Here is a 72,089-nt window from a genome sequence, read left to right on the forward strand (position 1 = left end):
AGATTATGCTGTATCCTTGTTTCCGCACTTCCTGTGTCAAATCAGTAGATGGACTAAAATCCAGTGGAGATGGAGCATTGGGCACACTAATTGTATTTTAGGGATCCGACTGACTCTTGATATTGATTCAAGTGTACTTGGGTGGAAAGGGCGTTAACTTCTGTCTAGGACAACAAGAAGTTGCACAACTAACCTATATAGGGTACCCGACCCTTGTTTAAAAGTATTCTTATTCTAAATTCGGTGTATATGGGAAACCATGGGCTTAGCTGAACCAAAATTATTATAGAATACAGTAGTCGGTTACATTTATAATAATGGCTCTAACCTCTGATTGGAAATGATATTGTCTTTTCTCAAGGGTGTACATCTAGGGAGAACTAATCAAAAATACTTTAGAATGAGCAAGCATGGGAGCGGCCATCTTGTAATCATCTACCTCTGTTTAACATTCAAGAGTGACAACAATGTGACCATGAGAAACGCCACCGGCTGGGGCGATTTCTCTGAGTGACATGAGCACTCGAATGAACAAATGTAATAGTCACAAGTCAAGATAAAAGGTTCAGACATTTATCTAAATTATATAATGATATAATCTTCTTAATGTTTTATGATTGGAATCAGATAAAACAAAAAAATAAATATAATAATATTCTCATATTTAAATTGGAGTCAGATAAGAGTTAAATTTGAAGTAAATCAACATTGTGCACTGGAAAGACCGAACAAGCAATGAACCTTCATCCACCAGTGGAAACCTTGATTGGACCAACTGGGTGGACCTTACAAACCCATAGTTGGGAAGGTGCTATAATAGCCTAATATTAGGTTATAAGTTGGGGTATTTTTAACCCAAATATTTTAACTGAGTACATTCCTGACAAGAGTCCCATCTTACTCTCAGTACACTACAATTACTATGGGATAAATACAGCGCTACAACATACGAAAGAGAGAGAAATCGAATTAGAAAGTCACTGATTAGTTTAATAATGATTTGATCAGCTGTAGTTTAAAATTTACAATGTTTTTCTCACCTAAGAACCTATTATGTAGTCTTTGTAAGCCATCTTGTGAAGAAGTGTCAATCGTCTTTGCTCTCAATGACATGGCCGTGAATGCTGGTGAATCTTCAAAATTATAAATATTTGAAATAGGCACAATCCTTATAAATAAACTGCCTAGTTGCAATCTAAACAACTAATTTCACACCTGAAAGAGCCTTAAAAGTACATTAGGTTGTCCAACAGCTGCAATATTTGTCAAACTGTAGTGAGTTTATTGATCTGCTGTCATCTGCTGGGTGGAGTGATACAGAAGGGTGAGGAGGCTGTACGAGTGCTGTAATTACGGGAGATTTGAGAATCAGACAGAAGTGTTGTAAAGGTTTTGATTGTTTTCCCCATTTAGATGTTTTGAATTGCATTATGGGACCTTGATCTTTCTCCCAATAACTTTTAAGCTCAAAAAGTGACTTATAAATATTTTAATAATTTAAGTGATATATTCTCTGGGTTAATGTTAATTATATGGTACAAAAACATTTTAATCAACTACATTATCATCACATTTTCTTTTATTTTACAGACTTATTTCTATGTATATTATTTCATATAAACTATATTATTTCAAACTTCTAAAATGTCAATAAAAGTCACTTTGTTAAACTGTAGAGTTAAATTTTCAACATCAAAAGTCAACAAAGAGATCAAGGTCCCATAAAGCAATTCGTAACTTTTTTTTTTTTTTTTTTTTTTTTTTACAGTGTAGCTAACAGCTCACCAGAAGGCCTGTTGAATATTTTGTATTTGTTCATTAAAAATGAGCACATGTGGGCAGTTTGTGCAAGGTGACTCTGCTCTTATAGCTTAGTACAGGTGGGATCATTTTCTATGAGTTTTAAATCATTTTGGATCATTTGCTGAATCCCTTCAATGTCGTTCCTCTTAGCACAGCTTGCTGTCATGGTAACCCTTGTTACCTCTTAATTTGAGCAATAATCTGAGGCATGAGCTGCAGCTTCAGAGTTTTGTTCTCCCTTGAGCTGAAATTCTCTCTTTTTTAAACTCTTTTGTATAAATATATAATCTCCAGATGAAGGGTATTGATGCAGGTCTACTTGATTCATAGGAAATGATGTGAGGAGAGGAAAGCATTGATTGGAAAAAAGGCACAGAATGTGAAGCAGAGATTGATCAGCACTGTTTGTTTGTGTGTGTGTGTGTGTGAGAGAGAGAGAGAGAGAGAGAGAGAGAGAGAGAGAGAGAGAGAGAGAGAGAGAGAGAGAGAGAGAGATGCTATTCATTTTAAATTATCCTGTTAAATCAATTTTTAATAAAACTAAGTAGTCTAGTCGCATGGTTACGGATGGTATTGATGAACTGCAGAAGCGTAGATAATGTCACTTGTGTGATTAATGAGAATGTTGTGTTTATACACTAAATTTAGGCATGCTTACATGTCTAACGTTTTTACAGAATGCATTGGTGTTGCTTTGTGTGAAAAGCATTGTCTTTGTCATCAGTGTTCTTAAAAGTTAACATTAACTTTATATCTTAATTTTTTTTTTTTTAAAGAGCACCTATTATGGTTTTTAAAAATAACCTTTCATGCAGTGTGTAACACAGCTGTTAAAGTTAATGGAAACATCCAGCTGAGATTTCAATCTGAAAGTGCACTGTGTTTGAAACTATTGATTCTATTTAGTTGACTCAGAGTCAAATGATATTTGCCTGCATGCATCAATGTCAATACAGGCCATTGCCAAATATGAAGTGTTGGATCCGGTAAAACATGAACACAACAGTTACTAAAGTAGCCCTCGTTTCCTGAGAGGGGTTACAGAAATGCTATGTGGAAAACTTCCACTATGGGGATTTTGTCAGAACCCAATCATCTGAATGGGCCATTGAAATGCCAATAAATTGGCGGCGCCAGCGTGCACTGCTGGCATTAATGACAGTTAGACTGGTTATAAAGACGCAGCTCGTGCCACTCTAAACAAACTTTTCTAGCTGAAAGAGCCTATTACGGCTGCCAGCTAAGGAACAATCGTTGTGGCTAAGGAACATAGCATTTCTGTTCCCCTCCTCGGGGAACGAGGGCTACTTTAGTAACCATTGCGTTCCTCTTCGGGATGAGGAACTTCAATGCTATATAGAAAACTTTCACTATGGAAAAATCTATGGAAAACGGCACAACGAAAGAACCATACCACCTCTCTGGTGAGGGGTGCGCCACACAGCAGTACAAGTGCACCTGCATCACCAGAGTGGCAGTCTTCCAACATGTACCCTGGATCTTACTTACCTGTTCCGGTTTAGATATATTTTTCAGGGAATCATAAAAATACACCTAGTTAAATTCTAGGAGTTCTGACACGACTCACCTTGATTAGATGCGGCACTTCCCTTCAGCCTATCACCATAACAGATAAGGAGCTGCTCAGAGGATCTAAAGCTCTGAGAACAGTCTATATAAAATGCAAAGCGCGAACAGGACTTAGCAATAAAAGGGCTGGGTCTCCCTCCTCTATGGGCATCGCTTGCAGGTTCACTATGTAGTTGAAACGAGTGCTGTAGGAACCTAGGGCACCTAGGCGGGCCGGGGTCTCAGGAAAACATGAGAGTGGGCAGGTCCAAAATGCTTTCGCCGACCAAAAATGCCTCCAGATACCCGCCCATTTGACCGTTGCCAACGTGACCATCAAAGCTGTCTACCTGGACAGAAATTATAAAGATACTGATTGAGCAGACCTCCCCTAAGAGAGATCTTCAAATGGGTATGAGAGGGGAGCAGAATAGAATAATAAACACGTCACGCGCCTCACGCGACATGCTTCTTCTTTCACCAATTTAAATGAATTTTTGGTTGCTATCTCCTGCTATTTGTTGCTATGTATTATACATGATACTTTTTGTATCTTATTGTATATGCAAGGCCGATACCACTCAACAGTAATTCACTACATGGATGTGATTTGTTGTCCTACCTGACTTCAATGTCTTAATGTATTAATTAGCCTAATGTATTATATATTAATAGCTTATTCCTTAAAAACAATCCGTTAATAAAATACATTAACTAATGTATAGGGTACTGAAGAATAAACTGAATATGAAATATGATCTTTGCATAATCATCACAGCTAAACAAGCTAGCACTCATTTTATTTATACTACGTATAAATAAAAAGCTACGTATGGCCACATTTCACCTTTAAAATGTATGTTACGAAGTGATATGATGCCACCGATGACTTATGTTACTTTTTGTGCTACCAGCTCAACTCTAACTTTTGTGTGGACAGCTTTTCAGCTGTCACCAGTTTGCCCAGTGGCTGGCCATATACGTTGGTGGACTTAAGATGCAGAAAGTAGTCTGGTAAAGAACGGTTCCAGATAGAAGTTAAAACAAAAATAAAAGACAAAAAATAAATAAACTAGTGAATAGGGCATCCACTGTGTAAAACATATGCTGGATAAGTTGGCAGTTCATTCCGCTGTGGCGACCCCAGATTAATAAAGGGATTAATCAATGAATTATATTAAATGAATAGCAAAATAAAAAAAAAAAATGAATAAATGACCTCGTTATTTATCGTGTCCCTTACATGGTTTTAAACCTTTATGAGTTTCTTTAGTGAAGCACAACACAGATCTTTAGAAAAAAGCTGTTTAATTATTTTGCTGTTTGCAATTTTTTAGAGCAAAAAATAACACTTTGGAAGGCAATGGGTGCCAGCTTCCAGCATTTTTCAAATGATCTCCTTGTGTGTTCAGAAGAAACCTAAATAGGTTTTGAAAAAGTGAAGGGTGAGTAAATGATTAAAGAGATTTCATTTTGGTTGTACTATCCCTTTCATGTAGTCACATCACAAGCTTTATTTTCTGCTCAAGTCCATCTGGTCAGAACATCTGGGTCCTTATGTATTAACGCTGCGTACGCACAAAAACTTTGTTTACACCAGGTTTTATGCTCACGTTTTGATTTACTAATGATGAAATGAACGTGAGATTGTGCATTGGTCCATGCCAACTACACGTCTGGCGTACCTGCATTTCTTGTGTGTGTTTTTTATTTCCAATGGCGACTCCTAGAGGTAATTGTGTTAAATTGCACACTACAAAGTATCTTTGAGCCGTGCAATGGCAGCTATATGGGATGGGATCATCTGCATGTCTAGCAGGCATACAAGGTTCCATACCATGCAGTTGACCAGCCAAACATTAAAATAAAATCTGCAGCGATCACCGGTTTTCCCAATTAATCGAAGTGATTCACATTCTGTGTAGTTTCTCTACTAGCTTGGTTTTGCCATTGCTTTTTCATTTGGTTTTGCCAAAGTAGAGTCATTACCATATTCATTAGGGGGAGGGTTTTAGCGCTTGTGCATGTGCGCTCAGTTTCACATTAATTTGGATGTACAAAGAGAATATGCGTGGGATTCAGTGTACGCAGTGTTTCATACACCTGATTTTTTTTTACGCAATACATCGCGTACACAATGTTTGATTATGAATTCAACACAAGTCTTTACAAATGAGGCACCTGGAGTTTTGGATCCATTGCCATTGTTTTCTTTTGCCTGCTAAGGTGCAGTTGGTTGAGCAACATTACAGTGAGACATTTTCTTTAACACTAACGTCCAAGCTGATTTGAATTTAATCTTTTTATTACCACACACACACACCCTATTTTCAATAAGTGTCAGTGCACCATGTGCAAAATACATAGGTTTGCCTGCTGATATAAAGATAAACACAAATGTATAGTGTGTACCGAGAGTATTCAGACCCCCTTACATTTTTCATTTTCTTATATTGCAGCCATTTGCTAAAATCATTTAAGCTCATTTTTTCCCCATTAATGTACACACAGCACCCCATATTGACAGAAAACACAGAATTGTTCAAATGTTTGCAGATTTATTCAAAAACAGAAACTGAATAATCACATGGTCTTATGCAAGTATTCAGATCCTTTGATGTGACTCTTACATGTTTAGTTCAGGTGCTGTTCATTTCTCTGATGAACCTTGAGATGGTTCTATACCTTTATTTGAGTCCAGCTGTGTTTGATTATACGGACTGGACTTGAATAGAAATGCCACACACCTGTCTATATATAAGACCTTACAGCTCACAATGCATGTCAGAGCAAATGAGAGTCATGAGGTCAAAGGAAGAGCTCAGAGACAGAACTGTGGAAAGGCACAGATTTTGCCAAGGTTACAAAAAAACTGCTACACTTAAGGTTCCTAAGAGTACAGTGGCCTTTATAATCTTTAAATGTAAGATGTTTGGAATGACCAGAACCCTTTCTAGAGCTGGCCACAAAGAAGGTAAAGAAGAACCCAAAGATCACCGTGGCTGAGCTCCAGAGATGCAGTCGGGAGATGGGAGAAAGTTGAAGAACGTCAGCCATCACTGCAGTCCTCCACCAGTCAGGGCTTTATGGCAGGGTGGACCAGTGGAAGTCTCTCCACAGTGCAAGTCACATGAAAGCCCAGCTGAAATACTCCAAGATGGTGAGAAATAAGATTTGTATGTGTGGAAAAAAATCAGGCACTGCTCATCACCTGTCCAAAACAGTCCCAACAGTTTAGTATCGCGGTGGCAGCATCATGCTGTTGGGGTGTTTATCAGCTGCAGGGAAAGGACAACTGGTTGCAATCAAGGGAAAGATAAATGTGACCAAGAACAGGGATGTCCTAGATGAAAACTTTCTCCAGTATGCTCAGGACCTTAGACTGGGCTGAAGGTTTACCTTCCAACAAGACCCTAAGCACACAGCTAAAATAACAAAGGAGTAGCTTCATAATAAATCTATGACTGTTCTAGAATGGCCCAGCCAGAGCCCTGACTTGAGCATCTCTGGAGAAACCTAAAAATGTCTGTCCACCAATGCTTACCATTCAACCTGACAGAACTGGAGAGGATCTCCGAGAAGGAATGGCTGAGGATCCCCAAATTCAGGTATGAAAAACTTGGTGCTTCTTTTACCGTTATTATTATTTTTTTCCACACACTAAAAATCTCTTATGTGATGATGAATTAACCATTGAAGATGGACATTGAATATATATATATATATATATATATATATATATATATATATATATATATATATATATATATATATATATATATATACACAGTTGAAGTCAGAATTATTAGCCCCCACTAATTATTAGGCCGCTTGTTTATTTTTTCCCCAATTTCTGTTTAACTAGGAGAAGATTTTTTTCAACACATTTCTAAACACAATAGTTTTAATAACTAATTTCTAATAATTTCTAATAATCTGATTTATTTTATCTTTTCCAAGATGACAGTAAATAATATTTTACTAGATATTTTTTCAAAACACTTATATACAGCCTAAAGTGACATTTAAAGGTTTAACTGGGTTAATTAAGTTAACTAGGCAGGTTAGGGTAATTAGGCAAGTTATTGTATAACAGTTGATTGTTCTGTAGATTATCAAGAAAACAAATAGCTTAAAGGAGCTAACAATTTTGTCCCTAAAATGGCTTTTAAAAAAATTAAAACTGATTTTATTCTTGCTGAAACAAAACAAATAAGACTAGAAGAAAAAAATATTATCAGACATACTGTGAAAATTTCCTTGCTCTGTTAAACATTATTTGGAAAATACTTAAAAAAGAAGAAAAACATTTGAGGGGGCTTATAATTCTGACTTCAACTTTATATATATATATATAGTGTGAACAAAGAAAAGAAGAAAAATGTGTTGACAGGAGTGTTAGTTGTGTTTTTAGACAAATCACAAAGGCATTAAATGCCATATTTTGTTTCTAAATTTACTGGGCATTTATCTACAAAAAGACATGCTATGTGACATGCGACAATGAATGAATGAATTAATAAATAAATGAAGGAATCAATCAATCAATGATGTGTTTTGATTTTAGAAAGTGTATTTTCACCTTCACATGCATATTTAGCTTTATGCTACATATCTGCAGCCCCTTTTAAATATATTTTATATATTTATTTTGTCACATTTCATCACAGGTTCTTTGTTGTTTAGGCTAATTAGCCAAGACTTTGTATCAATATATCAGTTTAGCTCTGCTTTGCACTGTATCTGAAGTTCCACATCTCTGCGTTAGTAACAGTCTGAACAGAGCAAACTTCTGGAAACAAAGCAGGGGTTGATTGTGGGCTGAAATGTTTTTTGTCTAGTTGACAGTAGAATGACACAGACCCTACCAGTCTTGGAGAGAGAGAATGAGTTTTCATTCGCAGTGCTGAACAGGTAGTGAACCAGAAGACCGGAAACATTTCAGTAATCAAACAGAGACAATGAAAGCAAGCGTCACTGTGAGCACATTGTGAATGCCGTTAATTAGCAGAGAGCGACAGCACAAAGAACCAACAACAGCAACAGCATCTTCTTGTTCTTCCTGTCTTTACTCGCGCACATTGCTGCCCATCACAAATCGGACACACAGAAAAGCCCAGCTAATGTCAGAGAGCCGAGAGAGAGAGAGAGTGACACTAAATGATTTTCAAGTTGACAGGCGCAGTGCCACAGCTTTGACAGTTTTTGGTCTCACTTGTGAGGTCTCTGTTGTTGAGGATAATTGAAAGTATAACTGAGTTTTCAGAGCAGTCAGAACTGACAGAGAGAGAAGCAGAAGGACAGCGAGAGAAGAAAAGTGAGTGAGAGATGTGTTATTGTCAAGATCTTGTTTTCTTCTGCTTTCATTGTAGGAAAATAATGATGCGGTCCTGCCATAGCTTGCACAAAAATGAAAATCAACCCTGTTGGAATAAAAGATGACTTCAAAGCTTTGACACTGTCAGAGGAACAAAGTAAAACAAATAGATCAACTTTGCACCTGAGGCTTTTTGTGCTGCGTTGCGTGTGTGATTTTGTTGCCTCTGCAGGATGGTAATCTTGGCTTGGATCTTTGAGAGTTAGGAGGTTTGATCCCAGGGTTGCTTAGAGGGGAGAGTGAATCACAACCTGGAGGAAGTGCCGATTTCCAGTCAGCTTCTGTTGCGGTGAAAGAGTCTTCTAAATTCTAAATACATTTCAGAGACTCCTAGAATTTACTAAAGAGTAATTTCACCATTCATGCATTTATATGGTGACTGTAAAGTGGTCAGAGATGACATATTTTCCCCAGCTTTTCTTTTTTTTTTTTTTGGAGCTGTCACTCTTGAGATTAAAATGCTTTTAAAAACATAAACCAACAACACCAGAAAGCAAAATACATTAATGCAATGATGTAACAGTTCTTATCAGTTGTGACACAATATCACAATACACTCACTGGTCACTTTATTAGGTACACCTAATTCCGGCTTGAACCCCCTTTTGCCTTCAGAACTACCTTAATCCTTCATGTCATAGATTAATCAAGGTACTGGAAATATTCCTCAAAGATTTTTGTCCATATTGACATGATAGCATCACATCCATGTGCCAATCTCGCGTTCCACCACATCCCAAAGGTGCTCTATTAGATTGAGATCTGGTCACTGTGGAGGCCATTTGAGCACAGTGAACTCAATGCCATGTTCAAGAAATTAGTCTGAGATGACTCACTCTTTGTGACATGGTGCGTTATCCTGCTGGAAGTAGCCATCAGAAGATGTGTACACTGTGGTCTAAAAGGGATGGACATGGTCAGCAACAATACTCAGGTAGGCTGTGGTAGGGCTGCTTGATTATGGGAAAAATCATAATCACGATAATTTTGATCATAATTGTAATCACGATTATTCAAAACGATTATCAGTTGAAGTCAAAATTATTCGTCTTTCTGTGAATTTATTTTTATAGATAAATATTTTCCAATTGATGTTTAACAGAGTTTTTTTTTTTTTTTTTTTTACAGTATTTCCTATAATATTTTTTTTCTTCTGGAGAAAGGCTTATTTGTTTCATTTCAGCTAGAATAAAAGCAGGTTTGAATATTTTGTAACCTATTTTAATAGCTCGATATTATTAGCACCTTTAAGCAATATAAATGTTTGATTGTCTGCAGAAGAAACTACTGTTATACAATGACTTGTCTATCTACCCTAATTAAGCCTTTGAATGTCACTTTAAGCTGAATACTAGTATCTTAAAAAACATCTAATAAAATATAATGTACTGTGAGTTATTGATTATTTAATAATGAGTTATTAAATCTGTTATGTTTAAACTGTGCTTTAAGCATCTTCACTGTATTTTTGATTTTATTATTGATTAATAATAAAAACAGTCGGCAGCAGCAGGAATATTGCACGCTGTCACTTTAAGAATAGTGCGACTCTGATATGGTTTCTCTTTCTCGTGTCTTTTGATTCTCAACTTGTTTATTACACAAATGAGGGTTAATATGAATAATCACTTAACACCGCACTCTCACACAAATGTGCATGTATTTGACCATTAAAGCGCTCACATTGAGATCGCGTTAGATGTGTGAGTGCGCTTTGCTGTCCGAGGCTAAGCGCGGCGTGCGCGCAATCACACACACAAGCTACCTGTCCGAGGCTAAGCGCGGCGCACACACACACAACAGCATGTGCTCTTTTGCGCTTTTAAAAATACGAATGATGCGCATCCCGTGCTGCAAAAGTTACATTACAACACATGCTTTTAGTCATTTTCACGTGGAACTGAGCTTTGCAGAGGCAAAGAGTTTTCACACATGTACAACTGGAAAGTGGGCGGTTCGTGATGGAATAATCGTTTATCTCGATTAATGTTTTTTCATAATCGTTAAAAGCCAAAATCGAAATGGGATTTTCAATTAATTGCACAGCCCTAGGTTGTGGTGTTGACATGATGCTTAACTGGTACTAATGGACTCAAAGTGTGGCAAGAAAACATGCCCCATACCATTAAAACAACATTACCAGCCTGAAACTTTGACGCATAGCAGGATAAACCCATGCTTTCATGTTGTTGACGGCAAACTCTGACCCTACCAACTGGATGTCACAGCAGACATCAAGACTCATCAGACCAGGCAATGTTTCTCCAATTTTTTTATTTTGCAATTTTGGTGAGCCTGTGTGAATTGTAGCCACAGTTTCCTGTTCTTAACTGAAAGGATTGGCAACTGGTGTGGTCGTCCGCTGCTGTAGCCAATCTGCCTCAAGGTTGGATGTCTTGTGCATTCAGAGATGCTCTTCTGAATTCCTCGGTTGTAATGAGTGGTTATTTGAGTTGCCTTTCTATCAGCTCAAACTAGTCTGGCCATTCTTCTCTGACCTGTGGCATCAACAAGGCATTTGCGCCCACAGAACTGCCCCTCACTAGAGCTTTTTTTCTTTTTTGGACCATTCTCTGTAAACCCTAAAGATTGTTGTGCATGAAAATTCCAGTAGATCAGCAGTTTCTGAAATGCTCAGACCAACCTGTTTGTGAAATGCTCACTTTGAACTGCAGCAGATAGTCTTCACCATGTCTACATGCCTAAAGGCATTAAGTTACTGCCATGTGGTTTTCTGATTATAAATTGACATTATCGATCAGTTGGACAGTTGTCCCTATTAAGTGGCAGTATATATAGAACAAGCTAAATAATCTTGCCAATGGGTAATGCATTCTTTAAAACCAAAGTTTACTTGAGGTTTACTATGGGGCAGATAATTAAGCTAAGAAAAACTTAACTTAATTTGAACCTATTATTTCAGAAACAAAACAATATCATCTATAGCCTGCTTGTCAAGATAAGTCTTCTTGATTAAAACATTTAGATGTTTGTACTAGAAACAAGACAAAGTGTTGAGTACAAATTACATAATAAATAATGTGTTATTTTATTATCAATTTTTTAATAAATAGTTTTTCTGGGGTACAGATGTAATGGATGGCTATGTTTTGTTTATTGTACTGGTAGGAACATCTAGAGGCAAATGAATAATAACTTAAATGTTAAGTCTTTTACTAATTCTGGAGGACATATTGTCTATGAGCAAGAACTTATTTTTGTTCAGATGGTTGTCTGAGCCTTAACAGCCCATCCTCTTATTTCTGGCATATTAACAAATGACGTACAATTGACTGTACTAAACAGAACAGATGACAGCGATTTCACAACCAAATATCTCATTAAATCAAAAATACCTGACTTAAAATTTCACTAATTAGACCGTTTTGTCTGAACATCTGATCACAGAATGCTACTTGTGATTTATTCTCCAAAATTAGCAATTTGTTTGTGAGTTTTTTTTTTTTAGAGCTTTATCTTTGGAAACAAATTAGAGAGACAATTCTTCTTCCCTAATACATTCAGCAAAGGTACAGTAAACATGAACATAAATCGAAGCATTAAAAGAAACAAACAAACAAAATAAATAGTCTTAAAGTCAAGTGAAATCTCTCATCATTCAATCCTGTTTAATACGATTAGCTTCTGAATTTTTCATGTGAATTGGTTTAATAATAAATGTCAAGATTAAAAATTAACAGACTTCTTCCTGTTGAATAAGTGAAAGAAAAGCTGGTCCAAAAAAGTCACCTGTGACCTGGAGTGATCACTATGACTACAGTGTGCATATTAACTTATCATTTTCATTTTTTCATGGTGTTTTTCTGTCGGATTAAAAACGGAAAAAAAAAAATAAGACAAATCACATTTTCCAACTTAAAACTTTCTCTAGGTTTTAAAGTGATTGAGGAATCAGCATGAGGTCAATAATTTAAGGAATGGAAAGCTAATATATATATTCGTTTTAGTGAGACACACACACACACAATGTCAAAGGTGGGTCATACAAAGAGGTAGGTCATGTGATTCATGCTCCCTGGTGAGAATTAGTTTTATGGCACATCATAATTTAATAGATTTTAAAGACGTCTTTGACACCAGCAGCAGCTTAACAGGCAGTGGAGGACAAGTGAGACTGTGAGGTTGACAGCAGTGGAATGGGATATTAAATTATAGAGAATCTCACAAGAACAATTTGTCTTTTGTGAATGTGATGCTGAAGTTGTATGGGGTAATAATGGCCTGTTTATCTGAAACTGTTCTATTCTGTCTAGTTGTAGAATCTTTAGAAAAGGTCCCAGACCAACAGGAGGACCAACAAAACACACCGTTTAATACAAATTAAACATGATTTTGTTACTCAACCTGCAATATATATATAATCAGTGTATATATATATATATATATATATATATATATATATATATATATATATATATATATATATATATATATATATATATATACATACTCAAAGCAACCATGCCTAGAAGAAGAGCAACTGGTGCGATCAGTTCCATTTGAAATAGACTGGACAAAGAGCGATGATCTGACAATCTTACTGCTTTTCAAGAGCTCAAAAAAATAAAAATAAAATAAAATAAAAACCACATTCTTTTGTAAGCAGCAGCGGTCACTGCTTTCACTTTAATTAGGCTATTCTTTGAACAGATTATTAAAAGGCCTATGTTAACCGTGTGCACGTAAACATCCTTTTATTAATAAACACGGTATGTTTCACCTGCTTTCTTTCGCTTACAGTTATTTATGTTAAAAAGGTTTAATTATATATTTTTTACAATAACATTGCTTTAATGGGAGGTTACTGCCCGTTTATATGTAGTTTACTGGTGATCTGGGATTTTAACCAGGACAGATTACTGTGCATATTTCAGATTAATGACAATAATTCTTTTTTTAAATTAAATGTTTTTAAAAGAAAAGTTTTGTTGAATTAAAAAGTGCACCTATAACGCTATATTTTCCTTGTTTTGACACATTAAAAATTTGTGGCTATATACACACACATACACACAGACACACACACACATATACACACATATATATATATATATATATATATATATATATATACCGTATTTTCCGCACTATAAGGCGCACCTAAAAGCCTTAAATTTTGTTATAAAACGGCCATGCGCCTAATAATCCGGTGCGCTTTATGTGTGCACGGAGTTAAAAAATCTGTCTAATCTGGACAGTTAGAAGACCAACTTGAATAAATTCGGAGCTTGCTGTCATTCCGGGAGGACTAACAAAAGAACTTCAACCGCTGGATATTGGTGTAGACGGCGTTTAAAGTGAAGTTGCGAGCTGCGTGGGAGCAATGGATGACAGACGGCGAACACAATTTTACTAAGACTGGTAGGCATGCCGGGCGAGTTACGCCACCATATGTGAATGGATTGTGGATGCCTGGGCTAGGGTGTCTGCTTTAACTGTTGTCCGAGCTTTCGCAAAAGTCGGAACAGCCACCCGGCAATGAGACTGACTCCGACAATGATGAGAGAGAACCCGGCGTGTTTGATGACGAAACTGCCCAGCTGTTCAATTCAGACACAGAAGATGAGAACTTTGATGGATTTTTGGGAGAAGACTGATTGAAAAAAATAATAATGTGAGTGTATTGTTAAATAGTACAATAAAGTTCAACTAAACAATGTTAACTGTTTTGCTTCCATTACCTTTTTTGCAGACAGTGTATTTTAGCGTGCGCCTTATAATACAGTGCGCCTTATGTATGGGTCAAGTACAGAAATAGACCCCGTAATTGAGACTGCGTCTTATAATCTGGTGCGCTTTATAGTGCGGAAAATACGGTATATATATATATATACTGTGCATCGGTAAAGTATTCAATACTTTGTTAATGCAGCTTTGGTAGGTGATGAGTGGTGCCTGGTTTTCTCCGGGTGCTCCATTTTCCCCCACAGTCAAAAGACATGTGCTATGGGTGAATTGGGTAAGCTAAATTGTTCATAGTGTATGTATATAAATAATTGAATGGGTGTTTCCCAGCAATGGGTTGCAGCTGTAAGGGCATCTGCTGCTAAAACATTTGATGGATAAGTTAGCGGTTCATTCCACTGTGGTGACCTCTGATTAATAAAGGGACTAGGCCGAAAACAAAATGTAGAGCTACAAATGCCAATGTGTCAGCCTAGTGGCAGATTCTGTTAAAAACTGAAATGAATAAAAGAAGAGGCTCAGAAGAAAAAAAGGCTATGGAGTCTAGATATTCTTCTGTGCATCCTAACAGTCTTATGCAATGAAAACTTTCTTCATTCAATCAAAGTGTAATTAAAAAACATTTATTAGCATTAGACGCTGACCATATTCACACACTGTTGCCACACAGCTGTATTTAAAACACTTGTAAAAGTTTTGCATAATAATACCCCTTAAATCAAACACACCTGATTCAGGTTATCACCTCATTAGTGGAGACTACAAGCCCATGTGCATGTAAATGCTCTCACTGTCATGTGACTTATGGCTTTAGTTGCATCGCTTCCCCCAGACTGTCCCAAATGACGTGTGCAGCTGCAGGCTTGCAGACTTATGGTGACCACCACATGCCTGTGTCCACTAAGTCTACAAGACCTTAGCTTGGGGTGTCTCATTTATCACTTTGGTTTGTGCACCTTCCTGTGAAATCCTAAAGATAAAATGGCATTATGTCATGAACATATGTACTTACACTAGAGCTGCATGATTAATTATGAAAAATAAATGCAGTGGTTTTAATAATAAATGACAGTGAAATCTGCACCTCGCTTAGTGGAAAACTATGATGAGTTATTATATACTGTACACTGCATGAAAAGTAGCAGCATTTTTTCTAATACCTCCCATAATGAATTTACTTTACAATAAAAGTCTCTGAAATGTAAATCTGTCCAGTAGTTCTTGTTCAAAATTATATATGAGCAATTATCACCGTGCGGTATGGCTGTATGGTGGGAGGTGTGCACTGGCCCGAGGCAATAGGCTGAGTACCTTAGTACCACCAGTAACATGGAGAATCTAAAAATCATTTTGTTTGAGAAACTACTTCCTACCACAATTCATTCACTTCTACAGCTGACGGTCAGGACAACAGAAACCGTTGCTAATTCAGAAACATCACTTTAGAGCTAGTATTTAAATGATTCTTTCTAATGTCTAAAGTGATAAGAAAACAGGTGATTTTGCTGACATTTAACGTTTATAAGGCTGAACGACTTGAAATGACATTAGTCTAGAGACATTTCCTGGTAATTCTATGTTGCAATTGGGATATCACAGTGGATAAACCCGAAAAGCCAAAGCAAAGTAAAAACTACCAGATTACTATGGTATAAATACAGTACTACAACATACACGAGAGGGAGAGATTGACTCAGAATATCAATTACCAGATTTATAATGTTTTTATCAGCTGTCTTTTCTCAGTTTTTCTCCCCTAAGAGCTTATTTTGCTGTCGCTGTCACCATCTTAGGGTGAAGAGGCAACCATCTTTGCTATGCTCAGTATGACAGGCTGATGAATGTCCACGCACTGAATCTCTGAAATTCTTAATATTTAAAACAGGCATTATCCTTATAAATAAACTGCATAATTGCTATCTAAACAACAACATTATCTCCGTAAAAAGCCTCAAAAGGTACAATATGTTGTCCAACAGCAGCAATATTTATCTTCACAATGCTTTTGAAGAGTCTGTATGAGTTCTGTTATTGCAGAATATCGCACAACTATCAGCCAATAAGGTTTGAGAATCAGAGAGAAATGTTGTATAGATTAAAATGACAACCGCTATTATAAACTCAAAGCATCTCTCTATCCTGTCTGATAGATAACTGATTTAAACCCTGGAAAATAAATTGATCAACTTTAAAAGATGAGTTTACTTGGATGTGGCAAATGTTGGTCTGTTTAGAAATATTGCCTTGTGTAAATTAACTGAACCAATAAGAAAATGCTAAAGTTTCAATGCACTTCAGTCTGTTGTTTTACATTCAGAATGATTTTAAAAACTCTTACCTCTATCATAATCTTAGTTAATTTGCTTGGTATGAATGGGTATTTATACTAATAAACATTTAGATACACAATTATATAGGCCTACTGTCACGAAATGGGGAATAATCACAAAATGCAAAAATCCAAGTGCAGCAATTTATTATAACAAAGACTAAGGTTTCCAAAAGACAAAGGTTTCCAAACTTGAACAGAACTAAAGCAGGATGCAAATCTAGTTCATACAAGAGAACAGGCAAAAATCCAAAAACAAGTAAATACAAAAACAGGGTAGGAGTGCTAAAGAGTGCTAACGAAAACAAACACAAAAAGGGAATCCAAGAATTATCAAAATACAAAAACTAGATGACCAGACAAACATACCAAACATGAGGCGCTAACAAAATCCTAAGGCAACTAAAACAGAGAACAAGAGGGTTTATAAAGACAGGACTAAATTAACAAACATAAAACAGCTGTAACAACACAATCAGTGATACAAAGGATTATGGGAAATGAAGTGAAACTACAAAACAAACAAGTGCCCTCAAGTGTCCAAACTAGGGCACTGCAACAGGTGTGACACCTACTTTGAGTATGCCTATGATTCCATAGTCAAAGAAAGAAACTACAACATGCCTTTTGGCCAAATTTACCTGCAGTGTGGCCTTTATAGAAGTTCTGCATCCAAGGAGATACTTGTAAGGCCTTGATCATACCAAATGCATGCGTTTATTTAGTGGAGAGAGGCACCATATCTAAACATGTTTCTATTTGGGGTGAGTTTTTTAAACAGTATTTATGTATCATGGAAATCTCATGTAGTAATTGTCTTGAATTTTTGATGAAGCGTTTTGTGTGCCTGCAGTTGAAAAAGTAAACTCTGTGGAAAAATCAGCCAATGTCATTTGCTCCAGCACCAAGTCAGTTGAAAACTAGTAACTTGCCTAGGTACCAGTGGTGTAAAGTAACAAATTACAAATACTCAAATTACTGTACTTGAGTAGTTTTTTTTTTTTTTTTTTTTTCTCAGGAATTGTAATTTAAATTGTTATTTAATATATATATATATATATATATATATATATATATATATATATATATATATATATATATATATATATATATATATATTTTTTTTTTTTTTTTTTTTTTTTTTTTTTTTTTTTTTTTTTTTTACTTTCCCTTGAGTACATTTTTAGTGCAGTACTTGTACTTTTACTCCACTACCTTCCTTCAACCTGCAGTCACTACTTTATTTTTTCTTGTCTATGGGGATTAGAAAAATCAGTCCTGCGAGTCCAATCAAATCACACATAGAAAGTAAAGCCATCAAACTGAACAACATTAAGACATGCAGCAAACTGTTTGGAAGCATTAAACGTCTCCAGGAAGATAATTTACACCAGGGGTGCCCAAACCTTGTCCTGGAGGGTCAATGTTCTGCACAGTTTAGCTCCAACTTGCTTCAATACACTTGCCAAAAGCTGTGTAGAAAAGTCGGTAAAAGCTTGAATAGTTGGTTTCGGTTTTTCTAATTGTGAATGGAACTAAAATGTGTAGGACACCAGGCCACTGGGATCGAGTTTAGGCACCCCTGCATAAATGCAATGACCCAGAGATGTTTAGATTTCATGTCACTGCAGATGTTGACTGTACGATGACTGAAATGACCTTAAACAAGAACAAGAACTAAATGCACCACAGAATGTTAATAATACACACACATCCACAAATTACATGTAAACACATCCGCTTTTTTCAGCTTAATACTCACTACTCTTGAGTACCTTTGAAAGGTCTTTTTACTCATACTAATATTTACAACTTTTATATCTAAATACTTTTACTATACATGTACTACATTTTTGAGCAAGTAATGGTACTTTTACTTGAGTATGATTTTATGTATTCGTGCCATAGCAAACACAAACGGCAGAGGGTCGCGAGTTCAGAAACACATTTTATTTGGTGAAGTAAGAAGCATAAATCGCGGTGCGTTGCATACAAGTTACAAAAGACAATTAAATCCTGCGTTGCAGCGCTGGTTATTGTATCATATTATCATTATTGTATTATATTGTATCAGACAAACGGCAGGAACAAAGGACAACACTAGGTTAGCTATACTGTAGTATTGTTGTGACTTTGTGGACTTTAACCCTTTATTCCCCACAGCCAAATCTCCATCTGTCAATCATTGTTATCTTCGCGTCATAATCAGTCCCGTGATCCCCTGCGCTCCGCTAGTGTCTGAAAGGAAAGGTGCATTCACATTTTACCAGATGCAGCACTTCATATTTGTTGTTGTATCATATTGACGTCTACGCATTCAGGAAACTGATCCAAACTCAACACAATTCATTTATCGCCTCTGAAGTCAGCTATTTCGTTAAAGAATTAATAGTTTTAAACACAGTGCACTTTCAGATTTAAACCTCAGCTGGATGTTTTCTTTCTCTTAGAGTTACACACTACATGGAAGGATATTTTCTTTAATGATTCAATGGTCAGAGTCAATTATTTTGTTCATACTATTATTTCCACACCTAAATAAATTGCTCAGATGTTGTATTTCAAGACAATTGTTGGGCTTTTGTCACTCAAATTTCTGTGTAGGACTTTTCTGTGTAAGGTTAAATTCCTCAAAGGTTTAGTTCCTTAAATCCCTTAAGGTTCTAATTCCGTTAATGCTATCTGGCCACAATTAATGCATACTGGACAAAATAGTTTTGATTGCAAAACTTAATTCTGCAACAGCAAGTTACCTATAAATGATCTAAACATGTATAATTAATCATATCTAGTCATGATTATTTATTCATATATCCACTTTATTCTCTACAATATTAATACTGCATATTCATACATTATATAACATACATTATAGAAAATAAAGAAGTACATACTCTCTGAGAATACACCTTCAGATGCACCCTTATTTAAAAATGAAAGCCATCATTAATGATTATGATGACAATCTGTAACGTTCAAACGCAGAAAAAAGAAGTGATGCAAATGGTGCAAAGTTGCTTTACTCCAGTAGCAGCATTCTTAGACAATTTACACTCCAATTAATGTTAAAACAAAGTTATATATTAATAGTTGGGTAACACACACACACAAATGCAAAAACAAACATCACAATTTATGTTTCTTTTCATTTACAAAGTCATCAAAAACAAACCATTATCAAATCAAGTCAGACCTCAAACAATAAAGCAAGAATGCTGATGTATGCAGCTATGAGAACACAAGGGCACCATCCCAAAGTCACATAGTACTCCAGGGTTTGCACTGAACAAGAGCAGCCCGATTGAAAGCCTTCTCAGATTTCCACAGAGGCTGTAGCCTTTTCCACCCTTTCCCTCAAAGTCTTTTTTTTTCCCCTTTCCCCTCAAAGATAACAGGGTCAGGGAGCTTTGTTTACTGTTTTCGCTCGCTGTTTAATTAGTTAAATGAGAAGAGGGTTCATTTTTAGAGCCATATACTGTATATTCATGAAGGACACCAGGCTGTGACTCTAACTAGGAAGTGCCGTAGGGGTTTGAAGGCATTTATTGGTGTAAACCCTGTTGAGTTCATTAACATCCACACAAACAAGTGATTATTAACCTGAAAATCTGTGCCATGCGTCCCCTGAGCCTCTAAATCTCTTTGCCAGCTGATGCCTTTGTGATTAGTTTGTTATTACATGCTTGTAACTGCTCCATGATTTGGTGCAAGGCAGAAGGTCATCTGGTTGCTGATATTTTATTAAATCATTCTCGTTCTTCATTATATCTGTTAATTATTGCACATTAATTAAGTGACAGATGAAGTTCAGCAATGTGAGTAGGGATTTCGTAGGCTGTCGATAAGCTGGCAAGCAGATACGTTTGTCGTGTACTGGAAAAATAAATCTGTTTTCATGTATTTCTGACGCAAGTGTAACAGCTAATGCGAGTTATTCTTAAGTTTTGCAAACTTTTTGAGTGTCCAGCGCTCAGTCCATATCATCGTAAGCTGTTTATGGAGTTTTGTAAGCTGCAGTAAGTTGCATATTCATCTTGGCTGCTTCGGTAGCAGGTTCAAACACTCGATATGGATGTGTGGACGTGCTTTAATATGTCCACCTCGCTAAGCTAATTTGTTCTACATCATGTTTAGGATTTTCAAGCAGCTCTAAATGAGGTCACCTTTTTATGCTGGTTCTGTGATTCTTATATTTGTTTGCTTGTGGACGCTTCCATCATATTTAGATCTGGTTGAAAGTGTGTCGAAAAAAAAAAAAGTTGAGGATGACAGAAGGCGCTGGAATTCACAGCAATGCCAATTTCTCAGTGAATTTAATTACAGCATGTTTCATTGCATTCAAATTGAAGTTCACCCACTGTTTTGAGAAAGACACCTCTGAATAAATAAGAATTGCTAGCATTTGAAGATATCCACTTTGTAAATTATATTCATTGTTAGATATATATTCCAAAAGATACCTTTATGCCCTTGGTAGAGGTGTTATATTTTGTTTTGCAAAAGTTTTGCAGAAGTTTAGTTGCTTAAAGTTATAATTGCAAACAGACAGCACCACTAAAATAAGTCAGCGATTTCAGTCTGCATACACTCTAAAAGGAGATTACTGTGGCTACTTAAAAAGTGAGTAAACCTGTTGCCTTAAAAGTGATAATTTGACTTGCTTAAAAAATTTTATAAACCCAATGTTACTTGGTAGCATTAAGTTGACATAGTTGTTATGTTGTAAGAGGCTAAATTATCAAATGCATTTGTTTACATGAAAAAACATATCTTTTTGACTCAAGAATGTCCATACTGACTCCAAAGGCAGAAACTAATAAGATCATGGCCTGGTATGTGGACTTTGGGGGTTTTATGATGTGGTCACATGTTGATTGGTCAGTTTAAATGTCTCAGCATTTGGGCTTTTGTCACATGGTCAAGAAAGATACAAAATAGGTGTAAAACTCTGCTCTGTCTCTTTTCCTGGTCTGCTTCTCTCCTGCTCTGCTCTGCTTCTCTCCTCCTCTGGAGTCTATCTTCTCTGACTCTACTGCAATGATGGTAACTTCTGGACCTGCTCTCTTTGTCTCTCTCCCTCCCCTTTGTCTCTCCTTCTACCTCTGATAACTTTAATTTTACGTTTAAGCTGGGTACAATTTATATAATATGTTTTATCATTTCATATTTTATCATTTTATACAGTTATTTTGTACTTAAGTTGTAACCATAGATAATTAGTGTCATTAAATCATTTCATTTTTAGGTATTTGTGAATTACTTTTGATTTAACATCAACACTTAATTGCTCCATATTGCATTACATTACAATTACATAATATCAACGCTCTCCTACATTTATAGCTATTAATACTGAACTTATTTCCGTGTTTGGTATGAGATTGCAGAAGAATGGTTTGACTAGAAATGTACAGTTTTTTACCATCAATACTGATAACTTTTTAGTCATTCGGCAGAACTACAGTTCGAACCGCTGTGGTTTAAAACCCATTCCTACAATGTATTCACCTTATTCTTCATATACAAGTTGGCACAGCCAAATGAATCGTTTAGGCTCAAGACTTCCGGTCTCATTCACTTGCATTCATATTTAGACATTTGTTATGCAGCTTAATGTTGCAAACTGACATTTTCTTATATTATTCTGCTTCGTCTGTATGGTCATGGACACAATTGTTTGTAGAGCAAGTAGTTTAACTGTTTTCTGCCATTTATTATTCCTAGTCTTTTCTTCCATAGGCAGCTAAATCTGAAGTTCTAAAACAACAGGAAAAACTTATGCACTTCCACATTGAAGGAATAAGGTCAATATAGTTATTTACTTAATTTAAAAACAACATGCAGGAATGGGCAATATATATAATACATGTATTTCAAATATGTATTTAAATACACAAATATTTTTTCATTTGTATTTTATGGGGTTTATGAAAATGGCTTACTATTTTGTATCGAAATACTTAATTGTCTTGTATTTTTAAAACAATTTTTTTAAAAGTCTACATGATGACATCATAAAAACGCGGCCTCTGATTGATGCTTTCTCAGTTATTTACCTAGGCTTGAGATCAGAACAAAAATAGTGTGGCTATTCATGTACCATAGGAGTAGAGGTGAACAAGGTGGCAGAGATTCTGTTAAAACTTGCTCAGAGAAAAGCTGTTGCTTGGGATTGATCGAATAGGCCTATTTATGGAAGGTATGCAAAGAAGGTTCATGCTTCAACTTGTAAAATTATTTTGTAGTATTTTTAAATACAAAAATACAGTATTTTATTTTGATACATTTGTGGCTGCTGGATTTTCTAGTTTCTTGTGATACGCCTAAAATTGAAGAATTTGGAACTTTATTTTAAAACACATTCAATGTATTTTTGCCCATCCCTGGCAACATGTTTACATTTTCAAGCAAAGCCAACTGATCACTTTAAAAGCAAATGGTTTTCTTATCACTTTTTATTGTGTAGACCCACAACATGTCACATTGGGCAATCTTATCAATCAGTGCAGACCTGCACAATAGCAACCTTGCTCCTCTAGTATGTTACTGAAGACAGAACATAATATGTGATCTAATTACAAATGGTTGTGAAAATAATCAAAATAACAATTTTTATTTTTACAACATAAGACAGAATGATTCATGTTTTCCACCTTTTCATGAAAAGAAAGCAACTCAGACACATTCTGAAAACATAGAACTGTATACACTTCTGGACAGCGCCAAATACGTCACCGGAGGTACTTTTTTCTTGCACTTTTTGTTTTGAGGAATTCGCCAGGGGTCGCTGCGTACGATTTTTGAGATCTCAAATTTATCTTGCTAGTGCAATTCATACCTGCTGTTCTCATGTGAATCCACCAGAGGCTGCTGTCAACTGACTGACTGACCGATTGACTGACCCACCCTTTCCTAATACCAACCAATAGTATTTTAAAAGCACAGATTAACCCTCCCACGCCACTTCCTTAAACCCAACCGACAGTTTTAAAAACCAATACAGGCCCTTGCCTGATTTTTACTACGTTTTCAGATTTTACCATATTCTCACCCTGTTATCTACTTTATTTGTCTTGCCTGCTTTCTGGAACCGTTCTTCACCAGACTCAAACCTTATCGTCGTGATCATTTCTTCACTGCATCTAAAGTCTGCCGACGTACATGGTGAGCTACTGGAAAAAACTAGTAACTGCGGAAAAATCAATCCATATAGAGGTAAGTGGCTGGTAAGCTCAAAAAAGAAACGTTGTCATATCTCTGTGTAGCATTTTAAAGATGAAATGCAGCCATATGAACTTCTGGCTTTATAATTCGCTATCTCCAGAAATGTATATAGGGCTAAGTTTTCAGAATGAGCCTATGTTGAAAGAAAGGTTACACTCAACTCATTGCAAGTAAATGTATAAATAGCACATAATAACAAGATTATGAAAAGAAAACATAAGCTACAATTTTTAAATGATAAAATAAGTTCATGTAACCTATGCATCCTCTTAATGACAACATAAACACATCTGTTTTTTTTTTTTTGTTTTTTTTTAATTTGCTGATTAACATTGTGTTGTGTGCAACTACATGTCACTGTTACCAGCAGGCTGCTTCAAGTAATAAATAAGAATCAAATAAAAGAGCATTTACATATTCAATTAGCAGATAGAATTACCGTTCAATTATTTCTGACTTTGAACAAGACGTAGTAATTCAGAATAGACATACACTACATGCCAGTTTAATCACCAACGATTAAAGAGCAACACAACTGTTGTTTAATTTATTGCGCTTTATTGACAAGAAAATGAAAGGCCCACTTACGGAAAATATCCTTCAGAATCCATCTCCGGTTAAACCTTGTCTGATAATAAATGCGAGAGGCATCTCATATTAATAATTTTTCAAATGGAGGGATCAAAGAGAAGCAAAAGGAGTGCTTTTATAGCTCATCCAAATTGCACAGGAAATTGGGCCTGATGGGATTCCCTTAGGTTTCATGAATAGGAAAGCATAGCTTTGTGTTTGACCCTAAGAGTAAAACAGCAGTGTCCCAGTGCTTGACATATTCAGATTTTAAAATGCATACGTTATCTGCCATCAGAAGACAAATATTTACCAGGTTTAATGGCCATAAAATATTTATGTTCATCTCCAGAGCTACAGATCTATCCTCCGTGTACCTAATAATGGAAAGATTAAGCGAAGTGAATTATCTTTCAAGAGACATAATTTGCGCAGCCGCTATTGTTAGAAAGGTGAAATGTATCCCAAAGGCTCTGATGAGTCCGACCTGAACTTTTGTCCTAGATATCCAAAATGCTGCAATTACCTCAGCCCTAAAATACTGCAGACTCATTCTTCTCTCCAGACAGCCGAAAGTCAAGCCTCTCACATCAAACTAACAAGCGCATCAGTAGTGTCAAGTTGCATGGGATGATCCAACACAACAGTCCTGCGGATTACTCTAAGCTGATTTGCCCTTAATTTACACTTCACCAGCTGTGGTAAACCAAAAATCTCTCTTCACATGCATAGCTCCCTCCATGCCTTGGCCTCCACATATCAGTGGGGTCTTGGAAACCACTGAGAGCATTGATGGGTCAGAGATGATACAGAGTATTGCAGACAGATATTTTTATTAATTTTATTTTTTTAGAATCACGCTGAAATTCAAACTAGTATAGAACAAGTCCAAACCAACCAAATATAATTTTCCTTGTTATTAGAAATGTAAATGCAGTTGAAGTCAAAAGTATTAGCCGTATTTAATGTCTTTAATATGTTTGCTGAGTGCTGTATTAATAACTAATATATAATAGCTAGTTTAGTTTGTCTTTGCCAGGATGACACTGCATACTATTTTAATTGTTATTTTGCAAGATACTAATAATATTATATAATAGTATAGTTTAATTTAAAGACGCCGATTGATTATTTAAGTTAACTAGGCAAGTCAGAATAATTAGGCAAGTCATTAGACAACAGTGTTTGTTATTTATTTATTTTATTTTTTGTAGCCAATCGAACTTAAAGGGCACCTTTTTTACCCAATTTTCAAGATTTAAAATAAGTATTTTTGTGTCATTAGAATGCGTCTCTAAAGTTACAGCTCAAAACACCCATCAGACTATTTATTATATCTTTCGGTATATTAGAATTTTATGCTCTAACACAATGTAGCCTTTTTTGTTGCCTGTTGTCTCAGATTAACAGCACAGTGACAGAAGCAGATCTCATGTGATGTTTGTGAGAAATACTACAGTAAGAACTTTACTAATGATTATTTGATGTATTTGTTGTTGCAACAATGAGTCACACAATGTCATTGCAAAGTTCACAGGCACACACAGTGGACACACACATTCAACTTTGCACTGCTGTATGAATATCTGTTATGTCATTGTACAAAATAAACCTGGTTTAGATTTAACTTCCACAAACCGGGATTGAAGCGTCTTCTTTTATATTTGTACTGACACACGGCTGTGGTGATAAGCATGGTAAAATCTCTGTAATTTATTAACGTATAACCATTTATTTTACATTTTAAAAATGTTTTAAACTTGTAAAACTCATTGTTGGTCACATTTGAAGATGATTGGTGATCACAGAGAGATAAACAGATCTTTTGATCCTAGTTGCTTTGTGCATGTCCTGTAATGTCCTGATATGACTATATGCATAACTACAGAGACATGCTAATATGCGGCTGTCAATCAACTCTGTGGGTGGGGGAACTGCACTCCTATGTCATGTTGCGGTGAGCCTAAAAATGGGCGGCATTTGGATCCTATTTTAACATCAGGAAATAAAAAAAAAAGAAATTTATTGTCTTTATATCACCCCTATATGACAGTGGACAGACTTTACCTACACACAGTTCTGTCCAAACAGCTTACAAAGGATGATTTTCATCATAGTTGCCCTTTAACAAAAAGCTATAGAGGACTTATAATACTGACATTAATATTTGTTTTAAAAAATGTAAATTTAAAAATAAATAACTGCTTTTATTCTAGCCAAATTAAAACAAATTAAACTTTCTCCCGAAGAAAACCAAATTATTTCATTGTGAAAATGAACTTGCACCATTAAAATAACTTGGGGAATATTTGAAGACTTTAAAGTAGTACAATTAAAAAAATTTACAACATTACTGAATTGTATGCAAACTAAGTTCAAACTATCTTTATTTGTGACAAAATTTTTTTTGAGTTCACAGTGTTCTTGTAACGTTTGTGGATTGACAATGATAAGCATCGTAATAGCGGATCCAAATGCAGCATTTATTTAGCAGGATTGTCATACAGGCAGAGATCAAAACAGTAAATAAGGGTTATGGAAAATACTCAGACATGTAAACATTACAACACAGCAAGGCTAAGTCCTAAGGTGTCTTGGCGTGCAGCTTAAATAGTGTGTAATAAGTCCTTGACAATCCTCCGGTTGTGTGTGTGCAATTCGTCAGGATCAGGAACATATGTGTGTGAGCGGAGTGCATGTATGGAGTTGTAGTCCATGAAATGACGGAAATGTAGTCCATTAGCGACTGTGCCTGTTTTTCAGCAATCTGTGTTGTTTATATCGCTGGTTATCGTGACAGTTCTGTTACACAATATTGTATTCACAGTTTTATTTCCTTTAATGTAGTAAGACACACCTAGAATTTTGCAACGAAAATATTTGCTTTAGTTTTTAAAGGGTTCTTCATGGTTTGTTGAAAGTAATACATTTTAATAAGTTGCCTTTTCATTTTTAATGGGTGAACTGTGAAGAGAAGAAAGACAACTCTCAGACAACCTGTTTGTACTTACACAGTTTTCTTCAAGCATCATATGATGTACAAACAGGTATAAGGTGTAAGATATACTATACAGCATATATTGAAAACATGAACGGATAAGTTGTCCTACCTTTGATAAGTTGTCCTCTTTATTCATCAGGGGTTGCCACATTGGAACAAACTACCAACTTGTATATGATATACACAGCAGATGCCCTTCCAGCTGCAACCCATTACTGGGAAACATCTATATAGACTCATTCACACACATACCCCACGACCAATTTAGTTTATTCAATTCACCAGTACCGCATGTGTTTGGACTGTGGGGCAAACCGAGAGGAAACCCACAAGAACACGAGGGGAACATGCAAACTCCACACAGAAATGCCAACTGACACAGCCAGGACTCAAACCAGCGACCTTCTTGCTGTGAGGTGACAGGTGCTAGCCACTAAGCCAAAGTGTCGCCACAGACATGTTGCATTCAATATTATATTTACTGTATAATTAAACATATAATTATACTTAATTAGGCTAAGTTATTATATTTTTTTCTGTATGTTTGACACTTTGGATGAAATCATCTGGCAAATGATTGAACGTAAATGCAATGCATATTCCAACTACACAGCCAAGATAATAAATCTTCAACTCATTTTTAAAGCAAAACTAGTGCAAGGTGGGGGATAGAGAAGAAAAATCTAAACTTACCCAAGCAATCTTAGATATAAACTGATTTAAAGTGAGCCTACAATGGAGCCCTGGGGATGTGTAAGAAGATAATCCTTTTATCATAGTTGTACTTTATGAAAGTTATAAGAAACATACACACTCATTTTCCTCTTCTCCGAAACTGTTGAGGATTGAGTGTATTTTACTTCTCATATATGTCATGATACTTCAAGCTGAATTGTTCTTGGAAGATTTGTTCTGATATGTAAGACTAACAAAATCACCCTCGCTCAACTTTTCCAACTGTATTGAATACATGGTATATATGTGAGAGGCAGTAATGACAGAGTAGCTGTCTGTTCGCCGCATCTTCGTGTTGTGTGAGAGAACAGCAGATTCTGGAGCTTCCTGCCTTTGAAGTGGCAGGCCGTGGGGGGAGTGGATGAATCTCCAGGAATGTGAACCTTCAAAAGAAATTGTGCAGATGTCTTATGAGTGTTGTTTGCTTTCTTAGTGACGTTTGTCAGCCCTTCCTCTGTCTCTGTGACTTGAGGGGAAATGAGTGCCAACTTTTTATATGATAAGCATTCATTGCTTTTTTTTTTCTGTTTTCAGATTTTAGTAAAAAATAAATAAAATAAAAAAGTCACAAACATTTCATTCATGAACTCTCTGAACTTCTGTCATCATCAAGTTTTCTGTTTGAAAGTTTGGAGGAGAGAGAGTTTTGTGGGTTTATGGCATCTTCTTGTTTTGAGACATATAGATTGCATTTAAAGTTTCTCTGACATTGTTAGACAGGCAACAACTTACTTGTGGGTCATTCTACAGATGGTATGTCTCTTTATTGGAAATCTAGACCATTTGAAACAGCAGCTTTCCATTTGAATATATTTAACTACCTTAACTTAGCTTGTCTTTGCATATTCGTGTATACAAGGAAAGTTAAGACAAGGCTATAAACTTTCTTTCTGAATTAAAGTAATATCACATGAAACATACCCTGATGACTAACAGGTATATGAAAATCAATAACATAAATAAATTATATCTTATCATATAATCAAGGGGGTCGTAGCCCCTTTTGCCTTCAGAACTGCCCTTTTTCCTCTGTGGCGTGGCATAGATTCAACAATTACTGGAAATATTTCTCAGATATTTTTGCTCCATATTGACATGATAGCATCAAGCAGTTGCTGCAGATTTGTCAGCTGTACATCTATGATGCCAATCTCCCATTTTACCATATTCTAAAGATGCCCTATTGGATTGAGATCTGGTGTCTGTGGAGGCAATGTTACAACAAAATTTGAGACTCATCAGACCAGGCAACATTTCTCTAATCTTCTATTGTCCAATTGTAGTGTGAATTGTAGCCTCAGTTTCCTGTTCTTAGCTGAAAGCAGTGGCACCTGCTGCTGAAGCCCATCCGGCTCAAGGTTGAACGTGTTGTGCATTCAGAGACGCTCTTCTGTATGCTTCAATTGTAACGAGTGCTTATTTGAGTTACTGTTGCCTTTCTATCAGCTGGAACCAGTCTGGCCATTCTCCTCTGACCTCTGGCATCAACAAGGCATTTGCGCCCACAGAACTGCCACTCACTGGATATTTTCTCTTTTTTGGACCATTCATTGTAAACCCTTGAAATGGTTGTGCATGAAAAATCCTAGTAGATTAGCAGTTTCTGAAATAATCAGACCAGCCCGTATGGCACCAACAACCATGCCATGTTCAGTCACTTAAATCACCTTTCTTCCCCATTCTGCTGCAGATAGTCCTGACCATGTCTACATGCCTAAATGCATTAAGTTTCTGCCTTGTGGTTGGCTGAGTAGAGATTTGCTATAACATAGTATCAGGCCTGTAGCCAGGGGGGTGTTCGGGTGGTTCGAAAGACCCACCCTCAATGACAAAGGGCAAGAATTTGTCCCATACTGTACATGAGCTTATTTGTATTATTTTGACTGCTATGTCACCATAAATTGTAAATTGTGAAATTAATCCTCTAAAAAAACCTTTAAGACCAAGAAAAATCCTATACTTTGATAAATTTGAAAACAAGTTTTGCTATTTTTGTTATATATGTATTTTCAATTAAATCAAATGTACTTTTTTACAAGAGAGGCTTGAAAATTTTTGAAGCTCTTTAATTATTATTTATTTATTTATAATAATTATTTATTTATTTATTTATTTATTTATTTATATATTCATTTATTTATTTATTTATTTTTATTATTCAAATAGCCAAATTTGACTGCAGACAGTTCTGGCTATTTTGTAGGCTATAGGCTAAAATAGGCTACAGTTTTTTTATTTAAAACTTTACCAGATTCCTTTTTTTTTTTTTTTTTTCTAATGATCTATGATGTAATAAATTTGTATTAAAAATAAGTAATTATCAAATTTTCTTTATTCTAAATCTTTGGGAAATATGTTGGTAAAATAAAATTGTTATTATGATGACGATTTAACAAGCTAATCCAACTGTAATAATAAAATAGTAATTAAAATGTCACTAAAATGCAGTATTTAAATCTCATAAATAGTAAATGAGGTGAATAACTTGGTCCATGGGCCTGTATATGTATATATATATATATATATATATATATATATATATATATGGATGGATGGATGGATAGATGTATTTATTTATAAATAATTGCAACAGACCTACATGCATTATTATTATTAAAGGGCCATGAAACCCCCTCGTTTCAGCAGGGTGTTTTCACACCTCTACTTTTGAAAAAGTCAGAAAAGTGGGCGTGTCCAGCTCTGTTTAGAGGGGAGTGTCGGAGGAAGAAAAGTGCGATGGTGTGGGAGTGTCTATTTGGGCACGCGCAAGTTTCAGAGTCAAAATACACACAAACACACAGAAGAAAGTGATGGTGTTTAACCTACATGGACATCTGTAGTCGAATTATTTGCCAAATTATTAAATGGTGGACTTTAACTGCAGTTTGGCTCTTTCATTCAGGGAATTCATTCATGCCCCTCGCGACAAACGAGATATTTGATTCGAGGAACTGCTCTAAGCGTGTATTTTTCATGCAATGTTTGATACCGCACGGCAAAAAACCCTCCGCATTTCCCAAACAAACTGAACAAACAAAGAGCACTGCTCGCTCACTTACCAAATATGTAGAGACAGGACAATCACCAGCAACTAGAGCCGCGTCTTTATAAAGAGAAGACTACAAGCGAATCCGGATCTCAGCGTTTGCAGATGAGAACAGCTCTCAGGTAAACAATGTTCCTCCTTAGACACGTAAGTTATTGTTGTCGAGCGTCACGTACACTGTAATCCACACGTGAGTCTGAGCTCTCACAGAGAGAAAATGAAAACGAAACTTAACTGTAGCAAACTATAAAAGCAACACTTCACGCTTGTTTGGCCAATACAACGTGGTGTGTCTGTAAGCACTGTGACAATAATGAATATTAATGAAGTTGCACAATAGAGCGCGCTGATTGGTTTGAACCAAGCCTTACTCTTGCATTAATGCATCACACTATAAGACGTAATAAGACACACTCTGGCACAGACGTCCAGTCTGCACGCTGGAATACACGCTATTATGTCATGGCCGTGACGCAGCTTCCAAAATTTGTTTCAAACCGGAAGTACGAATTTGCTTAAAATAACGCAAAAACAACCAATTTACACTTTTTAATGAAATATAGGTGTCCTAATAGTGTTTTTAGCAGTGTGGGACACATATACGACTGTCAACAGCTCAAAAAATGTGTTTTGGTGTTTCGTGACCCTTTCATAAAATCTTAGATTTTTCAGGAAAGACCTGAGTTTTTTTTTTTTTTTTGGACTAAGGAATAGTCTTAAAATGGGATCAACATCCTTTTTCCTATAGTAAACTACTGACAACTGAAACCAGAACATCAACAATCACTTCTGAAAACCTTGTAGTTTCATGACCTTCAGCACAAACTGTGAATCTCTATTTGACAACATTACTAGTTTACACATCACTATATTCTATGAAATACCAATTAATTTACTTTTCACAAAATATCTGCCCATTCTAAAAAGCAAACACTGCACTCGTTTATTGAGCACAACTCAAGGACTTCAGTGCATGTAACCAAAATGTATGATAATTGATTGCATTCACTCTCCTGTTTAGAATTTAGCGTGTTTCTCCTTGATAATATAAGTGTCTAAGCTTGTCTAGATCTGAATGTGTTTCAGATATGCACATGACCGAAAGCAGCACACGGAGATATTTTGCTCTCCCGTTGATTATTTTAATGGAAATCCTTCTCTCTGGGTTTCATGGCAGCTTATCTGAAGGGAGTGTCTGACAGTGACTCTCTCACTTACAGCTCAGGCAACACAACACCTTTTACTGTGTGTCGCAGAAAAGCCCTGCAGCGGAACTGTGAGTAGAAGATAGCGAACGCATCCTGCCACTTACACACTCACACATGCATACGTACAGTTAATGTACAAGGCACTTCACTGTTTGACTGATAATGCAATGAGGTGCCATTGAAATCACACACTGAAAAACAGGGTGGAGGGGTGCATCTGTCTAGATCCAGGAGACTTGAAATTTGATGCAGTGAAGGGCTTTTTGGAGTATGAGAGAGGTGAAAAATTGATGCAGAGAGCAATTATGTGAGTGAGGCATATGGAGCTTTCTGCTGGAGCAGTTGGGAATCCAATCTTCTCTGTAAAATGACAGACTGATATCAACGAGTAGTATTACACAGTATTTGTAATAAATAAACAAATTTTAATATGTTTGCATGTACTACTAAAATAACAATGACTATTATTAATATTATTGTTATTTTATTATTATTATTATTATTATTATTATTATTATCCTCATGTGGTTGTTGTTTATTTCTAGAAAATAATTTAGCATATAACTTACGTAAAGTTCAGAGATAAAATTTACGTTTTGATTTTAAAAAGGGGTCTGAGTCTTCTTCTCTGTGTGGGTTTATGACCCCTGGTGCCACAAAGTCTGTTCCTCTGTGACACCTTACTTATTTAGAGGTAAGCCAGAGATGGTTGCCCGAAACTTCAATTGAATGACGTTGGCCCCCCTTTCTCCTGAGACACACACACACACACACACACACACACACACACACACACACACTCACACTCACACTCACACTCACACTCATCCGACACTGAAATGGACTCAGAAATCCTAAAAATTCAGTGTCAAACTAAATGTTATGTGTTTGTAAACTTTGTATTTAATTTCTGACTTTTCTTTCATGCATATCTCTTTCGGTATGCTCTTTTCAAGACACTAGACCAGCTAAGAAGGCCTGAATCATGTTTATGTACTTCTAACTGTATCATGTATGGTATCTATCTGCTGCTTACACAATCATACAGCTCATGATCTAGGAGGCATGATCATAATCTATACGGCTTACATTCTTTAACGCTCTGAGTTAATGTCTCTTCGCATGCTTTCGGGCAGACCCATATTTTACATATTAGCGGTCCAGAGACAAAGAAAATCTCCCGCTCAAACTTTGCCAGGAAACCATGTGTCAGTCCATAGAAGATGGGTGTGACATGTCACCACAGTTATAACCCAGCTGTGCGCACATCTCTGGGCAGAAGGTCCGAAAGAAGCTCGTCGAGAGGTGCCTCCCTTTGAGGGGGCAAACCGCAATTCTGCACCAGCGTGCCTAGCTTAAGTCTGCGCTTTCTTATTTTTCCGGCAAAGAAACCCAGTTAAAGTTTGCGCCTCGCGAACCCTCTGACCTGCAGCTCAAGCTCCATGCATCAAGAAGGACATCAAAGGACTCTATCCTCCAGCACATCGAAACTCGCAAAAAGAGAGAGACAGCCCCCCCCCCCAAAAAAATGAAATCCAGGTATTTTAGTTATGCGTTAAGCTGTGTGCTCCTGATCAAACAGGTGTTTTTATGATCTTGGTGATCCTTAATAGTGTGTGGAACTGAGGTAGATTTTGGCATTCTTTTATCTAAACTCTTTATTTCCTAGCTTGGTTTCTTTTCTACGTTTGTTCTATGCCTTTGTTATGTTTGTGCGTTTGTTTTTTATATGTCAGACTAGTCAATAAATCCCATTATAATCAAATGGATTGTATTGTTTTCCTCACAGAAAAAGTCACACTTAAACGATCGATTTTTGCTACAAGCTGTTAAGGTAATCAAAACTTATAAACTATTAATCTACTTCACAAGGAGTGGTTATGATTCCCTTTTTTAAATAAATGGATTATTACAGAGTCAGACGAGGTCTGGTTACATTTATTTGGTCCAATTAACAATGAGTTAATTCAGAATATTAATAATTAATGATAATTCGTTATTATTGAGAATTAATATTCATAATCTGAGAGTAAATAATCTGAAAGCAGGCAAATTTTGCTACATAACATTAATAACAATAAGGAAAACAATAAAAATTGTTGCTGATAATACATTAAATGAATGAATGAATAAATAAATAAATAAATAAATAATAGTAATAGTAATAATAATAATAGAAATTAATGCATTGGGCTCTATCATACACCCGGCGCAATGTGGCGCAAGGCGCGGCGCAATACTTGTTTGCTAGTTTCAGCTTGGCGCAAGAGTCGTTTTGAGGCGTTGCGCCACGCTGTTTAATTAGCAAATGCATTAGCGCTCATATGTGTGCCTATAGGCGTTCTGGTCTAAAAAGAAAGGCGTTCTGAGGCGCACTGCAGGCATGTTGCTATTTTGAGAAACTAAAAAGATTTTTCATTAGATCAAAACAAACCCGGTCTAAACTCCGGCGCAGAGTTGCACCTCGCTTACACACTGCTTAATACGCACAAGAGAGCCATAGGCAAATATCTTTACATATGAAAAAAATTAAATATTAAGGATATATATAGGATATAATAAGAATATATATAGGATATAAATATAAAGGATTAAAATATTACAAAACTTTATTTTCTAGCCTACATAAATATGAAAAATCACTGCTTTTATGTCTTCATCTCGGGAGGCTTTTTCAGTTCATTCATAACAATTTGCTTTTGCATAATGTTATTATTAGCAGTATTATTTATTATATCCATATTTATATATTTTTTATTAAAAACAAGCTTAGATTTGCCCACCTGTCAGGTTTTAGACCATATGGGGCACTGCATGTGGTTTAGGATATAACTCAGGTTTTTGAACACACTTCGTTATTATTGTTCATTTATTCAATTGCTGGAAATTAGAACTGAATTTAAAAATAGTTATCAAACGAATATTTGCGCTTAACAAATGCAATTAATTATTTATAGGCTAATTGATGTCTGTGCGTAAAGGTTTCCCTATCCAAGAGCGAAAGTGAAAGTGATCCATTATCTCTCATTCTTACGCAGTAGATGCTCTGTTTAGCAGTTTTCTGTTTAAAAAAAAAAAAAAAAAAACTTTTAACTGTTAGCTTGTAAAATGCTCATTTTTTTTTCCACTTAGACTTACTTTACGTCCTGTAAATAGCGAATGCGCTCTTGGCGCGACGCAGCTGGCTCTTAAAGGGAATGAGAGATGAGACTCTAATTGGTTTATTCTCAAAACACACCTATAACTCATTAAGAAAATAAACTCAACCCTTTTAGACCATGCACTACGGTGCAAAGCAGATTTTCCCGTCCTTAATTTAGCAAAAATGCGTTCCGACATGCCCTGAAAGCATTTGCGGCCTGCGTTTTGTGCTCTTCGCAAGGATCGTCAAAATAGAGCCCTGTGTCTCTAATTGTATTCACTTGTATGTTAAAATTGTAACAAAAAACAACAACAGCAACAGCAACAACAACAAATTAGCATACACATATTATTATTATTATTATTATTTTTATTATCATTATTATTATTATTGCCACAATCACTTGCAGGCTTGCAGATTGCTGTTAAACATGCAACATCACCCGGACTACACTTCTATCCCGTCATACAACTCAAACACACCTGTTCCGGTTCACCAATGATTACACACTCACAGCTGGAAGCTGATCAAGGACTAATTACACAGACTGTTTATACATCACACTTGCACACACATTGCTGAGTCTTGTTTGTCTGTAAAAACACAAAGTTCAATCCTGTCTAGTATTTCTGTGTTTATCCTTGCTTTGCTTTCTTGTCATTGACTCTTTCGACAGCTTCAGCAAAGAAACAGTTAAGCAAATTTGGGTATTAAACCCCACATTTTAGGGTAGTTGAGGCTTCAGGTGATTTAGTGAAGCAGTTAGAGCTCCAGAAAAGCTTTTAATCATGAATACTTTCAAAATAAATATGACTTGTTTTGGTCATAAAAAATAACATTATTAAAATAGTTCAAGTCATAATTTCAGAGTATTTGTACGAACTCGGGCCATGTGCAGCACAATTACTTTGTGCACATGCACACTCTACTAGGTTACACGAGATACAGGTTTATTCCCGACCCTGTCAGTCAAACACAGATTTGCCAGGTCTCGAAACGCTTCTGAAATGACTGATGCTTTGTATCTCTTTAGTCACATGACCTGGGTGTTTCGGATCATGATTTGATGCAGTGTTTCGAAACACCTGCACTTCAGGATCTCGACACTTTGTTAAAATGCAAGTTTTACATCATCCATCTTTAGCCATTTGTAATTTTTATTTGTGAAGAAAAACAGAACAGCTTGGACAGAACACACCATCAAGTATTTAGTGCCAGTTTTAGGTGAGGCCAAAAGGTGCAAACAAGAGTGGTCAAACAAAGCATGCGAGGGACACAGAAAACGACAGAGAAGACATTTGGAGAAAGAGCGAAAGATAGAGGTAATGACTAAAGAAGGAAAAGAATGAGACAGAGAATCAGAGGAGACAGGCCAAGAGAAAAATAAAGAAAAGAGAAGAGCACAGATGGTATCGGGCCTGTAAGCAGGATAAGGTTTCGCTGAGACAGTGAAGTGGAGGACAGGACCTCGTGAGTAATTGAAAATCAGACAGACAGGATGTGCTGCTTACCCTGGAGATAGATTGTTCTAAACAGGGACAAAACAAAGAGATGGTGGTGGATTTTTTTTCTCTCTCTGTGAAATCCATCAGGTAATAACATGAAAAGCTTTTCTCTACACCATAAGAACTATGTTTGTTAATGAAGCGTTTGATGTTTTTTAATAAGGAATGATAAACAAATAGCTTCATCTAATTTTCAAATGCAATGGGAGCAATTTCACCATCCACAGGGACAGAAGATGGGAGATACACTGAAGCGCCACCAGGAAAGGCTGATGTTTCTTTGGCAGATATTTCTTTCTTACCTGTTCACCTGCCACTAAGATCTAATTTAAATTACTTTCGTTTATTTATTAATTATTAAATATGTGAAAGGAATAGGGTTGGGTAGTAAAACCCGGTGCCATACCTTTGGAACCGGTATGCACCGGACCGAATCAGCATATGAATTTCAGTGGCTACTTCCGGGGCCACTGGTGCTACGACAAAACCGTAAAGCAGGTCACACATCAGAAGCGCCGCTCGGTGGCGCGCCATGCAGTGCCATGCATTTTAAAATTCACAAGTCAGTTGCTGTCTGCCCAGCCATGACTTAGGACACTGTTCATATTTCTGCCATGCCACAGAGCGCCATCTGAATAGTTTCATTAAAAAAAAAAAAAAAAAAAAAAAAAAAAAAAAAAAAAATTGCAAATGTGCGCGTCTGGTCTATGATACTATCAACTGTCATGTGCGCACCGTGCCGCGGCTCTGAGTGGCGCATTCGATGTGTATCGCTATTAAGGTTAAGGGTGCATCAAAGGCACACATAAGTATGCGTTGTGTCACACCATCTCTAAATATGTCATTCTAAACAGATTTGAGGGACATGGATGTCATCGATGTAAGGCGTTTGTTCTTGTTGCTTATAGAAGGCAAAGCGCGCAGTACGGGGTGTGCGGTGAGCGACTCCCTTCATCACCACGCATCATCGCATTCATCTAATTTGCTTAAACTAAGCATTCTACAGTATGGCTATATTTTACAGGCAAGGATTCTGCCACACGAACATGCAGCAGATGATTTACAAAAGTTGCATGTAAGGGGGTAAACACGTCAAACTTATGAAATGTGAGGACTCATGGAATCAACTTAAAGGTGAGGAATGGACTGTCTTTGACATCTTGTGACATCATCTGGCACTTTCAGTGAGTACATTTACATAGAGACCAATATTCTGATTTTATTATGATTATGACAATACTCTGATCAAGAGTTTACCACTCAAACAGTGATTGCTGATTATCTTAAAGGACCACGGACAAACTGCGGAGGACATTGATGGATCTATGTGCTATAACATGTAACTAGGATTCATGAACATTCAAAAAGCAACTCATGTAAACACCTTAATCATATTATTGTCTTATTCAGATTAAGGCAAATCATTAGATCACCAATGTCCATGTAAAAGTAGTCACGAGCCCCGAACCCAGAAAAAGACCATCCTGATTTTGATGCCAGCCTTTCCACAGGTTAGTGATAAGCTAATGTAGTGTTAATAGCATAATGCATATCTTGCATTTATGCTAACAAACAAATTATCAAAATAAATATATTAATGAAATTCAAATATATACTATGAATTGATGTTTACTTTAAACTTAATTTAAATATATATTTATATTGTTCAATTATAGTGATTTAAAAAAAAAAAAAAAAAAAAAATATATATATATATATATATATATATATATATATATATATATATATATATATATATATATATTTTTTTTTTTTTTTTTTTTTTTTTTTTTTTTTTTTCTTCATATCATTTTGTGGCTAAAAAGTATCGGTTCAGGCACTGTTTTGGCACCGGTACCATTTTAAAAGTATTGATTTAGCACCGGTATCGAAATAACCCCAAACGATACCCAACCCTAGTAGGAATAAGTTCAACATGAATTGATGATTAATTTAAAGCAGACTTTAAAATAACTGATCTTATAATCTGAACAAACAAATCACCCAGTGATCATTCAAACAGACATTTGACTTCTGAAAGTCGCTAAGTTGGCAACACTGGCTGGCAGTGTATTGACTGAAGCACTCGCACCTCACGTATATGCAGGATGGAAGGAGTGTTCCATTATTCATGGGGGGGGGGGGGGGGCAGTTTTGAAAAGTAGTAATAATGTTAAAATCTTAACAGTTATAGACATATTTTACAACATTCATTAATTCATTTTAATTTCGGCTTAGTCCCTTTATTAATCAGGGATCACCACGGCGGAATGAACCACCAACTTAGCCAGCATATGTTTTACACAGCGGATGTCCTTCCAGCTGCAAACCATCACTGGGAAACATTTATACATACTCATTTACACATATACAATACGGACAACTTAGCCTACCCAATTCACATGTACCGCATGTCTTTGGACTTAGGGGAAACCGGATCAACCGGAGGAAACCCACGCCAACACAAGGAGAACATGCAAACTACACACAGAAACACAAACTGACCCAGCCGAGGCTCAAACCAGTCACCTTCTTGCTGTGAGGCGAACGTGCTACCCACCGTGCAGCCCAGATTTTACAACATATGATAGAAAATGTATAAAACAGTTATATGATTACTATAGGCATATATAACATAACAGTTATATAGATTCCTGGCATTTGCCGTGGGCCCCTAATTTCCTGGGGCCTTAAGCAACTACTTACCTTGCTTATTGGTTAAGTTTTCCTCTGTGTTAATGTCAAATTGAGTTAAATTGAGTTGATTTTGCATGGGTATACATACTTGCATGCATTTTATATTTGTATTTAAGAAGAAACACTTTAGAAAAACTATCTGTTATAAAAAATTAATAGTCCATTAATAAACTATTAGTAATGAGTTATAAATGACTTGTTAAATAATAGTTAATAGTTTATTAATTATTTATAACTGTGCCTAATAGATAGTCAATAGATAATTTACAAGCTGTTAGCTAACAAGTTATAAATGACTTGTAAACTGTATGTTAATTATTTATAACTAAATCTAATAAATTAGTATCGATCATGAACAAGCTGTTAGTAAATTACTTACTAAAGACTTGTTAAGTATCAGTGAATAGTTTTTTTTTTAAACTGAACAACTTATGTGTAAAGTGTGAGTTAATATATTAGTTAAGTGTTAGTTATTAGCTTATGTATGTTATTGGGACGCTTGTTTTTTTGGGACTTTTATTTATAAAGCCATGTATAACTCATTAACTTACAGTTTATTAATTTACTATTTAACTATTAACTAGTTATAATGAATAGTTATTCTAAAGTATTACCTTTTGTTACAAATTATTTTATATTAAGTGGCCTTAACTAATATGTACTTACATAGGAATTAATAGTTTGTTACAATGTACTTATTGTGTAAACACATGCATTTACTGTGTACTTATGCGTGATTAAATACATGTATGGAATTACATCTGTAATTAACTTTTGTAATTACATTTGTAAATACACTGTTGACCATCCCTTACAACTTAACCCACCCTTTAATCTACCCATGCCACCAAACCTGTCCTTAACCCAAGCTATATCCCAACTCAAAGGCACCACAAGTGTTCTCAAATACATTATAAAAACAGTAAGTACATTGTATTTATTTTTTGATGTAAGTACATAGTAGTTAAGGACACTTAAGTTAGTGGGACCAAAATGTATAATTTGTAATGTCATTCATTCATTCGGCTGAGTCTCTATTTCAGAGGTGGCCACAAAGGCAACTATTCCAAAATATGTTTTACGCAGCAGATGCCCTTCCAGCTGGAACCCAGTGCTGGGAAACACCCATACACACACACACACACACACACACACACACACACACACACACACACACACACACACACACACACACACACACATACACACACATACACACACACACACACACTAAGGCCAATTTAGTTTATTCAATTCACCTATACTGCATGGCTTTGGATTGTGGGGGAAACCTAAGCACCTGAAAGAAACCCAAGTGGACAGGGAGAACATGCAAATTCCACACAGAAATGCCAACTGGCCTAGCTGAGACTCGAACCAGCAACTATCTTGCTCTGAGGAGACCATGCTGCGCATTTGTAATGTTATTCTTTAAAAAGCAGTAAATGGTTAAACATTTCTTTGTCTTCCATTATAAATAAACTGCAGTTTTGTTACTTTTTAGGTACATTGCAAAAACATTAAATAGATTAAAACACAAACTAGGAATATACCACAAGCAGTAGGTGTCTTATTTGCTACAAATGTCATGTTATTGTTATTATTATTATTATTATTATTTTTATTTTTATTATATAATTAGAGTATTAAACGTTTGCATGTTTCCCCCAGACCATCCAGAACACTGAATAACAGCATTGCCATCCAACATTTCTGATCTCAACAATCTTCCAATTGTAAATGTGTTTGCTGTGTATGGTAAGAGGAAATTTCAGATAGAGATTTTGCTGACTTTGGCATAAATGTTTAACCTGAGGATATAACTGGGCCAGCTTCATCACCTTGGATGAAGAAAGTTCTGATATAAATCAGCACAGATGGAGGCCAGGTAAAAGCCAATGATCGCCAGTAGCAGTCATTGACATGTCCCTGCCCTCACTTAAACACATGAAATACAGCTAAACACAGCACTCATAACCTTTATTCATTCCATCTTCAGGAGGATTAGAATCACATCACCCATTTAATTATAAATCTGAGCTCACTGCACTTTGGTGCCTAAATCACATACTACTGTAGATATCCACAAGTATGACTGTACATTTCACATTGTTCGCATCTACAGTACTGCAATGTTAATGTTTGCAGTTAGAATGTCAAGCACTATTGGCATAAAATGCAGCTCATTAAAAGGGTAAATTTACCCTAATTCTGTTATCATTTACTTACCCCCTTTAGCGTCAAAACATGTTGTAGTTTTTTTTTTTTTTTTTTTTTTTTTTTAACAAAATAATAAAGTTGTTTTAAAAAAAAAAATTAAAATCTGTGATCTTTGACTTTTAATAGTGTTTGTTTTCATGGAAGTCAATGATTATAGATCCCTATTTTAAATTTTTTTTTCAAAATAACTCATGAATGTATGGAACCACTCCAGGATGAGTAAATAAATATTACGTATATTTTTGTTATTTAACAATGCCTTAATAAGCAAATAATTGATTAACATTTATTTAAATTACATTTCCTAAATAAATGTTTATTTATTAAGGCTGGTGAGAGACCATTGTACTTTATATATATATATTTTTCCACCTTCGATTCAAAACCTAAAAGATTACAAAGAGTCATTCATAGCAGTTACTATGGGTAATACTAATGTTTGGGGCCGAGCCATAGAGAGAGATGGTTGTGACAACAGAAGTCCAAAATGTTGCATCGTCATCAGGTTAATGGGTGCTTTTGAAACACTATTGGTTAGATTTAGAGGAGGAGAGTGGGTCAGTTGATTGGTCAGTCAGTCAGTCGACAGCAGTCTTTTGGTGGATTTACGTGACAACAGCAAGCACAAAAGGCGCCCACAAGAGAAATTTGAGATCTGAAAAGCCTAAACAGCGGCCTCAGGTGAATTTGCAAAAACTGCAAAAAAAAAAAAAACGTACCTGCTGGGATGTATTTGGCGCTCTCCAGAAATGTATATAGGGCTACATTTTCAGAATGAGCCTGGGTTGCAAACAGTTCCAGGAAGTGCTTCATGATTAATTCAAATAAAGTTAGAGGCAATGTTAAAATTGACACAATCGTATTTTTAGAAACTTTGTAGCTTTTAAAAGTCCAAAACAAGCCATCTTCAGCAATAATTAAGCTGTCAGTGCTAACTTCCGGAAACTAGTGAAAGGCTCCATGAGCCACTGTTGCTGTTGAAAAAAATAAAATAAAAGCATTACATTGTAGTCAATAGCTGTGTCTCATTTCAGAGGCTGCACCCTTCGAAGGATGCAGACTTTAAAGGTAAGCCCTTCGAAGTTCACACAGGCTGAACCGAGCATTTTGAAATGAGACGATCTAGTGGGACGGATCTCATCACCAACAGCTACTGTTAATAAGCTGATAAAAAAATTGGAGGCAAAACAAGGTTTATAAAAGCTGGAAATATATTTCCTGTACACAAAACATGTACACAAAAACATGTTAACTGTCTATAAAATCACTATTTAGTAAGACATGTCATACTATTTTATTTATATATTTTTTTTTAACATGTGTTTAGATATCCACATAGAATCAACTTAATTCATACATTTAAACTGGAGTTTTCTTTTAAACGCGTCCTGCTGTTATCAGCGCACAATGAATCTTGGGACGTTTGAGGCCACGAAGGATTCACCAGTTGTGTCCTACATTACCTGGGAAGCAAAGGATGCATTTGGAGGCTGCACGTTAAGGAGCTTTCTAATTTGAAATGAGCGGAGGATGCAACCTTTGAAATGAGACACAGCTAATGAAGTTGTTGCAACTCTCTCTCTCTCTATGTCTCTGGTTTGGGGGGAGAGCATTTATTTCAAACTTGGATCCAAACTGACTGGAGCTTCCTGTGCATTTCAACTAATTCAATACACACATTTACCTGCCAATATGATTCAAGAATTTCAACACATTATGGAATAAAACATTGATAAAGCACTGTGTGTTGTACACCAGCCAGTTGGTCATTACTTCATTGTAACTCAAAGTAATGAAAACAACAATAACATGGTGAACCTGACAAAGCACATATAAAAAAATTGGCCATGGTGCACATTCAAGCTCGTTGAAGGTGCAGTCTCTTGCATGTGCACTTTGGTTCACCAAGCAACAAACTGTCCTTACAAATAATTAAAATTAGTGGATTAAATAGCACATTGAAGCATTTTTTTCATTTAGTGTGAAAGACCTACAAGCCGCATAGATATTTTGCATGCTATCGAGAACATTCATCAACCATTTTAATCACACATAAAGGTAGTGATTCTAAGAAAGCACAAGGTTGGAGCTATACTGCTGTGGTAGTATTGAAAAAAATTAACTTCAGTAATAAAAGATCAAAAAAGTGAATGGGCAATGTTTCAATTAGATATCAGTGAAATGTTTTAACAACTCTTGAGTGAACTCTTTCTTTTTGAAGACAATTACTTTAACATGGTGCACTTTCAGATTTAAAACTCGGCTGGATGTTTTCATTCATTTAGAGCTGTATCATGGCATGAAAGGTAATTTTTAAAAAATCCATCATAGGGGCTCTTGAATGCCTACAACACACCTGAATACAATTGATTTGCATTTAATTTTAACTGTGGTGGTAATGGAAAAGATTCAGTAATAGAGTGCATTTTTGGCAAATTATTCCTCTCCTCCAAGCATTTTAATAAAAAAGGAAGCTCACAAATACAGTTAAAGTTTAACTTGCTCCATCAGCTTGGTTCTCAACACCCCTATAAAACTTGTGCTCTTTACCTGCATTATCATTGAAGAAATATGCATAGAGCTACATAGCTCAAAGGTTAGTGAACAGTTGTTTATTTTTAATTTATTTAACTTTCCAGCAATTCTACATCAGATTAAAGAGTCAAGAAACCCGAGAGTACTTTTTTGAGATTTTAACAGACTTGTGTGTGTTGAGCATCAGTTAAGACAATTTTAGCACCTGTTAGCTTTACTTGTGGGGAAAACTGGATAATTTTGTAATTTTGTCAGCTAATTTCATCTTCCGGGTTTAAAATTATTTTTTGGGGCGGGATCAAAATCGGTCACCTAGCGCAAAACTGCAAGTGCGAAGATGACGAGTCAGTTTCTCATTATTATTCATAGTGGAGTTTTTTTTTTTTTAATCCTATTAGAAGAGTCTGCATCTTAATTATTTATGACTGCGCATGCTTTCTGAAAGCAAGACAGACCTGCCAGTGCCAAGCTGTGAGACCCTGTGTTGATGACGGGGTTGGGCCGCATCTGTGGACCCACGGCACAAAGTATTTAGCTGTTCATGAATGGTTATATGTGTTTGTTTTCATGATCCACGGGGTTTGTTGCACGTTTTTCACTGCGATTCTGTCAAGGCTGATACAGCAAAGCTGTGTCTGTTTATTGGAAGAGCAGTAAGGGAATTGGACAATGGCGGAATTTGTCTTTTATAAGTGGAGTTTGTTTACATTTAGACACATAGCCATGCAGCTGTGTTCCCCTAAATCCTTCAGATTACCAGCAGGGCTAATGGTTGAAATAGGCAGGGCAAGAGACCTGCTGCACTGAGCCTGCATTCAGATTCGGGGATTGAGAGAGAAGTCCTCATATATAATGTTTATATGAACACGATTATCTTTATAATGATATAAATTGTTGTTGTGTAAAATATGAAATTACAAATGACAAATGTAAAAGGTTTGTGTTTCATTTTGTGAGCTAACTGACAACAGTTGTTTGCTCACCTCCTCCTCAGTTCTGCTGGCCACGCCCACTCCTGCTTCTGCTTGCGGAGCTCCATGCCCATTATGATTTAAAAAAATTCTGAGGTAGACTTGAACCAAAAGTGGGGGGTTTGTTGTTTTCCATTGTGTATATTGCCACAATAAATAGATTTTATAAAATGTACAACAATTGGAATAAAGTAAAAAAAAAATAATAATATATATATATATATATATATATATATATATATATATATATATATATATATATATATATATATATATATATTCAAACTTAAAATCTAGGAGAATGTGAATATAGCACTCGTGAAGAGAGACAGTACATAAAATCCAGAATGTTAAATTAATTATTTTATTACATTAATATGCTATTGGTTTTCATTTATACTTTAACAACTAACTTAAAGATGCAGTAGGTGATTGTCTTCAGAAACATTTTTTTTTGTGCTGGTTGAAAGTCTCTTCACATTCCAATAGTATTGCTTAAAGTAAGTGATCTAAATGTATTTATATGTATTTTTTATATTCTGGGTAAGGCATAAAAAAAATGTTTATGAGATTAAATTGAGTCAGGCTGACATCAGCAAATGCAGACTTGAACAATTGCGCAACTGTTTGTACACAGCTCTGTCTGTGTATTTATCTGTGTATTTTGCATTCATGAGAGAGAGAGAGAGAGAGAGAGAGAGAGAGAGAGAGTGCGTGATTCGTAAAAACCTGCTGAATCAAAACTTTAAAAAAAACAGAATCAATATTGGAGTTACCTTTGTACGCTGGAGAAAGAACACCATGACTGAAGTATTTCTTTTAGACAGGTAATGTTCTGTTTTAAAACAATTTAAGCTTCACACAAAACTGATGTAGATGTTGTTGTTACAAATGGGTTATATCTGCACAGAAGTGTTGTTCAGCCACTAAAATCTTCTGATGAAAGATTGATGTGACTATTTTCAGTTTCATGAGGTCCTTTTACAGCATCGATAAAGTAGATTTTATTTAGTTTAACAACAAAACACAAGTAAATAGCACTATTCTGCCTAGCCAGCTTTACTGAGGTGAAGATGGTTTAATATTCCCATCACATTGGTTATTTTTGATCAATGATGACCTGTGATGCTGTGCTTATATTGTTTACTATGCTACTCAGAATATTCGTTCTGAAATAGCATGTCAGTTGGGCTTAGTAATGAGTGTTGTTGTGTTTGTCATGTTGTACAACGTAAGTAGGCTACTTAGAATTATTTGACAACGTCATCACTGGCAACGCAAACAAACTAAAAGCCTACTTTTGATTTACCTGTCACGTCATTTCAAGTGACGTGACAGGTGCAGGTGTCAATTGTAAAATGACATCACTTGCATGTCTGCCTAAGCTTGCAAGCCTGAGAGTGCAAGCCTGAAGATGCAAGTTCAACTCTGCAGCCAGACCCTTCTCAAGCTGTTAGCATTGTGGAAGATCACCTACTGCACCTTTAAACTTGCTGCTTCTTGTTTTATTTTTTTGTACAAATATGTAGTGATCACATTTGTTTGTGTTTTAACCTTTTATCATTCTAGTGCTCTACCCACGCCATTAGTTATTCCTGAATTCAGGAATGCCAAGGGGTAAAATCAAACAATACACATCAGTTAGCACTGCATATCATGAGCTTACATAATTGATCAGAAATGTGATATGTTCTTAAACATGACACATATAACAAATCCACATGTTCCGACACTGCTATGATCACTTACCTATGTGAACTTGTTGCATAAATGCTTTCAATCTCTTATAAAATGTTAGCTGTTCACTGTTCATCTAGAGAAGCTAATTGGAACATTTAGATCATATATCCTTATGCTGAAACTCTCAATAGTGGTACACATATTTCAGTGTGTATATATATATATATATATATATATATATATATATATATATATATATATATATATATATATATATATATATATATATATTTATTTATTTATTTATTTTTTTTCTATTAATGCACTAACTCTACATTAATAGATATTAGTAAGCAGTTTATTACTACAGCTACAAATGCTGTATTCTTAATTTAATATAAATGTGCTTAATGATTGTATTTTTTATACTTTAATAATGATTCATTTTTCATAACCAAACTAAATATTTCGCAAACCAGTTACTTAATAGTGGTTGGTATTTATGAGGCATTTTCAAAGCATAAATAGTCCTCAGTTTAGATTAGGTCACAAAACTGCATGGAGCTGTGTTAATAAAACATTTATTAGCACACAGAGCAAATATTAAAATATGCCTGAATAATATATAAATGCTAATTTGAATAGTTTAATAATCATTTAGCTACTCATTATGAATGACCTTAAAAACAACATAACTGCTTTGTAAATACTGCAATACTTAGCCCCACTCCCAGTTCTACTACCCTTAGCTCTTTCCCTTACCACTACCCCTCGTTTTGCGTGTTCCCACAACATTCTGACACTCGATGACAAAAGTCTAGTGGCTGAAAATGAGTTTTTTACAGCATCTGCTTTAATTCTAATGTTGTTTTCGCCATGCTTGGACACATCACCACTATGCGATTTGGCTCCACAAACTTTCCATGCAACCTCTTAAAGTTTTGGGACCACAGAAACTGCAATAACTTACGCAAACCAACTCTCAGCAGAGTCCTTCACTTCGGTAAACCCAGGAAGACTGCCACTCAACTAAATCACAAAGACGTCACTGAAGCGAGTCACCAACCAATCAGGAGGGCCGTGTTTCCCCGAGGCCAGCCCGGCAAGAGAAACTCAAGACTTCAGCAAAAGTGCAAGTACCACAATCTAATGTTGTATCTTGCTGATGTGGTGCACAATTGATCTTAAGCAGTTAAAGATAAGCCATATCTCTGCTTTTTGTGGTTTCTCAGGTGTGATTCCAAGATTTAGTAAGAAGTATTCGAATTAAATTGGGATGGTTGTTCAACTCATCTTGCATCCTCTGATCTGCCTCTTTGTGTATGTGTAAATGTGTGTGTGCCTTTGTTTGTTGTTTGTTTATTACTTACTTAGTTTCATGCATCATAGTTGCAGCTCAATAAATCTTTGTTCTTATTTTCTAAGAACTGTGCTCGTGTTTATGTGCTTTTAAGTCATTGCCTCGAGCTGTAGATTTTGGTACCTTGCTAAAAGTTAACCCAATACTGTGTTATGTTATTATTGTTGGCCACGGAAATAATATAAACAAGATTGGTGATATACAATGTTTTCTGTTTGCTGGACAAATGGTAAATAAAATGTGTAAAACTTTTAATCTGATTCAGTCTGACTCAATGGAGTCAAAGCAATCATTTAAATACTTAGAGTCAATTCCTCAAAATAAGCTAATAAATCCCTGATCAATATTTAACTGTGGGTTGATCCCTACACTAATAATGAAAAAATAAATTAATAAACAAACAAACAAACAAATAAATAAATAAATAAATAAATAAATAAATAAATAAATAAATAAATAAATAACAAAGTAAGTAAGTACAATTAAGCACATTATACATGTCAGTATATGTTATACATTATACATGCCATTCGCGCACATGCTGTTCTCGGGTAAAGCCTCTGGAGGCTGCTGTCCGACTGACTGACTGAATGATTGACTGGGCAGCTGGCCAATTGGCAGACTAGAGTCGGCGAGGTTTCTGTTTTTGTATATTACAGTTCAGTGTTTTCATGTAACTTCCTGTCACATTTATTTACCTGTATTATCTTGTCAATCTGTGAGTTAATTGTCTCCACCCCCTCGTCAGCTTGTTTAGTTAATTGTTTCCTCGTGTATTTATACCCTGTTCTGTTATTAATAATAATATTAATAATAATATTATTAATAATAATAATAAAAATAATAATAGTTTATTACATTTATTTATGGAGACTCAAAGCACTTTACACATTTTTGGGAGGAATTTCCTCATCCACCATCAGTTTGCAGCACCCACCGGAATGCGCGACAGCAGCCATATTGCTTCAGACTGCACACCACACACCAGCTGATTGGTGGAAGGGAGACCGAGTGATGAAGCCAATTATGAAATAGGGATGGTTAGGGTTAAACCCCTACTCTTTTCAAGGGACATCCTGGCATTTTTAATGACCACAGAGAGTCAAAAAGTACAAAAGTCAGCACTCACTGAGCAGTATATTATCCCCATCAATATAAGCCCCCTGTTGGTCTTACTAACACCACTTCTGGAAGCAACTTAGCTTTCCCATGTGGTCTCCCATTCAGGTACTGACCGGCGACAGCACTGGTTAGCTTCGGTGGGCGGCCATGTGAATGTTGCAGAGAGATAGCTGCTAGTTAAACTGTTAGCCCTTCATTGTAAATTGTTTAAGTCACTCGCATGATGTCTGCGTGTTTCGTTCATTGTTTTGTCTTAGTTAGTTTAATTCAGGTGTGACCAACCCTGTTCCTGCAGATTGACCTTCCTGCAGATTTCAGTTGAACCCATATCAAACACACCTGCCTGTATTTAGTCCTGCCTGAAGTGCTGTTCAGGTCCTAATTAATTGGTTCAGGTTTGTTTGATCAGGGTTGAAGCTCAAGTTTGCAGGAAGGTCGATCTCCAGGAACAGGGTTGAGCACCACTGGTATAATTAAATATGTATTGGCTTATCTGGATCCTAACCTCTGTTTCCTGCACTACACCAGACGAGGCATTTGTTACTACATTGTTATTGTATTTCATTTTACAACATAGGTTATTTTAGATATTCAATCAATAATTAAATAAATCCAGAGACAGAGAGAGCAGAATATGATTTTATGTGTCTATGAGTGGCACATGGTTCCTGAATAGTGTAAATGTAAACATGATATAGTGGATTTATTTTTCTATTTTTATTTAAATCGATTTAATGGTTTACCCATAGAAAAGAAACAAACAGAAAAGGGGTAAATGCTAAACTTGTGTTGCATGTTATTATTCTAGTGTTGAGGGCCAAAGGTTTAATGAAAAGGATTTTATTACTTAATGCATTAAAGTTCAGTAACATAGTTTCATGCCTGTGAATACATTTTTCGAGTATTACAAGTTTGTATAAACTTTTCTTTCATTTGTGAGAAGCAGACACATTTAAGCGATGCTTTAGCGATACTTTTCAGAGTGCATTCATTAGTTAGCAAATTTACATTTGCTGGTAAAAAAAATGCTTTAAAATGAAAAAGTCAAGGAAAAAGTGGTCTCGATCCCATCAAAACACGTACAACTAAGCCAGCTAAGGTCAGAAAGGTGTGTCCATACACTGGCTTGATTCATGACCATCATTTGTGTATGAAAAATTAATCTCAAGGTTGATGAATTATCTGTGATAGGCCTTTGACTAAATCATGGAAGCGTGAGCCTTGCCCTTCAGTGGCGACTCTCTTCGACAGCAAGGTCATTCAGAGCACACGAAACTTCAGACAGCTTCTCTTTGAAAGTAAGATGCAGTCAGGGCTTGGAGATATGCCGTATGACATTTAATCAAGCAGCCCCAGTAAATGCAAATCTATACGGGACGGCTGAGTCTTCAGACCTTAAGAGACAGAAACAGGATGCTGCGAATGAGAACGAAGCCTCTGGTGGCTCTATAGCTCACATTAAGGCATGATTTATGATACACGACTCAAACACATTTACAGGTAACACCACACCCTTCATCTGAATCGTATGCAAATGAAGATGAGTCCAGAAAGTTAGTTATATTGTAGTTCTTTACTGAATCAGTTCATTCGCTGTGTCTGTGAGCAGAGTACAATTGTGGATGAAGAAAGAGGTCCTCTTTGAAGTTTGATGACCTGTTCCCTCATGTGAAAAGCCCAGATAGAGTTTTTTTTTTTTTTTTTTTTTTTACATAGCAGTGTCTTGAGTCGGTTGGGGGATTTTGGCTTAAGTTCTTTAAAGCTCTTACAAAACTCTTAGGGCTTACCCGACAGTGTACAAGCACACATACAAACTTCGCTAAATGACGGGAATTACAGGCAGGGACAATAAACTGTTGGAGGAACCAATTACATGAAGGATGATATGACTGTGGTTCAGATGATTCAATATGTCATTATCTCTGAATCGACATATCCAAGCTGCACTGACACTCCATTTCTGCCAGCTCGGCAGGCAAGCCACCATGATCAACCGGCAGACGGCAAAGAAACAGGATAGAAAAAAAAAAGAGCATCCATCCATAACTTGCAACCACACTTGTCTTTTGCCTTTGCATCCCTCATTTCCTCACCTTAAAGTGAATGCTTAAACATTTCCTGTACTTTCATGCTCTTCGTCCTCCCCCTTGCTCACCTCTCCTTCACGTCAAAGTCTTGGTCAGATTACTCTCCTTAAATCTGAAATGGTAATTGTATTTTTCTAATCTAATCCTGTTAGAACCCTATACTTCCTCTGGAAACTGCCTCTAGGCAATTATGGAAAATGTCAATGAATTAAGTAATAGCTTGGTGAGAAGCCAGGCTGGCTTGCTGTAGATCAGCACTGTCAGCAGAAACGCACATCTGTCACTGGCCGAGCGAAAGGGTTCAGGCAAAGGAGCACATACACACAAATTCTCTCTTTTACACACACACAACTGCAGCATTACACATCATTTAGCTCCCGCCTAAATTGCTAACATTCTTTTCCAAAATAGGATGTCAAGACACAGAAGAGGAAGTTTAAAGGAGATTTGTGTGTGTAGGCTTGCGTGTTTGTGTGTGGAAAAGCTTTTACCCATAGGAAAGAAAAATCGCAAATGAGATCTCTTTATATCTCAAGTCTTTCTCCTCAACGGAAATGAGATTAAATGGAAAACATTTGCTTAAGTCTCCTGCTCAGATTTTCCTCCTGAGAAAAAAAAAGACCCTGGTTATCTCACACGAGTTTCAGAAAATATCTCAACAATGTCAAAAACGGTGCAGATAAGCCAAAAAACCTGTAATCAGACATCGGGGAAATTTTAATATGAACTCAAGTTTTTCAAAGAAAACAGGTATTTCCAATTCAAAAATATGAGAACTGTACTATATACATGTATTTTTATAGCTCTGTTAATTTACCACTTGTTAACAAACGTAGATTTTTACTATTTTTAGTTCCCCATATGAATATATATTTGCTCATAAGCTTATTTGGGTCATGTAAAATGTGAAGATATAAGAGCTCAAATACTTTTTTTTTAAATTTATTTAATAACATTTACCCATTCATTTAGCAGGCACTTTTATCCAAAGTGACTTACATGGGTGAGGGTAAAATAATCACTTCAAATCATCAGAGAGCAGCAGTATATCAATAATAAATTCTATGACAAGTCTTATTTTAATTTACCCTCTCACACCCCCACCCAGAGTACTCACAGAACTACTCTCAGAGTAGAGTACTCTCAGAACTACACAATAGCTATGTTTCCATCCACCTTTTTAGGAAAACAGTTGATGGAAACAACAAGATGCCCATCAATTTTGAAAGTGTGCATATATTAAATAAGGAAAAGATTTACTCAGCATCTCCTACCACAGTAAATTCTGTTTTAACTTTTGTTCTTTGGTGCCAGTTTATTAGGTAGTGACATTTTTGTTCTCTTTGACTCATTTGACTCATTTTTTTTCTCTTTGACAGGGAAACAATGCTTTATTTGCACGTCTTTATTGTTATATTTTAGTTTTGCATATAAATAAAACATTTGCATATTTGGAAGGAAACTGCTAATGTTTTACAAAAAGAATAGGATGCTTATAAGAAGGTGTTTGGTGCATATGAAGGGAAAAGGAGTGTGTCACCTACAGGTGGTTTGTCAATCCAACTAATTGTGCATTCACACCACTCCCAGGATAGAACTTCAAAGCTTGCTCTGGCCGCCTTGCTGACAATGCTGTCTGCCTTCACATCGCCACTGACAAGAATGTCAAAATTTGCTATCTTGGTCTTGTATTTAAAGGGGTCATTGCAGCATAACAGCAAATCACTTAAATAGTCTGAAATTGTTGTGCACCTAAAATCGATTTAACAATGGAAAATCAAGGAAGATTAAGTTGTTGCATGTGGTGTGGCTTTGCTCCACTTATCCAATATGTCCATATGTCTGCAATATTCTCTCACAAGACTGTGTTCTCTAGAATCCTCACAAGTGGCGGACTTCTACATAGCGATTGGTTGCTATGGAACCTTGTTTTAGATCATTACCATAGAGTTTTACTCTCCTTGATGACCACACAAGATATAGATGCACCACACCACTTATCATTGAAAATTAATGGCTTCCAGCTACTTTGACATTCTCGTTGCCGGTGATGTAAACACCCAGGAATAACTCCAGAATGTCTTTCAGAAACATGGCATGTTGATAAAAAAAGTGTCTGGTGCATACAGTGAAGATTCTTTCACCTACAAGTGGTCAAATCACATACCTGAGTGAAGTAGACTTGAAACCACACAATGTCTTTTAGAAACAAAAGTGTTTATAAGAGTGTTGACAAAGGTGTTATTAAAGGTGATGTAGTGATTTAGCTCAAAGGCAATTGAAGATTCAATTAAACAGGGCTTTAGAGAATCAACTCTTAAAATCAGAACAAACTAAATGTCCAATGATTGCTCGAATAGACAGTTAACTTCAATTATGGCTAATGCAATAAAAATAACCCGAAGTTTGAGACATTAGATTCATAAATATGCACAGACATCTTTCTTTATTCGAAATTAAACTTTATTGACTAATCTAACCAAGTGTACCAAACACTATCAATTTAACCCTTCTATGGTCTCTTTAGGGTTACATTTAGTTTACACCAGTTAAGTGGTAGTTTGAAAGTGTTACTTGCGTTCCTTTTGTGATCTAAAGAACTCCCCATGGTTAGCTGGTCATCAATTTTTGTCCTTGTGAGGCTTGAAGTGTGGTGGAGCTTGGATTTTCAAATTAAGGTGGCAAAACTGTTTTCAGTTTCATTGCAAACTAAACTTAAAATAAAAAAGGAAGGTATTGGAGATGGTTATGTGTGAGCTCTGCGAATAGCCCATTTTGCCTGGGTCTCCACCTGCTCCCTGGAGTCCTCTTGGGTTCTCCTGTGATTTTAGTTCTGGGTTCAAGTCGTTTCTGGTCTGGGCGGAGGCCTTAGGCACAAGCTTTTATAAAGATGGTTTTGTACCCACCCTCCAGAGCCGAGTTGATGAATGAAAAGTTAACTCTCCCAAGGCACGTTTTATACTCTTTGTTTTACAGTGGGGTAATTTGCATAGGCATTATGGGTGTAAGCCAATACAGACGTGTTTAAGTTTTTTTAAAATGTTAACAGGTTGCACACGTATTAACATAAATTTACACAATTGGTCAGTACACCAAATTAGCTTTTCAGGGACAACAAACATAAACTATCTACAATCTTGTTTAGCTGTGGTAGAGTTAAACATTGATTGAAGAAGCATTGAAACCACAATATTTTACATGGAAAACAAACTTGATGCAAAACACATAATTACACATAAAAGGAATAAAAGTTTCAATAACAGCATCAGTCTTAAGCAATGAGCTTATTGAAGTTTTCTTGTGTGCACATTTTTGAGCATTCCTTCATGTCGTAAATACCTTGGGATGAGATTACGACTGAACATCCAGTCTTTTCTGAGTAGGAGAAGCCGATGGTGCGCTATTTGTTGAATAAAAGCTAAATGTTGGCCATATTCGATACAGTGTAGAAGGTGATTGTCTTCAGAAACATTTTTTGTAATTAAGTTTTTTATTGATTTTTACATGTGTGTGGTCACAGCAACAATTTTCTTTCAATAAACAAAACAAGATCCACTCCTTATCCCCCCAGCCCACCCAGTAAAACACCAACCCCACACCATCAGAAACATGTTTTGTTTTGCTGGTTGAAAGTTTATTCATATTCCATAATGATTAATAAAGTAAATGATTTAAATTAATTAAAAAAATATTGGAGTTACGTTTGCGCACTTTTGCGCAATGGAATAAGGTCGAGACTATAGCTGAAATATAGACATATTTAGACAGGTAATGTTACATTTTTAAACTATTTTAGTCACGCAAAGCTTATGTAGATTGTTTTATTTTACAAATGGGTTATATGCACAGAAGTGTTGTTCAGCCACTGACCTCTTCTGGCAAAAGATTGATGTGACTATTGTCAATTTCATAAGGAACCCTTTACAGCATTGATAATGTAGATTTGTATTCAGTTTAACAACAAATCATAAGTAAATACTGCTATTTTACCTTGTTTGCTTTATTGAGGCACTAAGGGGAAGTTGAGTTTATATGTTGGTTTTATTGATCACCTTCTGCACCTTTAAATGTCTGGTGCATACAGAAAAGTGAGAGTGTGTCCTACAGGTGATTAGTCAAGCCCACTCGGAGCACACTCAGAATTCCAGAACTGTTTGGGCAATTAAAATAATAAATATTGATGAAACAGAGAAGTCTCCAGATGTTTCTTGAAAATCTCACACAGCTGCTTGAGATTTTGGCAAGTCATTCTGACAGGATGGAACATTCAAGGTGAATGTCCTGGTGAGGGATTTTGTGCCCCTTTGAGATGGAACCACAAAGCAATGTTCAGTAGCCAAGTGCAGGGTCCTTTCAGGCACATGAGATTGAAATAGTGGGCTCAAAGTGGGTGCAGGGCCAGCAGTTGTTTTGTGACCAAGTGACAGAGTCTTGAATTAGATTCAAGCGGTGATTGGCAGCCAGTGTAGTTGATGAATAAAGGTGTGACATGGGCTCTTTTTAGTTCATTAAAGACCAGTCTCGTTGCTGAATTCTGAATCAACTGCAGAGGCTTCGTGGTGTTAAAGTAACATTGTACTTAGCACCCTGTCCTAATAAGACACAAGGTGTTTGTCGTTCCTCACCAGATATAGCACAATTTTGGAATACAATATAATGATTTAAAATCCATAGTCAATCACAAGAGTGGGGAGATCTTTCCATGCAGTTAAACGTGTTGAGGCAACAAAAGAAAGATAAGGTCTGTAAAAATGCTAAATCTGGATTTTCCTGTGCATGGCTTAACAATAAGAGTTCAGCACATGGAAATGACATACTATGGACATCAAACACTATAATTACCTTGTTGTAAATCCCTTAAGTATAAAATCCTGGTGAAAAACAAAACTAAACACATCTGTAATGATCCACATGGAATCAATAATATTTAATCACAAAGCAGCACATCATTTGGCCACATCATTTCCTAGAGATTGATATACCTGTTTTGTTCTTTTTAAGGTAATATAATATTGTATTATACTTATTGAAAGTGGGACTAATTTTGAAAATTGGACAGGCTCTACATTATATTATTTGCTTTACATTCCTTTTCTTTACTGGTAAGACACCATTCATGCATCAGTACCAAAAATAAAAATAAAAATAATAATTTAAATCAACTTAAAATACATTTTCAAGTTGTGACATTTACTTCATCAATCTAGATAAGAAGGTTTTCAGGAATATGTGAATTAAGATATCGTTTTGCACCGTTCACCTGTTTGCCCACCTAAGCTAAGCAGGGTTGATTCTGATCAGTACCTGCATGGCAGAAAATAGGTTCCTGTTGAAATAGGTGCCCATAAGGCAAACAAGGGGGGTACTTAACATATATTTTGTGTTAGTCTTTGTGCCCAAGAATAAAAAATAAATAAATAAATAAAAAATTATATATATATATATATATATATATATATATATATATATATATATATATATATATATATATATATATATATATATATATATATATAATTTTATTTATTTTTTTTCAGAATTAAAAAAGAAAAAAAATCTTAACTCATTTATTAATTTTCCTTTGGCTTAGTCCCTTTATTTATCAGAGGTCGCCACAGCAGAATGAACCGCCAACTTATCCAATGTATTTTTTACACAGCGGATGCCCTTGCATCTGCAACCTAAACATCCATACACACTCAGTTGAACTACTTGCTTTGTAATTAATCAAACGCTGGTAAAGCTTTGAAAGCCCAGGAAAAACATGCAATAGAATTTACTTTTTTGAACATATTGTAAACTTTAAATTAAAAGTATAAACTATAAATGCTCTTAGCTTAACACCTACACTGAAAAAAGTGTTGCATGCAGAACTGTCGCAAACAATTTATTTGTGTTGATTTTAAACAATCAAATTAAATTAAATAATATTCAACTTAATTTGTTTGTTTAAATTTAACACAATTAAATTGCTTACAACCACTTAACATACAAAAATTGAGTAAATCCAAGGAATCATCTCTGATTAATTTTTTTCAGTGTAATATCAACAAATACTCTGTTAAAATAGTTGGGTTAAAAAAACAACAACATATAACCCAACTATATATTATAGCACCTTCCCAACTGGTTATGCATTAAGTTATATTAATTAACCCAATGCATTGGGTTATTTTGATTAAATGCTATTTTTTTTCCATTCTGGTATTACTATTGCTACTATTACTAGGACTACTATTGATTTTATAATTATGATGTGTAAATAAATAACAAACAATTTTTAAAAAAAATTGAAAATGCTTTATTTCCATTTTATTTTAGTTCAAGACACTTTTGTTAAAATAAACAAAGAATCACAAACAACGAAAAAAAAAAAAACTGCACAAAGTGCAGACAGTTATAATCTTTGCAAGCAGAAATCATGTGTTGATGGAGCAGAATATAAAGAATATGGAGCTCTGTGTGCTGCACTAGGCTTCACTAAGTGTCAACAATGTACAAGACATTTTAACCACATCCAAACCCTTCTAAAATATGATCTTGGATAGTGAAACGAAAAAACCTTGATACGAAGAGGTAATTTGATGAAAAATAACAACAATATTATTGCATTACAGCTTAAATAAACTTTCATTCATTCATTTTATTTTCAGCTTAGCCCCTTTATTAATCAGGGTTCACCACAGCGGAATGAACTGTCTACAAACTCATAAAACTAACAAGAGATCAGGTAAAAACTATAGAACCTGTTCAGAGAATTTGCCACTGGTTCATCTGAATAATGTTCATGATTCATGTGGATTTTCATTACACAGATTACCCCGATGCAGAAGACTATTACATTTTCAAAACTGTTGTGATATAATGATGACCATGGCAATTTTAACTTACACTCCAAAACCAATGTTTTGAAACAAAATTCTAATAAAGCAGGGGTCACCAACATGGTGCCCGCGGGAACCAGGTAGCCCGCAGGCCTGTTCTAAAAATAGCTCACCATAGCGCCACTTACCAGTAAGCTTCATCTAATATAGAAGTAATCGTTTAAAAATTTTAATATTTGCAGAGATATATAAAAATAAAGTGTTGCACATTGATACATTAAAAACAGGGTATTTCCTACCCTGTTAAATCATTGTTGATAACTTTTGTGAGAATCATTAACATGATCAGTGTCTTCACATGGATGAATATCATGAATTATTACCAAAAACGTAAAGTATAATTAAAAGTAAATTGAGCAAATTTGTTATTTGAGAAGTGTTTATCAAACTGGTAGCCCTCCACATTAACCGGTACCCAAGAAGTAGCTCTCAGTTTCATAAAGGTTGGTGACCTCTGTAATAAAAGTTTCAAATCAATCAACCTTTATTTTATAGCACTTTACTGCAACCAAGGTTGACCAAAGTGCTTTAAACAAGTAATAACAAATTATACAGCACTACTAAAAAGAAGTCAATTCAAAACAATACAAGAAATATCAAAAAAAAAAAAATAAATACAGTGGTGTAAAGTAACAAATTACAATTACTCAAACTACTGTAATTGAGTAGTTTTTTTTTCTCAAAGTTTGTAATTTACTAAGTAGTTTTTTATGTGTAATTTTACTTTCTCTTGAATACATTTTTAGAGCAAAATTGGTGCTTTTACTCTATTATTTTCTTTCAACTTTCAGTCGCTACTTTATATTTTTCTTGTCTATGAGGATTAGAAAAATCATTCCTGTAATTCCTGTCCAATCAAAACGCAGATAGAAAGTAAATCCCAACATAATGGACTACCTCAAGACATAGGTGACTTATAATTGCAGGAAACTGCTTGAAAGCATTAACAGTGTCCAAGAAGAAGTGCAAAATCTTTACATGGATTGACTCAGTGACTGTTTAAATGCAGGTCACTGATGAGAAGTTGACGGATGTTTACTGTATGATGATCGAAATGGCCTTAAACACCCAACAGGCACAAGACGTTAACATGAAGTCAGATTGAAATTGTTCCCCAATGTCATGGGGACATTACATTTCGTTTAGAAATGAAAATTACGTGGACATCAGAATACAAAGTCAGGCCGATGTCAATGTCCAACAGCCAACCTAAAGTCAACCAAAATGTAAATAATATATGTGTGTGAATGAGTGTGTATGGATGTTTTTTCAGTGATGGATTGCAGATGGAAGGGTATCCATTGTGTAAAACATATGTTGGATGGATAATTGGGCGGTTTATTCCACTGTGGCAACCCCAAATTAATAAAGGGACTAAGCCGAAAAGAAAACTAATGCATGAATGAATGAATGGCACAGAGTCAAAGATTCAATCTGCTTATCAAATTTGAAACTACTGTCCATTCTCTAAATTTTAAACTAATGTCTGTAATGTAAGTTTTGGACCACATGGCTAAAATAAGGAAACAAAGCTAGAAGCACTGGAGATGAAATGGTTGACATGTTAGAATTGCCAAACGAAATTCACTCAGTTTTGTCTTCATCTTGGCAGACAAAAATTCAGTGACATGCAATTCTTGATATTATTCAAAGTTTCATGAAGCAGTGCTTCGAAATCAGCCATCACTATCATGAACCCAAAACGGAACTAGTTTATTATGGTCTACATTTAAGGTCAAGTTTAGTAAAAGCAACTATGTAGATGCGTTAGAACACATTAGAGCTAATCTCTGCAGAGGATTGGTTCTCTAGGTTCAGTCGTGGAGACCCCTTCACAAGTGTTTTAGGACACATCTAAGAGAAAGAAATTCCATAAATTAAGCCTCCAGAGCTTTGATGGAGCAACCTTTGAGTATCCCTGAGTACCCTGAGTAAAAGGGAAATGTTTCCACTTCTTAATAAAGATTCGGTATTACAGTGTTTCTCAATTCAGCTCCCAGGGACCCCCAGGACAGTCATTACTGTAACACACCCTTTTGAGGTTTTGGAGCCTCTACTAATGAGCCGATGTGTTGAATCAGGACTGTTGATAAGGGAGACATCCAAAATGTGCAGTGCTGGGGGATTCCAGGAGCAGGACGGAGGACTAGCTCTCTATTAACTCTCTGTTATTAACTGGAATTTATGCATGCCATGTAGCACTCACAAACCTCACAGACATTAAATTCGTATTTAATTTCCATAATTGTTTTGATTTTCCCATAATACCTGAAACCCTTTGGTGTAAATGTTAATGCATGCTGATCAGCATAACTTTGGACTGACCTACGTGATTTTGATTCTCTGCAATATTAATATCCTTCTCATAACATATCAATTTCTGACCGACGTCCACCTATGTAATGCATAATTATATTACCATATAAATCAATAATTCATCAACAGTAATAACACATTCATATTTAATGCACATGCATAAGTTCCAATTAATGATGGAGTTAGGGCTGTGTGGTCAGGGTGGCCTTGTGCATCTGGATACATTATGTACATATTTTATCAAACACACCTGTCAGCACTTTTGCAGGTCATTTTCTGTGGCTGCAGCTGCCAGGGAGCAAAAGCATCTTTGTGGTACTCATACATACAAAGAAGGTCTTTATAAGGATCCACAGAGAACATTCAAACACAGTGATTGCTAACATTAGTATACACTTATTTGTCTCTGTTTTTGTTGTAGTCCCATGAGCAATTTTCAATGCATATGTTACTGATCTACTTTTTACTCTCAAACACCAAGATGAGCTGCATTCCACTAATGTATTTGATCCTGTAGAAAACAAATAAATGTACCTTAATTAATACACAGCAGCATTGTGTGGTCAGATTATTATTTATGATTAATGTGATATAATTATTACTCGTGTTTACATGTAAGGGCATTTCATATGTTTTACAATTTACCCACATTTATATACATGTGATGTGTTGTGACACTTTTGAAAAGGATACATTAAAATTTACAGAAAAACAGTTTTCCAGTTGCAACGAAATGAACACATTTTTCCTTTATAAGTTTAACCTAAACCTAAAAACTACATACTTAAATGCATATTTAAAAATGAAACACACAAGAGCCGATTTGTGGACAACTAAAATGTGTGATTAGCTAAATAACATGTTAATAAAATAGACAGTAACATTTGCATGTAGAAGACAGTTAAACAGTCCATAAATATTTTGACGTTGACACAATTCTATCATGTTTGGCTATATACACCAACACAATAAATTTAAAATGAAACAAACAAGATGTGCTTTAACTGCAGACTGTCAGCTTTAATTTGAATTACAACAGTTTGTATATGTTCCTCCCACTTGTTAAGGGACCAAACGTATTTGGACAGAACAACAATCATGAATCAAACTTTCACTTTTTAATACTTGGTTGCAAATCATTTGCAGTCAATTACAGCCTGAAGTCTGGAATGCAAAGACATCACCAGACGCTGAATTTAATTACTGGTGATGCTCTGCTATGCCTCTACAGCAACTGTTTTCAGTTTCTGCTTGTTCTTGGGGGCTTGTTCCCTTCAGTTTTGTCTTCAGCAAGTGAAATGCATGCTCAATCGAATTCAGTTCAGGTGATTGACTTGTCCATTGCATAACACTCCATGTCTTTTCATTCAAAAAATATTTGGTTGCTTTTGCAGTTTGCTTTTGGTCATTCTACATCTGCACTGTGAAGCACCGTTCATAGAGTTCTGAAGCATTTGGCTGAATATGAGCAAATAATATTACCCAAAATACTTCAAAATGCATCCTGCTGCTTTCGTCAGCAGTTCAATCATCAATAAATAGAAGGGAACCAGTTCAATTGGCAGCCATACATGCCCATGCCATATCACCACCACCACTGTGCTTCAATGCTTAGGATCATGAGCAGTTCCTTTTCTTCTCCATACTCTTCTCTTTCCATCACTTTGGTACAAGTTGATCTTGATCTCATCTGTCGATAGGATGCAATGTGAATACTTTTTTTAGAGCTCTGATCTGGCCTTCCTGTTTTTGAGGCACACCAATGGTTTACATCTTGTGGTGAATTATTTGTATTCATTCTGGTGTAGTCTTCTCTTAATTATTGAAATTGACACACATACACTCACCTCCTGGAGAGTGTTCTTGATCTGGCCAACTGTTAAAAAAGGGTGTTTTCTTCACAAAGAAAAGAATTCTTTGGTCGTCCACCACAGTTGTTTCCATGGTCTTCCAGGTCTTTTGGTGTTGCTGAGCTCATTGGTGCACTCTTTCTTTTTAAGAATGTTCCAAACAGTTGTTTTGGCCACACCTAATGTTTTACTATCTCTCTTATGGGTTTGTTTTGTTTTTCAGCCCATAGATGGCTTGCTTGACTGATAGTGACAGCTCTTTGGATCTTAAGAGTTGACAGTAACAGATTCCAAATGCAAATAGCACACTTGCAATGAACTCTGGACTTTTTTATCTGCTCATTGTACTTGGTATAATGAGGGAATAACACACACATGGCCATGGAACAGCTGAGAAGCCAATAGTCCAATTACTTTTGAATGAATTTAAGCATCAGTTATGGGTGATGGTCACATGGCGCAACTGAAAGACAGACTGTAAACGCGGTTTGGATAACCTTTGGAGAGTGATGATGTTTATATTTATAAAAATTCAGTTAGGTTAGAGTTAATTTGCATGAGTTAAATGTTTTGATATTTAAAATTTTCATGCAAATCAAATGCACTTTATGCTTTCATTTCAAACTTTCATAAAAAAAGTAATTAAATATAAAATACACTTCAAGTTAAACACAATTATAGTATATTATGACCTTGGTTTTTAATAAGACTTAAATCTTCAAAAAACACTTGAGTACTTTTTTGAGATTTTAACAGACTTGTGTGTGTTGAGCATCAGTTAAGACAACTTTAACATCTGTTTGCTTTAATTGTGCGAAAAACATACGCTGCGTAAAAAATGTGCTGGATAAGTTGGTGGTTCATTCCGCTATGACGACCATAGATTAATAAAGGGACCAAGCCATATATATATATATATATATATATATATATATATATATATATATATATATATATATATATATATATATATATAAATCTTGCCCAGAACTCTATGAACATTTATAATCACTATATAATTGTGTCTTTTGTTTGGTTTCAGAGTTTGAGTGTTGAGCTACATCTGTTTGCAACCCTATTTCCAATCTACTTTTTGGCATCATTCGCTTTCTGCACCAGCAGGGAGAAAAAAATGGTTCGGTACACCACATTACCATCGCAAACAACACTGTGAGAACATTACATTGGCAGGAACGCATGGTGTTGTGCCAATTATGTCCCAACCGCTTTATCTGGTCCAGTTAGCAGCATCTACCTGCGAGTTGCTGCTCACCGGGTACAGAGGTTGTTGTGTGAAACTGAAAGCCGGTGGTTGTTGGCCACTGGTGAGGTGAAAAAGAACATCCATATAAAGAGGTAGTGCTTCTCTGCACTCTCCATCTGCACATACACTGTCACTCCTCATAAATGTCAGAGGTGAGATAAGGGAGTGGAGAAAATTAGGGTAAAATGCGAATATATGACGAAAAATCCACCACAGCTTCATGGAAGAATCTCTTTAGTTTCTTCATAGGGTGAAAAGGGGAGAGACATTTTGATGAGGGAGCAGAAGGTAAACTAGCAGCCCTGCTGAAGGAAAACAAACTGTATTGTCTTCTGCACTGTGAAAAGAGTTACCATTTGTAATCACTGGTGTCTAATGGTCTGTATCTCCTAAGCCAACAATCATACAGCAGTGTCTGACTGTCTAGTCACTGGTGGAAGGCAAAATGTGATTTGAAAAATGCAATTTATGGTATTTTTGTAAATGCTAACCTATTTTGGGGAAGTTATTCTGACTTTTTGCTGTGTATAAAAGGTATGAAAAGTTTATCTTACAGGAAAAACAGCATACAGTAATCTTTACATGCTATTATTATTGTTATTGTTATCATCATCATCATCATCATCATCATTATTATTATTATTATGCTAAACATATTATACAAACATGGTTAACAAATAAAAAAAAAATGCTTTACATTGCAAGTTATACATTGTGAAAATGCTGTGATCCACACAATTGATTTGTGTTGGGAGAACATGAAATAATTAAGTTGACTTTTTTATTATTCAAAAGGATTGAACATAAAAAAAGTTGTTTTAATAAAACCTAAAGAATGTATAAAAATATATACAGCTGAAGTCAGAATTATTAGCCCCGCTGCATTTTTTTTTTTTAATTTTTAAACTACAAATTATAACAAAATATGTTTACAGAGCAAGGAAATTTTCACAGCATGTCTGATTGTCACATAACCAGCGATCGCTCTCCAGAGATTGCTGGTTCTCACACGAACACTATGGACTACACTTCCGCCTTCCTCTGGACTACATCTTCATACATGCTCCCCTGTTACACTCACGCCTGCTCACTCATCAAGACTGATTACATTCTCACCAGCTTAACCTTGTCAGAGACTGATAACACACCCTTCATAAGCCACTCATTCACCCATCCAGTTTGCCGAGGCTTGTTAACTATAAGTGACATTACAACGCGTTTATCCCTGTTTTATTTTTCCGTGTTTAGATCCTAGCCTTGTATTCCCTGTTATCCTGTTTAGCCGCCTGCCTTACGACCTGTTGCCTGTTATACTGATTACGATTCTGGACTGCCTTAATATACCCGTTTGCTCCTGTTTGATCATTGCTTGCCTGACGCTGAATAAACCTGCATTGTGTTTCCTTACCTCCAGTTGTCTCTGTCACTCCCCCCTGTCGTTACACTGATTATATTTTTTTCTTCTGTGAGAAAGCCTATTTATTTTATTTTGGCTAGAATAAAAGCAGTTTTAAAAAATTTTAAACACCATTTTAAGGACAAAATTATTAGCCCCTTTAAGCATTTTTTTCCCCGACTGTTTACAGAACAAACCATCATTATACAATAACTTGCCTAGTTACCCTAACCTGCCTAGTTAACCTAATTAACCCAGTTAAGCCTTTAAAAGTCACTTTAAGCTGTGTAAACACTTTCAAGTGTCTTGAAAAATATTTAGTCAAATATTATTTACTGTCATCAATTTTTTTTGTTGTTTGAATGTATCCATGTTAATTAAAAAAGTATTATTAAAGTTATACATTTTTATTTTATCACAAACGCGAAAAAAAAAAAAATTAAATCATTGTATCTAATTAATTGCTTTTAAACTGGACCAATGGCTTCTGGCAACATAACAGCAGATACTTTTTGTTCTGTAATAAATCTCTTAAAGTCAGTAACTGATAGCACTTTAATGCTCAATATGAAATAAGAAGTACCCCCTGTGGTCTCATTGACACAATGGTCATCACAAACATGGAAGCCTGCAAGTGTGCATCAAGTGTGTCATTTGGGACAGGGCATTGGTGTAGTACTGAGGTGGTGTGCGTTGACAGATGGGTAAATTTCCCTCTCCACTTCTTGTGAAGTGATCTATCAATCCTTATGCTGCTTGCAGTGCCCTTTGGACTAAACAAATACGTTCTCCACAATTTGGAATCTAAACATAAAATGGCTTCACTTTAGGGCACTAAAGGGCAAATTGAACACACAGATGAATTGTGCACTTGAACACCTGGGAGCTCTAGAATGCAGACTGGCATGTAAATGAGAGTATTACAAAAACTCACAGTCTTAAAGGGGCCACACTATGTCTTTGTGCCTTTTAAATATCTCTACTACATTTATGCTTTTTGTATTATTATTAACATGCATCTGAACAATGCAATATATTTGCATAACACTTGAAGAAAAGGTTCTAGAAGGTCACATAACATGCTGGGAATTTGAAGGGGATCTTATTCATGCTTATGACAACTGTCATTACGTGTCATTAGCACAGTTGTCATTTTTTTTTTTTTTTAAACATGTTTATTTAAGGTTTTCAAAAAATTGTACAGTGTGCTTTTACAGACATAGTCAAAGGCAAGTTTTACAAAAATGTGCAAAGAATTGTAGAAATTGTAGTAATCCTTAAAAACAAGCCAGCAGATAGATGGAGGTAAGGAAAAAAAGAAAAGAAAAACGTCATACTATCTATAAGTATCAATATTGGCAACCAGCACAGTTGTCATTTAAAAGCAACTACAAAATTGTTTGAGATGTTATTATTATTATGACAAGTTGATATAGCAAAATACATGCCACTTGACATTATCAAGACATAACATGTAATAAATCTGTAATAAACATGATTGTCATAAGGTCATTATTCATTCATTTATTTTCTTTTCAGCCTGGTCCCTTCATTAATCCAGGGTCGCCACATCGGAATGAATTGTCAACTTATCCAGCACATGCTTTACGCAGCGGATGCCCTTCCAGCTGCAACAGATCTCTGGGAAACATTCATACACAATCATACACTACGGACAATTTAGCTAACCCAATTCACCTGTACCGCATGTCTTTGGACTGTGGGGGAAACCGGAGCACCCGGAGGAAACCCATGCCAACATGGGGAGAGCATGCAAACTCCACACAGTAATGGCAAACTGACTTTCTTGCTGTGAGACGACAGCACTACCTACTGCGTCATTACAATTTCTCAGTAAATGTCTTTCAAATAATTTTGTAACAGCATCATTAATTGACATTTCACCAGTTGAATGTGTACTGTTGTATAGGTCACGAAAAATATTAATGATGCTGTAAAAAAATAATGACACCATTACAGTATAAGGACCTCATGTTTATCTTATGTTTATGCCAGATTTATGACAAGTTATGTTGTCTTAATTATGTCAAGATGTCATGACAAAATTGATGTCATCTTTCCTTAAAAAAAATTACACAACATACCTCCTTTGCATATGCACATTTTTACTATTTATCTTACTTTGTCTAGAACAGGGGTTCTCAAACTTTTCAGCCCGGGACCCCCAAAATAACAATGCCAATGACTCGCGACCCCCACTATTTTCGTAAGTGGTTATAATCACACAAACGTTGCACACAACACTCACACAAACCAATCAGCCTATATAAACACAAGCATATTGACAACACAAAAAAGTGCAACAGTTCCATATCATTTTTATTATGATTATTTTATATTAACCGCATCTAATTAGACTGGTGGGCACAATATTTAAGTTACATCCCAAGTCTTTTCTTGGTTTAATTTTGGAGACTGCCACTTACACATCATACTCCATGTTTAGTGTCCTGTATGTATTTTAAATGTACGCGAGTGCTGTAACGGTGTCAGAAAGTTTAGCTAGTGCTGTAGAATCTGGTGCACTGATGCTATTGCTTTTTCATTGCTTTGTCATTAATCTAATGTAAAAACCCTAAGGGTTGCACTCAATGTAAAAAAAATAATAATAATAATTAAAAAATCAAAAAACCAAAGGCTGATGGCTTTTTGTTTGGATACTGTATTTTTTATGTAACTATTTTTTATCTTCTGTAGGTCATGGATTAACAATGGTAATCATAAAAGTTTATTAAAATTTTTGTAAATCACCAAGCGACCCCCTCTCATTGTCCCGCGACCCCCCAGGGGGTCCCGACCCCCACTTTGAGAACCACTGGTCTCGAAATGGGTAAAAATATAGTTCAGTGACCCTAATGTAGAAAGTCTGGTTACTAAACTAATACTTCTGCTGTCAATCCACGTCTGAATCCTTCTTGCCTGAACTGTCACCTGAGTGAATGGACAGACGAGGGTTAACACTGTTCACTGGTTTCACTGTGTTAGCTGACTGTGTGTCAGGCTTGTTACACAGGGATGAGATGTTGGCCATTGGTACTGTTCATCCATGCAGAAGCTGCTGCAGTTTCACACTAATACATACAATTAGCACTTTCACAGCAAATACAACTAAAAATCCTGACAAATCATTGTTGCCTTTACTGAAAATACTTTCCAGCAGGAGTGAAGTTTTATTTTTATTATCCATCTGCTTTTTCAACTCTTTTTACAGCAAACTTAAAAAAAAGAAAAGACAAAAAATTATATCAACTACTTGTCTAATGTGAAAAAGTAATAAGGGTATATGAATGGACTAATTGATTTTATAGGAATAATTTTTTTAGGAATATATATATAGTTTCCTCATTGAAAAATGTGATTTATGGCATTATATGCAAATTGCATATGACATAAAAATTTATATTTGAATTTCTCATATGTAAAATATTCACGTCAAAATTTGTGTTCAAATTTTTGAACATACACTTAACGGCCACTTTATTAGGTACACCTTACTAGTACTGGGCTGGACCCGCCTTTGCCTTCAGAACTGCCTTAATCCTTTGTTACATAGATTCAGGAAGATACTGGAAATATTCCTCTAAATTTTGTTTCATATTGATATGATATTATCATGTAGTTGCTGCAGATTTTTTCGGCTGCACATGCATGATGCAAATCTCCAGTTCCACCACATCCCAAAGGTGGTCTACTGGATTGAGATCTGGTGACTGTGGAGGCCATTTGAGTACAGTGAACACATTGTCATGTTCAAGAAGCCAGTCTGAGATTATTGGCACTGTATGACATGGCAGTTTATCCTGCTGGAAGTAGCCATCAGAAGATGGGTACTTTGTGGTCATAAAGGGATGGACATGGTCAGCAACAATACTTAGGTAGGCTGTGGTGTTGACACGATGCTCAATTGGTACTTATTGTCCCAAAGTGTGCCAAGAAAATATCCCCCACACCATTACATCACCACCACCAGCCTGAACGGTTGATACTAGGCAAGATAGATCCATGTTTTCATGTTGTTCACACCAAATTCTTACCCTACCATCCGAATGTTGCAGCTGACATTGAGACTCATCCAAGTGTGACCAGGCAACACTTTTCCAATCTTATATTGTACAGTTAAGCTGGACTTCTTTATTTATTTACTTCATTATGTAAACTGTAGCCTTAGTTTTCTGTTCTCAGCTGACAGGAGTGGCACCCAGTGTGGTCTTCTGCTGCTGTAGCCCATCTGCCTCAAGGTTGGACATGTTGTGCTTTCAGAGATGCTCTTTAGCATACCTCGGTTGTAACGAGTGGTTACTTGAGTTACTGTTGTCTTTTTATCAGCTCAAACCTTTATTTCCTTATAGAAAAAAGGTCTTTGGGTGGAGGATGAAGGGGCTGAGTAAGTTTCCAAAGGGGTCTTAGTCCTGTCATGACCCCCCAACTAGCGTCGCCACTGCTTCTGTCACATTGATAACATTTAAATGTTGTTGGGAAGCTTTTACAAACCTTGACACATTATCATTCAAAAAAAAAAAAATGTATTCATTAAGCAAACACTATTATCCAAACAGTTTAAATTGCCATATTTAAATTAATATTACACAGCACAACATTTCCATTTAAAAAAAATAAATAAATTTTTGCTTAAACCCTGTTCTGTGAACAGGCATATATATGAATTACCTAGCAAATTGTACTTATATTTGAATATGCACAAACCTTTGAATTAGTGTTTCATTATTTGTTGTTTGTTTGTTTATAGTATTATACCTAACGTACAGGACATGTGAAAATCAGCTAGTTTCAACATAACAACCCCTACCTACAACAAGTCCTGAGTGAGGACAAGTGTGTTAAAGGTGGTTTTACAAAACAGGACCCCCACAGGAGGCCCTAAAGGGATGTTTCAATTAGAGACGTTGTGATATCCTCCACTGTGAGGTCCACTGATCATTGCAGTGCATTGGCCCTCCTTAGCCCTCCAAGAAAAGAAAAGAACATGACGTTTTTTTCTTCTTTAATAGGTGACAAAACTCACAGCGTGATGGTTTTGCTTTCCACCCTCACCTCTCTCTCCATCTTCACTCTCTCTTTCTTTCATACTCTCTTCCCTTTCCTTTCTCTCCCTGGGAAAAGAAAAGAAATAAAGTGGAGAGAAGGAAGGGGATTGGTACACATGTCAGACAGGCTTTGCAGCCTCTCTCCTTTCATCTCTTTGGTTTGAGGGCTTTGATTATGGAACAGTCTCCCATTTTATCAAAAGCTGGCTAGCTTTTCAAACCATTCGAGCCAGCATTACTTGTAAAAATTGCACTCCATTGATGCCAAAAAAAGAGAATAATTATGATAAATAAATGAAAAGGTGTAGCATTATTACTTTAGAAATATTGATGCATACTCCAGTCTGTTTCTCAAGCTAGCTAGAACTAATTCTCACTAACTTTGGTTTACATTGTGAGCTACAAGGTATATTATAGTGATCCAAACTAAATTTGCTTTCATAATATGCCAGCAGCCTTAATTCATTGCCCTTTTCATACAATATGCCATTATAGTCAGGAAAAAGACACATTTCTAGGCAATAAGTCTATAAATCAGCGCAATTTGGTTGGTCGATTTTGTTCTTTTCTTCAAGGCAACCGTCTTTATCTCCCTACAGCCTTCATAACAAAATGATTTGTGTGCCCCAGTCTAACACTCAGTCCCACTGAGCTGTGACCTCCACAATACAATATAGTTAACTTTGAAGATCAAATTACATATCCTTCTGACATAAATATGTATTCATTTCACTGCTGCCCGGGGAGAGAAGAAATTAATCATTTGCATTTTTGCTATTGATTTTCAGAAAAAAAAAAAAAAAAAAAAACTTCTGGCAGCATATCAACTTCTGCCAAACTGCCCAAACTAAGAGTTTTGTGGCTGGGTGGAGGGGGGCAGACACATTGAGTGTGGTAAAAAGCCACATAAATGTCTTTAAAATAAATGCAAATAGTGAAAAACACAGGATTTATATTATGATAGGGATTATAGGAACTGCAATATGGATGAGCTTCCGTTAAAGTTAAGGTCCTAATACCAATAGGCAAGACCAAGACCATACATTTTGTTGTAAGGCCATACTAACCTGCAAACATGGCTAAGTCTCTCCATAATATCAAAACTGTTATGGAATTTTTTGAGGCGAGACCACAAGAATTGTCAAGCACTAAAAAAATAAACTTTCTAATCTGAGAAGAAGATCAGCTAGGAAACCAGTTGTTTAGCTGTCTCAGTCATCCAGTCTGAGCCCCACTCTTTGCCCTCGACTTTTCCTTCTCCACCAGAGCAGTTCACTAACACACCTACACACAGAATGTCCACTTACTTTACTGGTGTATCTTGTCAATCTATATTCATGTTCGGTATTATATTAAATGTCTCTGTGTGATTGGTAAAGTGGTTTTCAATTTCACTGTATTATTTTCCTAGTTTACTTGTTTATGT

This window comes from Danio rerio, chromosome 7 (assembly GCF_049306965.1).
Source record: "Danio rerio strain Tuebingen ecotype United States chromosome 7, GRCz12tu, whole genome shotgun sequence".
Taxonomy (NCBI): domain Eukaryota; kingdom Metazoa; phylum Chordata; class Actinopteri; order Cypriniformes; family Danionidae; genus Danio; species Danio rerio.